The 72,089-nt window shown below is 41.5% G+C and overlaps 1 protein-coding gene across 3 annotated transcripts; it reads right to left on the bottom strand.

Moving 5' to 3' along the window:
• Positions 1 to 16,507: 16,507 nt before the first annotated feature.
• Positions 16,508 to 68,106, bottom strand: GCS2beta (glucosidase 2 subunit beta). 3 transcript variants are annotated; one of them, XR_013900314.1, is made up of 12 exons: positions 67,948 to 68,106; positions 61,893 to 62,030; positions 53,460 to 53,710; positions 52,334 to 52,636; positions 49,669 to 49,842; positions 46,290 to 46,349; positions 40,404 to 40,448; positions 27,326 to 27,461; positions 25,647 to 25,837; positions 21,725 to 21,868; positions 19,392 to 19,607; positions 16,508 to 16,556 (listed from the first exon to the last, which is right to left on the bottom strand). XR_013900314.1 is itself a non-coding variant. In XM_080285597.1 (11 exons), exons 1-11 carry the CDS (start codon positions 68,042 to 68,044, stop codon positions 19,443 to 19,445), a joined length of 1,704 nt encoding a protein of 567 aa, XP_080141723.1. In that variant the 5' UTR covers positions 68,045 to 68,106; the 3' UTR covers positions 19,295 to 19,442. The 3 variants fall into 3 exon arrangements, 2 of the variants coding, with proteins under 2 accessions (XP_080141723.1, XP_080141724.1); XM_080285597.1 differs by lacking the exon at positions 16,508 to 16,556 and having other exon boundaries at positions 19,295 to 19,607; XM_080285598.1 differs by lacking the exons at positions 16,508 to 16,556; positions 40,404 to 40,448 and having other exon boundaries at positions 19,295 to 19,607.
• Positions 68,107 to 72,089: the final 3,983 nt, after the last annotated feature.

Here is a 72,089-nt window from a genome sequence, read left to right as displayed (position 1 = left end):
GATATGAGACACTAAAAATAAGGAAGCCTGTTGATAAATATAGATTCTTCCTTCTTACGACCTCTGCATCTTGTATCCCAGCATCACGGTAACGCAAATTGAACTGGTGTTGATTTACGCGTTGCTTATGTACACCTTGGGAAGAACTGGTTTTTATGACAGTGTGAGGTTCTTTCTTTGCACACACACACACACACACACACTCTCTCTCTCTCTCTCTCTCTCTCTCTCTCTCTCTCTCTCTCTCTTTCTGTCGTGGTGTGAAGGGAATTTGACAAAGGAGAAGTTAGAGAGAAAGAAAGGGTGCAAGGTGGAAGGGAAGGAGGGAAATTTGAAGACACTGGGAGCAAAAGAGAGTAGAACTATCCCACAAGTGTCTCAGCGTTTGGCATGTGATGAATGGAGAGGTGAATGGAAAAGTGAATGAAGGAATGCACAGATAGACAGACGGCCAGATCCATCCATCTATCCATGCCGCACATCCATCCATTCTTCCATTCATCTGCGCATACATACATACATAGTCTACAAGCAGCACATACATACCTACATACAGAAGAAGATAGATGGAAGGAGGTATAAGTATTTACCACATGTAATAGTAGATACACTAACAAACTTGGAATTATTTGGGTATTAAAAAATAGATAGCCACAATCATAGAGATATAGCATATACATTGTTTTGTAAAATGGAATGATAGACAGAGGGATGTATGAATATAGCGATCATAGATAAATAATGAATGTCACACTATACAATTAACAGGTGTATTGACTAAGATAAAATATTGAAATCAGACGTAAACATATGGAATACAAATTATTGGTAGACCAGTGTTATGGAAATGAGTAAGAGCTGAGAGAGAGAGAGAGAGAGAGAGAGAGAGAGAGAGAGAGAGAGAGAGTGTAAGGTTGAAAGACTAACTAAATGGATGAGCGAATAGAGTGAATGGACGAGAAGAGAGTGTAGATAGAATGAAATTAATAACATATGTGTAAATGAAATAAAAGAAGTTAGTGCATGAGTAGTGAATGAAGAGAATGAATAAAAGCAGAAGTATGACTAAAATATTAAAAAGAGGCAGAAGAGAATGAATGACAGGAAGCGGGGGCGGTGAAAGAAGTGGATAAATGAGAGTGAGAGTAAGAGAGAATGGCCGTAACGTGAGACAGAAATAGGGGGGTACCTATTTCAGGGTTGTAATTTGGCGGACAAACACATGCATTAGGAGGAAGGAGGGGAGGGAAGAGGGTGGAATGAATGAATGAAGGGAGGGAGGTGGGAGGAAAGGAGGGAGAAAGGGAGGGGAGGAAGGGAGGAACGAAGGGCAGGTAGAGGGAAATTAGTGGACGGAGGGAGAGAGGAAAAGTGGAGGAAGGGAAGGGAAGAAATGAATGAAAGGAGGGAGAGGTAGGGAAAAATGAATAGACCAAGGGGAGAGAGAGAGAGAGAGAGAGAGAGAGAAGAGTAGAAATGAATGGAGGAGAGGGAGAGGGGAAAGGAGTGGAAAGAGGTATGGGAGGAAATGAATGGAGTGAGGAAGGGAGGGTGAACAACAAATATGAGAGAAAGGTAAAGAGAAAAATTAATGGAGAGAGAAGGGGGGGGGGAGGAGGTAGGGAAGGACGGATGGGAGGGAAAAAAAGAAAGGAAAATGAGGTGGTGGGGGAAATTAAGAAGAGGAAGGCAGAGAGAGAAAGGGAGAATAACAACCACATTACCCCTATAAAAGCCAGCAGAAATTGCCCCCTCCTCTCTCTCTCTCTCTCTCTCTCTCTCTCTCTCTCACACACACACACACACACACACACACACACACACACACACACACACACACACACACACACATTCCTGTACGGGAGTGTGTAAAACTGTAAGGCATTCATACTCCCAAGTTTGCCGACTGTGAGAAAATAGGGCGGAGGAAGGCGAAGAGGACGATATTAATAGAGGAGAAAGAGAGAGAGAGAGATTTCGTTTTGATTCCACTGCTGGGAGTTTGTTTTCATGTGACGGAACTGAGCCACTCCCCTGTCGTGATTACCAAGTCGTGGTAGCATGAAAATCGATGAGCGGTAATTATGAGGTAGGAATGAGTCTCCTTGTTTTCCAGTCGTATCTACCCTCCAATCTCGCTACACCTGGCAGTCAACCATGCTGAGAGGGGTTAATGGTCTCTGTCAGGTTAGAGTAATTGATCTACAACACCAAACGATTTTGTCGAAGAAATTAATTCCACGATAATTTGGAAGGAATTGATTGGTTTCTTCATACTGCTGGCATTTTATTTATTAATTTATATGTAATTCACTCTTGCTCTCTACAGACGACTTCAATGAGTTTAGTGAATTTTTCGCAGTGAAGGGTTTATTGAAACGTGTCCCTGACCCCTCCAGCTTGAAAAATATCTCCTAAACTGAATGAAGTCGTCTGGATGTATTATAATGTACGTAATCGGAGCCAAGGCGGTTAACTACTCTCACAACAGACGATAATATTCAGCATGTTGTGGAGGGAAATGATCAAGTCTGCATTTAACGCGTCCTGTTCGAAAAAGTCTCCTCAGAGTCTCAGGTCGCCTCCACACGAAACGCCTGCTAGTACGAGTGAGTTTCCCATCGCTGTGACCAATACAAGGGGCCGCACTGGGGGCGGGAGGGTGCGGGCGAGACCTTTGGCATACAGCAATTCCAGACTCCCGCCCACGTCAGCAAGCTTTGGGTGTGGACTCGTCCTTTGTTGTCGGTCTCTGGTGTAAAGCTTGGAATGGCGAGCCAAAAGCTACTGTAGATGCGAAACGTGTAGAGTGTGGCAGTGATAGGTGCTGTAAATGATAGTTGTGTGTGAAAGAAGTATGTCAGCGGAGTTTGTTAAATTTAGGTCTATTTAGGCTATTTACATTCTGAATTAGTTGGTGTTTAAGACCTAAAGTATGTACTATATTTGTGCACCTAATTAATCAAAATAGAACTATAAAACACTGCACCTTTTGAATATTGATTATTTTTGTTTTTATGTTATTTACATTAGAATAATCACGATTGTAGGTATAATTACGTGACATTTAATTGTTACCCAGAGCACACCTAGTCTTTGTCCGATCGTAATCGTAATGAAGAAATTAACGTAGCCGTAATTTTAAGCGATTTCAATGGTGCTGAAGAGGGATACCTTCATATGGTGGCACCAGTATATCCGGGCGGCTCCACTGCCCAGTTATACAAGCGTCCCACAGCTTGTACCCTATTCCACGAAGGATGGATGGTGGACTGTAGAAGAGCATCTTGAGGCTGCAGTCCACTGGGTTCACGTTTCAGAAGAGCCTGGGGCTACAACAACAAAGAACGATTACATTAGCCTCTCAATCGCCCCAAATCTGCAAGAGGCCCCCCCTAAAGATCTTCTGGAGGAGTCAAGAACGAACCGATGAAAGACGTCAACGGTTTCAAGAAGGTAATATCAAAGGAATGTGAACGTGGGGGCGTGTAAAGCGGACTCACAGTAGTGTACCCATAGGTCGTTATTATCTGATCTGATGAAGACGTTGTGTGGCGTGTGGGTTGTTAGGATCGAGTGAGCAACAAAGATGAAAGGAGGAAGAGTACGGAGGAGGAGCAAGGGAAGGAGGAGAGAGTGAAGGGGACGAAAGGGAAAGGAGGGAGAAAGAAAGGATGAAAAGTGGGGGAAGGGCTAGATTGAGGAGAAGGAAGTAAGAGTGAGATGGAGATGAAGGAAAGTAGGACAGGAAGAAAAGGGGGAGGAGGGAAGAGGGGAAGGAAGTGAAAGAGAAATAGTGGACAGAAGTGAAGGTTACAGGGGAGAGGGAGGGGAAAGAAAATGGGAACGGAAGGAGAGGAGGGGGACGTAGAAAGGAAGAAGAGGAAGAGGGATAAAGGTTAGGAAAGGGACTGTGGGAGTAAGAAACAAACAGGGAGAAATGAGAAAAGATGGAGAAAGAAAAGAAAAGGGGAGGGCAGAAAGGAAGGGGGAAAAAGGGATGGAGGTGAGGAGAGGGAGACGAGGGGAAGGAGGAAGAAGGGGGAGCGAACACGCGATCATAGACTACAGTAATGAGTCGTCCTATAGGAACGGGTGGAAGGGAAGGATGAGAAGGGGGGGAAGGATGGGAAAAACAGGGTATAAAGGACGAAATGAGGGGGAAGGAAGGAGGTTGGAGGAGGGGAGAGGACGAGGAGAAGAGGAAGGCGAGGGAGGGGAGGAGATAGAGATTGAGATTAAATAGGATGGAGGAGATAGAGAAAAGGAAATGGGGAAGGAAAGTGGTGGGAGAAGTGGGTAAAAGAATAGTGAGAAAGGAGAGGAGGGGAACAGAGGGTAAGGGAAGGGAAGGAGTTAGTGTATTTTTAACTCTAGGGAATATAGTGTGTGGAAGGGGAGGAGGATAGGTTGGGGTGAGGGAGAGAAATGGTGGAAGGTAAAGATGAAAGGAGGGAGTGAGGGAAAGATTGAAGAGAAGTAGGCAAAGAAGGAGGGAAGGAAGAAAGAAGGGAAGGGGAGGAAAAGGGAGTAAGAATGGGAACCCCCTCGAGACACTAGAATTTATGATCTCTCCATCCCTCCCTTTCCCCCTCCCTGCCTGCCTCCTTCCATTCCTTCCTTCCTTTCTCCCTCCTACTCTTTCTCCGTACTACATTCTTCCTTTCTTCGTCCACTCCCCATCCATCCGTCTTTTCCTTTCTCACCCGCTACCTGCCCACCCATTTATCTACCTCTCCTTCTCCATGCTTACTTACCTACGTGTATCTGCCTACCTAACTTTCCTGCCCACCTGTCTACCTGCTTAACCTATCTGCCTGCCTACCGACGTTCTCTGTGTCCCTAACTGCTGTCTTTCCTTCCCCTCCCTGTTTTCCACTTTCCCTCCCTCCCTTACTTTCTTCTTTCCTCTACCCCTGTTACCTGTGATTAATAGATTGATTGATAAAAGAGAGGGGGCGGGGGTGTGAAAGAAAGCGCAAGTGAATCAGAGAGAGAGGGAGAGAGAGAGAGAGAGAGAGAGAGAGAGAGAGAGAGAAATCTCATATATATCATCAGCTCCAAATGACATCCAAATATACCCCAACATACCCACATTTACACTCATAAATTTTCCAAGATCTATATAACGCGACGCATACGTATTGTGGTATGTGTGTGTGTATATATATAAATCCGGGTTAGCTTCTGGATAAGGAAGAATAAATATAGGTCAGGTTGTGGAGAGTGATGGTGGTAGTTGTGGTAGGACAGGATTGTGGTAGTTGTGGAAGGGCAGGATTGTAGTAGGGCAAGATTGTGGTGATTGGTAGTAATGGCTGGCTAGGATTGTGGTAATTTTGGTTGGGCAGGACTGTGGTAGTAGTGGTTAGACAGGATTGTGGTAGAAGAGGATTATGGTAGTTCTGGTTGTACAAGATTGTGGTAGTTGTGGTAGGTAGGGAGTGTTGTTTTATAGGGCAGTATTGTATCAGATGTGGTAGTTGTGGTAGGTCAGGAGTGTTGTAATTGTGGCAGTATCTCTTTAGTCAGGTCAGGAACTCCAGTATTTTCAGCGAGCTTTAAATTTTTGGTGTCTTAAGGATTGGTGGGTTCCGTTACAGAGGGGTTTAGGGGGAGGGAGGTGAAAAATGGGTGGCTTGCCTTGTAAACACTCCACACACACACACACACACACACACACACACACACACACACACACTCATGGATGCTTTCATACACATACATATATCCAATGACTTTTTAAAGGATATTCTCACTTGTCTTTTTATGGCTTAAACACTTCAAATGACGATGATTCATGGAAAGAGAGGACAAGCCTTGAACTTTATTAGCAGTTTTATCTTGTTCGCCTTTTCTGCAGTATACATTCATCAGGACACACACACACACACACACACACAATGTATGTATGATGCTTATTCATTCACCTTACACTAATTGAACACACATACACACACACACACACACACACACACACACACACACACACACACACACACACACACACACACACACACACACACACACACACACACACACACACACACACACACACACACACACACACACACACACACACACACACACACACACACACACACAATGTATGTATGATGCTTATTCATTCACCTTACACTAATTGAACACACACACACACACACACACACACACACACACACACACACACACACACTGAACGGGTCGAAAACAACCATTTTAAAAATAAGTGACCAGTGCATTTAAGGGTTAGGAATATATGAAATTTTTAGATATTAGTAGTACATCTCAAAAGAGAATAATGAATGGACCTAATAGAAAGAGGTGTCCACACTAAGAGATAGTTACACGATATACGTGGTAGTGTTGACCCTTCAAGTTACGAGACATCCAAATTCTTGACTGCTGTGGATTGTCAATTTAAGTTTTCTGGGAAGATGAGTATTTTCCTGAGAGGATGTTGTCGAAACACATGGGTGTAGCGGGTGGTCCTTTATTAACGCACTGTCTCTCCATACATGCTAGATGACACCAGGAAGATTGGACTTGTTCCATGGTCTGGGCAAGACTTGAAAAATGCTCGAAAACCAGACAATGGTCATTCAGGACTCAGTCTCAGAAGTAAAATAACATACCAAAACATAGCTGAAGTCCATTCCTAGACTTACACCCAGACTTGCAGCCCTAAAAGTGTTAGAACTTTCAGATAGTTTCATGCAAATTAATAAGATGAAAGTATTATACTTAAATGTGAAAAAATAAAATTCTCATAAGAGTATTTCAAGAATTTAGATAATGCAGCTGCCCCTTTGACCACCGTAACCCTTATATGTCAGGGTGATACTGCATAGGATAAGAACTTATCGCCTTATTTCATAATTACAAAACAGTTTTCAGTATCACAGTGCAATACGTGACTGCCTAGTCTTATCCCACGGTGGCAAGCTGTTGACAGTTTCTATACTTCCTCGCACAGCTGCTCTGTACTTCTCATTTCTAACAATTTCTATGGCAGATATCAGTTTCAAAACTGAAATACCGGCCGTGACAACCCAGGTCTCCACCACACCCCCAGGAGACTAAGGAGGGGTAGACAGCGCGCAGCATGTTCAGTCTATATGGACATAAGTTCACCCGGGTCTCGCGCCCCTATTCCCTGGAAGGCGCTCGATGAGACCACCCCAGTCCGAGTGCACTACCTCTTGGGCGAGCTAGCCCTCGCCAGGATCGTGGTGGAGCTGACCCTACAGCTCCAGGCAGCACCCCAGCGATGGCCCAAAACCGCGCAAACAAAGAGACGACCCATAGCCGCTCTGCTAATAAGGAGACAGCCTATAGCCGCTCCGACCAAAGGGCCACGGCCTATAACTGGGCCCCAGTGACAACCAAAAGCCAAACACAAAAAAAGGCCATGGCCTATAGCTGGGCTGCCAAAGGAGATGGCCCATAGCTGCTTCATCAGGTGCTGCCTACTCCCCCTGCAGAACCAGTGACGGCCCATAGCTGCACCAGGGAGTGACAGGTACACCCCCTCTCCTTCTGCCTCAGAGGGCACGACACAGGCAACGGCCCATAGCTGCGCCCATAGGTAGGAGACGGCCCATAGCCGCTCCTCGTCTACACGTCGCCCTCCATACTGGACTTTGGCGACTGCCCATAGCCGCGCTTCGTCTGTGTTCCCATCAGGGAGTCGGGCCCTGGTGACAGCCCAAAGCTGCACCGACAGCGAAAGGATGGCCCATAGCCACCCTCTGTCTGTTGCCCTTGGGAACCCAGCGATGGCCCATAGCCGCACCGGGGAGGGGCACCAAAACCCCTCGCCCCCCATGACTCCGCAATGCGAGGGTGACCTGGGGTCAGCCCTTCCTACTGGTAGGAGCGCAGGCCACCCCTCTGTTCACCCAGACCGAGGCAACCTCCAGGAGAACTTCTGCCCCGAGAACTGGTGAAGAGGCCCGGTGTTATCTCCTGGGCTCTTCTCCATCCAGTTGGCCCCCGAGGAGGACCTCCACCTGATGGACTCCGGCTGGGAACGACGCCGCAGCCCCAACCTGACAGTGACACCACGAGAAGGAGACCGCAGTCAGTGGGCCTCTGAGGGCGCCCCCAGGACCCCGTGGCGAGACCTCAACCCTCCCCGACGAAGGCGGTGCCTGAGGGAGCGCTTCCAGGATCTGTTCATCCGAAGCCCCAGGGGCCAGAGCCCAGTCTCCAACCCCGACAGTGAGGGGTCCTTTACCACGCCCAACCCAAACCCTTGACGAGAGACGACGCCCCTGAGAGTGGTTCCGTGGCCGCAGGACAAAGGGACTCTAGTAAGGACTCGGCCTACCCCAGGTCGATGACTGAATCCCCCAGGCCGCCCCCTTCCCCTTTGCCCGATCAGTGACATTCCCTAACAGTGACAGTGATATATGGCTCTTACAGACTGACAGCGAGAGGTCAGGACTGTGCAGTGTATGTGAAAAGTTTGACTCAGTGAAGTCAGGAAAAACACCTGAAACAGTGCACATCTGTTCTGTGTAAGGCGAGAGGCAAACATTCAGTGCCACTCTTTTAACTCTGTGTCAGTGTTCTGCCACCCTGTGTAAATCAAGAAACAGAAAACAGTGACATGACTCTTATAACTTTCGTGAAACTAGGACCAGAGTCATTGCCAGAGCAAGCTCCCCTGAACAAGTAAAACCTGTGTTTTGCCTCCCTAGTGGAAAAGAGCTTCTTGTGCAGAGACTGTAAAAGTTGTGTATTGCCCCCCAGACCTGAATTAAGACTCCTGTTTATCTAATATTATGTGCGATACTTCAAACTAACCTACCAGCCTATGTATTAATTTTGATTAGCATATTGTGTACACGTATTCCTGTTCCACAGTAAAGAATTTGTCAATACACGTGTAAGGTTGTTGCCCTGTGTTTTTATGCCCTGTTCCTCTCATACTGTGTCCAAGCTCCGGTCTAGAAAGGAAACCCAGCTACGCTCTAGGCGTTCTGGGGACAGGAAGCCGACCCTTAAGCGCCTGGCATAACAAAAACATTACTAGCACATGTTTAATACTACCAAAATACCTTTTAGGGGATTAGAAGTCGATATACTAACTCATAATGGGGCTAGAAGAAAAAGCTCCGGGCTGGAAAACTCGGTTTTGTCACAGAGCGTAAACAGTCTCTCCCCTCACAGTGAAGCACCCAACCTCCTCTTAGGGACCTTTATGATAAAACTTTTAAACTACCTATGACATTTCATTTTAGTAGTGTGGAAAAATATCAGAATTACATCACATCATGGCCATCATCATCATCATCATCATCATCATCCGGACCTCCTTTCCCACCCTAGGGCAGGGTGAGGAGTAGCGATGTCCAGACAGCCCAAATTTGCCCAATCCAATGGGCCATGCTTCCATTCATTCATCATTCAAGCCCCCGGAATCCTAGCTCTATCGGATACGTCAAAAACATTCATCACGTTCTGTAGCTTCACATAAATGTATCCGATTGAGTCAATCCGGACGCTTCCATGTTAAAAAAGGGAGCCAAATCCCTGATCATGAACTTCTTCTCACAACATTCATCCAGCCAGCTCGATCTCTTGTCAGTTCCCTAGCCTTACCGACTTCCAAACCATTCTTCCTCACACACTCATCCACCATATCTCTCCACCTTCTCCTTGGCCTACCTCGCCTCCTCCCTCTTTCAAATTCGCTCAGGTATACCTTTTCCACCACTCTGTTGTTATCCATTCTCTCCACATGACCATACCATCTCAGTACACTCTCTTCGATTTGGTGCCTACTCTTCCATTCATACCGCCCATTACGATCACTTTATAGCTCCTGGGCATTTCTCCCACTACTTCATCCAGCTCATCCCAAAACCTGTCTTTCTCTCTCTCACTCCTGTCCTCACATGGTGCATACGCTACAATCACTGCCACCTTCACCTCAAACTTGAACTTGACATACATACACCTCGAGCTGACACATCATGGTAAATATGTATAAAAACATGGGATATTAAGCTGTAAGGTGTAAAGATACTGTTGGCATTTATTTTCAGTCTGTACACACACACACACACACTAATTACTCTGTGCACACATTTTAACACACAAGCACACATAGAGCTTTACAGAGAGAGAAAGAGAGAGAGAGAGACCCAGCATGCTCCCACCTCCCAAGTTTCATTATCAGATGCCTGTGGTAAGATCCAACTATGAGATGTTTCATGTATGGACTGATATTCCTTTGTATGTGTCTAGAATACCCATTTTCGAAAAAAGAACCCATTTTACGTATTTCCCTTTGAATCTTTCATGAGGAAGCCCAGATACAGTACACCACCAGCTATCAGAGGCTTGAGTATGCAGTCAACTCTTTCTTCAGTTTGATGTACCATTTTACTAGTTATGCTCAGTTCTCTCGTTGTAATACCAGATTCCAGGATCGAGGTGGATCGGAGGATAATTCATTGAACGTAGACTCCTAAAGTTCACAGGCAATGATTGCCATAGGCCTAGCCTTTTCCTTCATGCTTCTTTTCTGCCCATTTTTTCCCCTCCATAGTTTGGTAAGACCTAGATAAACGTTTCATCAAAGAACCTTCTTCCTATTTATGGCCAGAGCACTGTCAGCTGTCATAAACAGATTTTATTATACTGTAGTGTGAAAGAATTTCACATCTACTTTTTGATAAACATGTCTTTGGGAGTTTTATGGCCATTTACAGAAAATTTTGTTTGGATTTTTGCACCCAGTAATTACAAATTTTTATGACCATTGCCATAATCATCATCCTGACCTCTTGCAACCTTTACTTCCCACCAAAGGATTATTATATTTTTACATTAACTAGATTTCATGGCTTAACGGTGTTGAGTCATTCTTCATTTCACAGTGCACTGTACATTTACTGTGGCAGATATTACCGTATTTACATATTCCCAGCTTACCATGGGGGAAAATGCTTTCATTCTAATGTCAGAGTAGACTGGATGCATTCATATAGCCTTTGTGAACCTCTCACACAGCTGAAGTAGCGAACCAAAAATTATCGGTTAAAAACAAAATTGTCTTGACTCCTTATGTCAAGAAATAATAATGATGAACTGTCATGGCAGCAAGGGAGAAAAAAGGGGTGAGATGGAGGGAAGAGAAGATAGTAATCGAGAGGGAGGGGGGTGGGGGGGGGAGAAAGCTGCTGAAGGCAACTTCGAGTAAGGGATTGCTATTATTGTTTAAGTAAAACTATTACGTATACTGTACTGTACAGTATTTATAAATAAACCAATCCACCATACACACTGTTTATTTTTAATTTTTGTACAAACATTACCACCCCAGAATGCCATCACAGGAATGTTGGTTTTATACTCACATAACTTTATTAATAGACTATAAATAATTTGATGAACAACACTGGGCAAAGTACAGTATAAACAGAAATACCATCTAATAAGACCTTGTAGCAATTTATGACAAACTAATTATATTACATCAGACAGAGAACAAATGTACAGCACTTCAGGACACAGTATTTAGTAAACTGTAGCAGACTTAAGTATACACTACACAAAAACAAATCAGTATTTAATGCTATTATTAAACTTACTACACACATACAGTTCCATTTAAAGGTTTCAGATTAAATGTAGATATTTCCTGTTAGCTTTAATTTCATTAGTGTTTCAACTTAGTTTTAAGGCTGTCAAAAGTATGAACCACTTTAAATACAGAACCATGCTTTGAGTACCATACACAATTAATAAGAATGTGCATTACCGATAAGAAGATACGAGACTTTGGCATCAAGTTTTTCTAATGGTCATAGTTCTGCTACACTTTTGGTAAATTAAAATATTTGATTCACAGAAATTATCATATTTGTGAGGGAGATGAATACGTAAGTACTGTATTTGGACTGGAGGATTTTCTAGGAGCATATTTTAGCTCAAATGATTCCAAATTATAATTTTAAGAAATTCCAAAAATGCAGTGACATTTGGCCAGATTCAATGACAGTTTTAAAAATTTTCCCCTAATCTAAGCCTCTGAGTGTAATGATGGCTTTGATTTTTCACGTTACCATCAAAACAAAAGGGTTAGGAACAGTCTCCACTACATGGATCTCTCGGGTGCTGAATAAAATGGTCTGGTTTTAACAATAGATTGTTAGACAGTGCCAGGCTGGGGATTTGCATCCTGGGCTAGGCTTGGGGCTCCCACAAACCAGGCGTTGGGGAAAAAATAAATAAATAAATAAAATAAAATACTCAGTTTGATTTTTGAAGGCTCCAACATGCTTGCATGCACCGGCCTTGGTCACCTAATGGCGGCATTCCATGCTGCTCCATCCATGGCAGCCTCCCTGTTCAGTCCCTTAACCCTGAAGCCACACTTAATGACCTCGTCCCACGTCTTTCAGTCTACCCATCGCAGCCACACCCTCAACATCAACACTTCTCACTTTCTGCACCCAATTATCATCCCCCATCCTCTCCACATGCTCAAACCATCTCAATCTACCTCTCCTCATCACAACACCAATACACTCCAGTCCCATCCTACCTCTCAACTCTTCCATCGTAAACCCAGCCCCCAAAGGCTTTGCACGCAGGGACGCACTGCACATCCACCTAATCATTGTCATTTCTGTATGTTTGAGCCTGTGAATATCCTCTTCCTATACTGTCCAGGTCTCACTACCATACAGTATTACACTCCTAACACATGTTGCATACAAAGACCCCTCAGTACGTAGGGAGAGTCCTCTCAATGTCAGGAGAGACAAGATCTCCCTGAACTTCTTCCAACCACTTCTCACCCTAGCCACAGAACTAGCTTAAAAATGTTCCCCTTTTTATATTTCTAAAATTTAAAAAATACAGGTATCAAGGTTTGAGGGGGTCCCGCCCATACATTATTTTTCCCATAAGATTATGTATTCACAGTACGCAAAATCACAGTGCACGAGGTGGTGGACCACCCATCCACTCGCACACTGTGCAAGCCCATTGTGTGTATATGTATACAGTATATATAAATATATATATATATATATGGTGACATATAGAGGTGTAGGAGGACTACTGGGCCTTGAGTGCAGGCTGTGAAGCTTATGCCCAGAGTCGGACACATAAAAATATATATATATATATATATATATATATACAGTATATATATATATATATATATATATATATATATATATATATACACTCAACCCCCTGCTATCGCGCATTCAGCTATCACGTTTATCTGCTATCGCGCACACATCAAATGCACAACCATACATGCTATCACGCACCCCAAGACCGCTATCACGTGTCGTGTTTGAAGGCAGGCTAAGCGAAACTTATTCACAAGGCACTTCATACGAGGTCTGCCGAGTATACGATGGTTAATCGGAACGGTAACATGGTAAAATTGCCGACGATACCACGGGCATTTGGAATGTATCTGAACAGATTCCCACCGAGGATACAACAGGCAAAACAGTGTGAACAAAACCCATTCGACTCGAAAGAGTATATCGTACTATAGCATTGAAATTTAGCCTAACACTGAATACTTATTAATACTGTATTTTAGAATAAATATCAGTCATTTTCAAACCCTTATAAAGAGTTAATATTTCCTATGCTGAGAAAACTGTGATGTCGATAAAGTAATCATGTGTTTACAACTGAGACGGGGCTCTGGCAACAGTATAAGGAACGTGTGTGATAGCGTGCAAGTTTTGTTCCACTTAAATCTTCCTCAGCTGTTCCTGATACGATGTACTGTGTGATACCCCCTTTAGCTGTGGACACTAAGAAATCATGGAGACAGATAAAGAGATCTGGCGGCAATTAAGCCACTCCCAAGCCTTGGAACCCATCAAACCACCCAAGCCTTAATCCTTATAAAAGTTTGATGGCCTTTTATGTTGTTTATTTATTCATTATACTGTTATTATTAATATAATAATGCTTTATTTCATGTTGGAGGAGAGATTGGCAGGAAATCGCAGGTAAAAAGTAGTTAAAAGATAGAAAAATGGGCCACCAAAAAAACAATTAGAAATTTTCCCATTGACTGTTCAGTTCAGCTATCGCATATTCAGCTATCACGCGCATTTGCTGTGACCAATTAGGCGCGATAGCAGGGGGTTGAGTGTATATATATTTACACTCCTTATGGGGCAATGTAGTTTTGGATGATGGATGGATGGATGGATATATGATATATATATACTGTATATAGATGGATAGATATAGAGATAGATAGACAGATAGATAAACAGATATACTGTATATATATATAGTAATACCCAGATATACAATACCCCTACATGCGATACCCCGGCTTAGCGATGTGGGCAGAAATACCACCATACCCCGCCCAACGATGGCCAAACCCTGGTTTAAGGATGGGCTTTTATTTTATTTTTTTTTTACCAATCTTTATGACATTTTAGACTAAAATTGTGTGTTTAGGTTGATTCATAAACTGTTTTTAGACTTGGATTAATGTGTTTTAGCCATAAGTGGGGTGAACATTGTCATTTTGAGGTACAGTTTACTAAGCTTGATTTTTACCAGACATATATTTGATGATTTTCAAATTTTATTTGTTGGTTTCAGTGAGTTATTTACAGGTGTTAGGCTTTGGTTAGCTTCCTTTACAACTGTTAGGCCATTTAGATTGGCTGCTCATTTGGGTGGGTTTTGGACTTGGTTTGGGGGGAAACCCAAGAATGATTAATGGGTCCCATTACTTTACATGTTAAAAGTACTCTGATATACGATACCCCACCTAATGATGGGGCTTTACCTAACCAATTACATCATTAAACCGGGGTATGCCTGTGTGTATGTATGTATGTGTGTGTGTGTATATATATATATATATATATATATATATATATATAAAACACATCATCAGAACAGGTAACAGGATCTGAATGAGGGGAAGAAAAAAAAAAAAATGAAGAATTAGGCAGCTAGGGAAGGAATAATCTGAATACCTTATGCCAAAATAGACATCGTTGAAGCCTTTAGGTTGCTGTTCATACAATGAAACAGTTTCAGCAAAACGATGCTGTAGGAAATATTCCTAGAGAAACAATGTTTTATACAATTTTTAAAGACTTGTCCAACCATCCATTCATCATCCAGTCCTTGTCACCCAGTAAGAAGCGTAGGAACCCAGGGCTGGGCAAATTGGTCCTGTCATTTAAGATGAGAGTGTAAAAGGAAGAAAAGAAAGAAAAAAAAAAATGCTCATCATGAAAGCACTTACTATTTGAATGTAACCACAATAACAATACAAACAGTGGATCATCTAGGTGAGGATATAACTCACAGGCTATGTGTACCTGAAGAGACAGTCATACTGTACTACTGTAAATTCCAGTGATACTCAAAATATTTCATTATATGTATTCTGATAAATGGATAGAAAAATGCACTGATTACATAACTTGAGCTTTTGGGATGCAACCTTGTGTGAGAGCAATGCAATACTTGAACACAGACTTTAACTGTACATAACTTATTTTATAAAAATACCTTAATGCATGTAAAAAGGCAGTCTTAGAAGCCAGTACTAAAATTTAAAAGAAAAAAGAAAAAAATATGAAAATACATGATATCTAGCAAAAAAAAAAAATAGAACAAAATCTTATGTCTGAACAATGAAGTCCAACTCTGATATGGAAGACTAAATAAGATAACTGATAGGTAAAGAATTACACACTAAAGACAGACTGATTCATTACTTTGAGGCCCCACAATAATGCTAATATATCCATTATTAAAGAATGGACTTAAATAAAACTCTATACAGTAATCCCGTTTATCCGATGCTGCGTTACCCGACGTACATCATTATGTAACAGAGTAAAAAAAATTCACTCACTTGATGTAGTGCTGCTCTAGAGTGACTGTCCTTTCCTCTCTTCCTTCCTTCCTTTCCTTCCTTCCTCTTCTGTCTTTCTTTCTTTTGTTCTTCCCTCTTCCTTCTGTCTATGGGTGACTCTACACTTAGTGACATGCCAGATGGTTTTGTGTACACCAGGAAGCCATTTACTGTGCTGGCTGGTAACCTTATAACCAAATTAGGATGCCTGGTGGTTTGGTGGGTAATTAAGGTGCTGCAGTCAGATTGAGCCTGTGCAGGTTTATATCCAAGGAGCGGTTGGGGTGTACTGCTCACGTAATGCCACTCAGGAACGAGTGAGGCTGGTCACTGTCATCTTAAATATCAGGACCAACTTGCCTAGCCCCAGGCTCCTATGCTCCACATGGGGCAAAACAGGATTAGATGATGTAGGTATGTATGCATGTATGCATTTTTTTTTTTTTAATGCATTAAATGACAGCAAACACGGAAACTAAATCTTTCAAACTGCCCAGCACCACTGATGATGCCTACCAAAACAATAGCAGCTGTCCACTCCACCTCAGTTACAAAGAATAGGTCATCTTATGTTAGTGTGTTTTAAGCTCATCATGGATTTTGTGGCCTTTGTTACAAGGACTCATATCTTGCCCTTGTGCTGTGTGCATGCCTGTAGCTTCTTTTGTGGAAAATAATGTTTCCGTAAATATGCACAAAGTTGGTGCCAGCTTGTCTCCTTTGTGTTACATAACTTATATGCCAGTCATCTACTCTTGGGTCTTCTTATATTCATCTATGTATCTCATGCGCACTTTCAATAAATAAAATAATATTCTTAGTGTTTGTAGCTCCTGCTGTGGAAAATAATATAATGCATACATAAATTTGCATGTAGTTGGAGCAAGCCTTTGTGTTTTGTAACAAGTAGCTAGTCGTCTGCTTTCAGTGTTACTCATACAGTATTTATCTTCATATCTCACTCTCACTTTTAATAACAGTATTCCTAGCATCTATACCTGAATATACATTCAGTGCAGGTGAGATGGGTCTGGAGTGGAATATGTATCAAAGGAACTCATTAAAATCATGTTAACATATGAGAGGCTGTGTAAGAATTATACAATGAATATATAAAGATAGCCATTGGAAAACTGTTACAGAGGCAGGTTTTGCATATTGATAGAGAGACCTGTATAGGATTTTATAGGGTTATACCCTCTGTAGAGGAGTTGGGGGAGGAAGTAGTACGGCATTATTCAACAGGGCCTTGGCAATATTATGACAGATACATGGGGGACTGCTGTATTTAAATACATCAGTCTGTGTCAGTCAAATACTGCATCTGACAGACTCCCCAACATTTGAAATTAGAGATAAAATATCTTGTTTCAACACAAGAGCCCCCTTTCCTTTTCCTTTGGCTGTGGGGTCGTCTTAATGTGGGGGAAGTTTGACACAATTGTTTAGTTAAAACATTTTTAGGGAGAATGCAGCCATGGCAGTGGTTGAGTTGCACTGAAAATCAGTTTGTTTGGATCATTGGGTTTATTTTAAGATTAAATGCTGAAGGAGACTGTTCTCTAAGCATGGAGTAACTGTGGAAGTGAAGAATACAGTATAAGTACCAAATTTAACTTAAATTGGTTCATTAACCCGTGGCGTCCAGGTGACGTGTATACGTGATGGCCCGGGGACATCCGGGAGGCATGTACACATGATCTAGTGTTTTGCAGCATTGTTTGAATATTCTGCGGGTTATTTTCACCACATGCAGCCACTGGCAACTCTCCTGCATGCATGCAAGTTACGCTTCAGTTACCTGCTTACCTCCAAAATGGACAGACCTACGCAAAAAGTTTTCCTTGTGTCCGGGTCCTCAGCTGAGCGCCTGCAGCTGCTGACTTCAACGCCAATGAAGTCCAAAAGCCAAAAAAGAATAGGCCTCAGTGATAGTGCCATAGGGAGAGAACTCGAGGTGACATTATCACCAATTGTGAGTGGAGAAAGTGACTCTTCCTCTGAGGAAAGCAACCGCCATGATGTGTCGATATTTATGCGTCGGATGAGGAAGGTGGATCACGTGAGTCCTCCACTGTGTGCCCATCGTTTCCCCCTGTACGTTCATCTGCTATTTCTGATGATGGGAATGGTTCAGAGGGTACTGATGATCCTGGAGAGGGGATATTGGCATGGATGAGATGGAAGAGGAGGCAGGAAGTGGAGAAAGGGAGGAGGGGAAGGAGGGAGGGAGAAGGAAGCGTGGTAGGGCAAGCCTCGCATTAGTGCTCTGTATATTTATGTGAATAATGGAAGCAGAAAATTTGTTTCATGATGAACTCGGTGCCTTATTTTTTATTGAAAGTTTTTGCGTGTGTACATATTTGTTATGATGAAAAAGTGCAAATCACAGGAATGAAAACTTCTGTTGTAGTGGAAAATATAGTGGAGTGGCAAAAGGGAGAAGGTGGAGGAGGAAGCACGGTAGGGCAAGCGTCCGCACCAATGCTGTGTATATTTATGTAAATAATGGAAGCAGAAAGTTTGTTTAATTATGAAATCAGTGCCTTATTTTTTATTAAAAGTTTTCATAAGTGTACATATTTGTTATGATGAGAAAGTACAAATCATAGGAAAAAAGTACTGTTATAGTGGAAAATATAGTGGATTATGGATAGTACATAGATAACTATTTTGCTCATAATATTATTATTTAGGTTTTATGTTGTTGTCGTCGTCATCATATTAGTAGTGGTGGTAGTAGTAATAGTAGTAGTAGTAGTAGTAGTAGCAGCAGTAATAGTAGCAGTAATAGCAGCAGTAGTAGTAGTAGTAGTAGTAGTGGTAGCATCAGCAGCAGTAGTAGTAGTAGTACAGTAATGGTAGCATTAGTAGTGGTAGTAGCAGTAGAAGGCTAGTATAAGCCTTAGTTGTGCACTGCACGTCAGCCACGCATACGGACAAGGGCGAAAAAAAACAACAAAAGTTGCCCCCTCTCCCCACTCACTGTTTCAGACTACACGCACTTCACAGACGCTCTGAGACAATCAGCTTGAAGTTGAAGGATTGATAAGTATTACGATACTTAGTTTTTTATTTTTGGTTAAGTATTAGCTGGGATATTAAGGTTTAAAAAAAGGTGATTTTCTCTTAACTGCTCGGCTAGGAGAAGGGTAAGCAGAAGTATATGCCGAATGCGATGAGTTAATAATGAAAATATTTAAATAATTCTGGGGCCTCAAAGTGGTTAATCACCCTGTATCTAATATAAAAGTACATGGCATAAAAAAAAAAAAAAAAAAAAATGTATGAACAAATAAAAACCATCTCTGATATGGAAGACTGAATAAGAAAACTGAGAGATAAAGAATTTTAGTAAACTTAAAATAACTTCAGCTAAGGAAAGCATTAAGTAGCATATCATATAACCTTTTGTATTTATCCCCAGAGTATCATACTGTGCTATACAACAATCTGGAAATGTTTGGATATGTGAATGGCTCAGAGAGAAACTAACTTCAGTACAAAAAATGTCTAAGTTGAGTAGAGTCCTCTGACTTGGCCAACCCTACAACTCCGTGTGTTTATGTGTGCTGCTACCATCTTCCTCCCCACTAGCTCCATCATCTGGACTTGTGCAGGCTGCTGGTGTGGTGAAGAGAAAAACGTATTCACATCTGTTTGGTTCAGTAACAGCTGTAATGCGTGCTTCTGTCCCGCATGAGATGTGGACCTGAAAAATTGGAACATGGTTACTGTATAAAATGAAACCAAACTTTTTTTTCCATCTCATTAACTTCCTTCCAACACACGCGAAAATCTACTTTGACAACGGAAGTAAATATGAATGAAATTCTCTTTCACTTAATAGAATGACAAAATAAATTTACTACAACATGATTCCACCTGTTGTTTTAACTTGTATGCTCTTTAATGAATGTTATTACAAACTAAGCAGTAGAGTACTGTACTTATACCATTCTTAATTATATAACATGGTGTTTTCAAACTGATAGTAACCAGAACAAACTCCTAAAAGTGCACTAGACCCATTATAGGTTAAGAGAAATAGTTTCAAGTCCTGTAAGGCTGAGGTGCTTCCCACAACTTAATAAAATCTATGTCCCAATTGTAACTTAGAAAGTACTCTAAAGAAAGAACATATAGAGATCTAGCTTCACTGTGACTGTAGACAACGTAGAAGGGTGCTAGTGCTGCCATAAAGTATAGCTAACAGTAGGAAGGACACAGCCGATAGGATGAGGGGGAGTTTTGGTACTACTTTGCCCTTGGTAGTTGAGATACATTATAATACTGTACCTACATTATATGTAACAGATGCTAAGAATTAATCACAATAAAAATGTCATTTTAAACTGATACACAGACATAACTGGTGGTGAAGTTTGTGTTCTCTGCCAGGGTAGGGAATATTTTTTAGTGTGGTGCTTCATGCCAGCTACAAAAATAACTGCTGATGAATGGACTTTTTTATTAAATACACAAGATATTGGTTAAGTACTATATTAGCTGAAAAATAACAAACACATATATAACAATATACTATCACTGAAAATGTAGTAGGGCATCAGTGATGCACCATCTAATGGAATGATTGATGATCTTTCCACTTTCACCACTGATAGAAGGTCATAACCTTCCATTCACTGTATACTGTACAACCACAGTGGTGTGGGGAACTCGTCTTGGTATACCTATTTGCACAAAGATAGCAGTGACTCTACTCCTCTGGATGTATGAAAATCCCTCAAATCTTTCCCCGAGGCATTAGACACCCACAGCAACATGTTTACATACAGTCTAGCCAACTGGACATGACAGTGCATCCTAACCTAACTGGAAGGTTTTGCCCCCCAAGCCCCTCCACAATGTTAACAACCTTGAACTACCACTAAACCTAACCTTGAAAGTCCCTAATACCAACCAGGCAAAAACTTCCTCAGCATGTAAACCCGTCACATACTGTATGAGCCAAATTTTCTAACCCTAACTTCACTATCTCATAACACAATCAGTCACAAAACTCTTTTCACTCATTTCACTAAACATGAACACTTGAGTTTTACTGCTCCCTCATCATTAACCTCTAGTTTTTATCACTTTCCAACAAAGCGCCTACCCACATCATAAACACCATTTTTTTTTTTTTTTAATGCTCCCACACCACACACTACTCTGTCCAATATTTTTACTTTTTCCTTGGGAAAAATGCTTTTTTTGTAGGCCACAGAACCCTAGCAATGACTGACAAAAGCTATCTATCTATCTATCTATAGCCTGACGCCCTAATCCCGCAAAGGGTGGCCGCAGACAAAACGCCTCCAAGTCACTCTGTCACCCACCATTTGACTCCCCTCCCCCCAACTCACCCCTCCCTCCCTCATATACCTCTCAACTCCATCCCTCCACCTCATCCTCGGTCTACCCCTCCCTCTCCCTCCCTCCACCTCACCTATATACACCCTCTTAGTCAGTCTTTCATTCTCCATTCTCTCCACATGTCCAAACCACCTCAGTGTATTTCTCCTAAGCACAACATGTAAACAAACGCAGCTATCTGGAAATCCGATACCTACATGCACCCATTTTGTTTCAACTGTGCAGTTGAATGATATTAAACTGTTACTGAACAACACAGGGAGAAATTACATGCTCATGTTACTGTGGGATCACTGCTTTCCAGTCTTAAATTGCAACTCTACTACTATAACAACTACTGTGCAATTGTACTAACCAATGATATTTTGTATACTGTATAAAAATAAAGCATATTAAAAAGTTAATGGAATAAAAACACATCAATTGCACACATAAAATACAGTGACTTACATCAGCTGATCTGGTTGGTCCATTCCAGCAAGCCTGACCATTAGAGTAAAGTTGGCGGGAATAGCGAGAGTCCTCAGGGCCTGTCCATTCCCCCCATTGGCCTAGCCGGGTCTCACCGTGGCCTGATTTGGGCTTTTGTACTGCCTGGAAAACAGAAAGCATGGGTTGAAGGGTACTGGAAATGAAAGAAACCAACACGGGTGCTTGTTTGTTAAGGTAACAACTGATTTTCGCATTGAAAAATAAAAAGACAAATTTTAGACTAAAACTAATACTGTACTGTATTTGCTGGCTCAGAGGTTACAGAGCCTGATGCTATCATAGGCCTATAAAAGACCTTGAATACCTGGTTTGCTCATCAAAAAATGGTCTTCTGTGAAAAACACTGACTATGCACTAACATTATCCCATGAACCTCTTCTGGATCAGATGCTGTGAAGCTCAACAGAGCCACCCATAGCAAGAACTTAGCACTGCTTATATGTTTACGGATACTTTTATTTCCAATACTCAAGTAAAAGTTATATGAAGGAGGGAGGGCAAGACCAAAGGTCCGGGTAGGTAGTATTGAGGCATTACACTTTGAGTACAAAGCATATTTCTCTTCTTATTAAAAAAAAAAAAAAAACAGGGCTCAGTTCTCAAAGCTACAACTTATTCTAAAACCCAACAATTTAGTGAATGAAGGTGCTGATACAGCATTCAACCAAATTTGGTTGCCTAATACAAAAAAATTAAGTTATTTTTCTCTTCTGTCAGTTCATCCCCCCCCCCACCTTTTTTTCAAGGATGAGGGCAACCAAACCTTGAAGTGGAGACAAAAAGGGTGCCACCTAAAAAAGGCAACAAACAACCTGAATAGGTGGAGACCATCATCCCATGAATCAAATCCAAATCGTTTGTTAACCTGAAATGCTGTTGTTCTGCAACCCTAGGGTCATCTAGATGTGTACTTAGTGGACTACAGGAATGTGCCACCTCAACTGGTCGCTCTGAGATCTGTCGAGGTTGCACTGAGGGAATCCCTGTGCCATAATAGTGATGTGCATAAGATGTGTGTGTGGGGGGAATTTAATTACTGTGAAGGCATAGAAGATTGCTTGTGGGTTGTACTGTAAATGGGGATGCATTACAGTCTAGCTTGGTGCACTTGTACCTCTCAGGATGGGGTAGTTTCTGAGGGGTAGATATCTGGCAGTGAGTTGTGGAGGACACCATTTGGCTCAGGCTTCTGGGTGGCTGTGTGCAATGTTGAGCAGAGGTAGAGATGTTACTTAAGCATTTTATTGTGTTGGTAGCTGTTTATTTCATTTCTTTGTGGAGGGGGGGAGTGCTGCATAGAAGTTAAAAGAAGATGGATCTTGAGCTTAAATGATGTATTGTGCACCTCTCATACTCATATTATTATTGACTGATAATGTCTTTTGTGTCTAAACGTAGGTGATCTGTACTATGGTCTTAGGGTAATCTGTTAATATTTTTAAGGCTTCATTTTGTGTGTTTTTAAGCTTTTCCATGTTTGTGGTGATTAAAGCAATGCCCCTACTTGAGCTAGTATAATTCACAGTTCTGTTGTTTGGAGATAGTGCATGCGAGTGTTTTCATGGCACTGAGTTTTTCAATCTGTAGCAGCAGTAGTAGTTGTTCCCTAGGCAGTCTGGCAGAACAGCCCCTGAGTCCCTTAGGAAGGCCATGGTTGAGACCAGGCTTTCCCACAGACCTCTCAAAGAGTGTATGTTGTGTTGTTGGCGTAGGTGATTGTGTGCAATGCAGTCTTCCATAATGTGCTTAATAGTATGGGGTGCTGTGTTGCATCCTGGACAGGCATCAGCAACGGAGTCATCCAGCCTCTTCTGGTAACTTAAGAGGGCTGGATGGTGCCCACATCTCGGCCTGGCCAGGTGGACCCTGTCCTCATGAGGGAGATAGGATTCAGAAGGGTGGATGTCAGGAGGCCGTGCAAGCAGCTGTGTGTTGTCTTTAAGTGACTGAATGGATGGGGTATATGGATGGGGTTATACAAGAGATACAAGGTAGGGCAGTGGATGGTGGAGTGGCCCAAATGAGAGAGGGCAGTGTTTGGAAACTCCCTGTACGGTACTGTTGTTTGCAGATGATACTGTGTTGTTAAGTGAAGACAAAGGGGAGCTGCAAGGCTTAGTGGATGAGTTTGGGAAAGTATGTAAGAAACAGAATCTAAATGTGAATGTATCGAAGAGTAAAGCTATGGTCTTTGAGAGAAGTGAAGTGAGTGAATGTACAGTGAGGTTGGATGAGGAGGAAATGGAAAATGTGAGTGTGTTTAAGTACTTGGGTAATGTGAAGAGTAAGGATGGAAGTTTAGAGAATGAAGTACTTGAAAGGGTGCAACAAGGAAGAAAGGCCGCTGGTTCCTTGAAAGCAGTGATAAGAAACAGGAAAGTGAGCATGGAAGTGAAAAATTACTACATGACAGTATTGTGATACCAACTCTAACGTATGGAGGTGAAGCTTGGACCTAGTTGGAAGGATGGAAAAGAGTGAGAGCAGTGGAAATGAGTTATTTGAGAGGAGTATGTGGAGGCACATGGAGAGACAGACTGACAAATAAGGAAGTGAGGGAGCATCGTGATGTGGATGTGATGGGAAGCGTTAGGAGAAACACATTGAGGTGGTTTGGCTATATGGAGAGAGCGAGACTGATGAGGAGGGTGTGTAACATGTTCAGCAAATGAGACGAACCTTTGCTAAAAAACATTGGCTAGGCACTTACACAGTCCCACAATCTCCTCTAGGTCAACTATTATGGAGCTTAGTACAGCTCAGATGTTTGTAAATCTTACTGTGCTGTCCTAAGCAGTTTCTGCCAGATTAATTTAGACAGACATGAATGTCACACACCCTCAACCCTCCTTTAAACAAACATTCCCACAGGAAAGACACCTCAGACTTCTGAGACATACTTTGAACTCACACATGACTTTGTAAACTATCTATTTATCTATCTATTGCCAGATGCCTTAATCCCGTAAGGGGTGGCCACTAACAAATCGACTCCATGTTGCCCTGTCCCCCACCATTTCACTGCCTTGCTCCCAGCTCACACCCCTCTCTCTCATATCTCTCTCCACTCCATCCCTCCATCTCATCCTTGGCCTCCCCCTCCCTCTCCCCCCTTCCACCTCACTCACATACACTCTCCTCATCAGTCTCTCACTCTCCATCCTCTGCACATGGCCAAACCACCTCAATGTGTTTCTCCTAACACTTCCTATCACATCCACATCCACACCACAACACTCCTTCACTTCCTCATTTGTCAGTCTGTCTCTCCTTGTGACTCCACATGCTCCTCTCAACTCATTTTCACTGCTCTCACTCTTGACTTCTGTCGCTCCGACACGGTCCAAGCTTCACTTCCATACGTTAGAGTTGGTATCACAATACTGTCATGTAGTAACTTTTTCACTTTTATGCTCACTTCCCTGTTTCTTATCACTTCTTTCAAGGAACCAGCATCCTTTCTTCCTTGTTGTATCCTTTCAAGCACTTCACCCTCTTAACTTCCATCCTTACTCATCACACTACCCAAGTACTTAAATGCAGGTTGGATGAGGAGGAATACATATATATATATACATATATAAAACAACAGGTTCAATAACATCATACCGTGAAGCAGCCATGGGTGGGAAGTAACAATGCCACCTTATACCAGTCATGTGTAAGACAGCATATAGACAGTACTATGATAAGGAAGACTGGATCAATATAAAAATACTAGACAATTGGTCCCCCTTTTCAGTATCCTGTCCAGTCCACCCTACTGATTATTCCGTTCCATTTCCAGTGTACAAATTTGAAATTAACATAAAACAGAATTTACATCTAGCTGTAGGCCACCCTGACACCTTTAATGGACACAGTTTTGCAAATCTCTTACCTTATCAAATGGACAAAGGCGGTAAACATATTCTCGATCTATGAATTCATAGCACTTGCCCTCCATAGCTCTGTACTCTTCCTGTGGACCATAGTCCTTCCCTTGGGCTTCCTCCAGGGACCGCAGCTCTCGTGTCAAGTCCCGCACACGACGGTCAGCCTCATCAAACTGTTCCCGGGCCTCATTGGCAGCTGTGGGAAAGTCAAGGGTGTTAACTTAAAAATAGTAACAGCCACTTCTATATTAAATCCTTCATTCAATAACATTTTTCCACTACAGTCTTGCTACTTAGACAGCTTCATTCAGCTTAAGAGAGACTTTTCAAACAGAATTAGTTAGCCTGTCCAGTACGAGAGAGCCTTTCCAAGGTGAAAATGTTTACCTGTCCAGTACAAGAGATCTTTTCCATGGTGAATATGTTTACTTGTCCAGTACAAGAGATCTTTTCCAAGGTGAATACAACTGTCTGGGGGCAGCAAAAATAAAATGACAATAGGTGTAACTATCAAGAGGCTAATCCGCTTGAGATGTAGTGACCCAAGTTAAGTAAATTATCAACATGGAGGTTCTTAAATCAGATGATGTTCTGGAGGCAATGCAGAGGGTTATTTGGGAACCATGTAAATTTAATGCTACTGCAGAGAGCCTTTGGGAGGCATGACAAGCACTCGCTGAATTTCCCTATTTGCAGCAATCTCTCTGATGTAACCCCCACAAAGTAGGAGGGACTACTGTAATAGGAGAGCACTCCAAAAGTACTGAGAAGAGGTTAATGAGGAGTGTATCCATCCCTTCCAGGTAAAAAGGCTTTTAGAGCTGTATAAGTACTCCTCCAGTTAGGAAAACTTCTAGAGTTGAATAAGATAGCCTGAAGACAGCAAGAATATACAGTAATGAAATAAAAGACACCATATTGCAGAGGTTAATACTACAGTAAACCCTCTATAATTCAGATTAATTGGGGTGAACCCTATGTCGAATTATCCAAAAATCCGAATTATTGGAGCTCATGCTTGCCCCTATCCCCAAATGACACCCATGCTCACTGAAACATGGCTTTTTCACAAAAATATTGAACAGTACTGTATTTTATTACTTTATACTCAAAGAGTGCACAATACAATAAATAGTGTAAAACTTTGATAATGAAGTCTTGCAACATAGTAGTAGAGTACAGTACACTTAACTGCACCGAAGTTACTGTACAGTTCTTAGAAATTATATTTATTGCTCCAATCGGATTGAGCCAGTGAAGGTTTATATCCATTATTTATTACTACACTTATCTCGGATTGAGCCAGTGAAGGTTTATATCCAAGGGGTGGTTGGGGTTTATTGCTCATGTAATGCCATTCTGGGATGAGTGAGGTTGGTCACTCTCATCTTAAATGTCAGCACCAACTGCCTAGCCCAGGGCTCCTACGCTCCTCATGGGGCAACGTAGGATTGGATGATGGATGGATGGATGGACTACACTTATCACTACCAAACCTGTTTATGTCCACTTATCACTGGAACCCTTTTCGGACTTGTCTCGCTAAATTCGAATTTCTATCCAAATTAAAATTATTTGTCTGGTGGTAAAAAAAAAAGATCAGAATTAACTGATTTCTGAATTATTCGGGTTCAAATTAGAGAGGGTTTACTGTATCATAATTCCAAATGATAACATTCTTTACCATCAACGAGTCTCTGTGTCTCTTCATCGTATTTTGGTTCCTCTTCTTCCTCCTCCTCCTTCTTCTCTTCCTCTCCCTCCTTTGCTATATCCTCACCGTCAGGAAGATCATAATCCTCAGCCTCTTCCCCTCCTTCCTGTCCATAATGAAATGGTTACTGTACTACTTAAGTGCAATGGTAATTTTCCATATATGTGAATACATATTTCTTACTTATTCAATATTAAAATTATATCCATGAGTAATACCAGTACAAGGATGGAAGATGTCACTGTGTATGACTAAGTATTCCATATTCATTTAATAGAGGGGCAGTAAAAATAATACTAATTGACTATACATGCTGAATACTGTACCCACTATTTATGTGAACTACTCATGCTCATTCCTCAAGCCTATAAGTAAAGCATAAAACTAGTGCAGTACCACTGACACTGCTTCATGATCATTCTTACTGCGCTGGCAATCAATGTGAAGGCAAACCAATACTAAGAATGTTTCCAACTGTGATCCCAAATGCGCTGTATGGTGCTGTTACATTTTAAGGATACAGTTATAAGTTGTTATAAGTTTCATATACAGTAACGGAAATGATTCTGGGAATATAGAACTGCCATTTGATGTACGTCAGGTGAAACATGATGTTTTAAAAACTCAGTGAAAGCTAGTCTTGTAATACTAAGGTTTACTTTGATCCAAATATAAATAATTCATAATGAGAAAGGTACCGTACTATGTTTACATTGATAAATGAATGTGTATTGTTAGAGATGTATTGTATATTATACTGCAATTAAAGCTACAACTGATTGGAAGTAACTAATGAAATGAGATTGCAAACACTCCAAAGGAAATGCATGTCTCCACACAACTACAGTACACTGACATGCTTCTGTGCAAACTGCCATGATGGTTAATGGGAATACAAAAATGCAGGATCTCAAAATTTGCCTGTGTATATGATCTGTATGTTTGACCTAAAAAATCAGTTTCAAAGTGTGTGTGTGTTTGCATGTATATATATAGATAGATAGATAGATACTGTAGATAGATATCTCTCTTCCATCCTTCTTTCCTTCCATCCTCTTCTATCTTTCTTTCCTTCCTTCTTTCCTTGTCCTTCTGCCTACGGGTGACTTTACACTCCCTCTTCTGTCTTTCTTTCCTTCATTCTTTCCTTTTCCTTCTGCCTGTGGGTGACTCAACACTGAGTGACAAGCCAAATGGTTTCTTGTACACCCGGAAACCATTTACTATGCTGGGTGGTAACCATATAACCAAATTTTGGCACCTGGTGGTTTAGTGAGTAATTATTGCGCTCCAGTCGGATTGAGCCGGTGAAGGTTTATATCCAAGGGATGGTTGGGGTTGATTGCTCATGTAATACCACTCAGGGATGAGTGAGGCTGGTCACTCTCATCTTAAATGTCAAGACCAGCTGCCTAGCCCCGGGCTCCTATGCTCCTCATGGGGCAATGTAGGATTGGATGCTGGATGGTTTTATATATATATATATATATATCCAATCCTACATCGTCCCATGAGGAGCGTAGCCCAGGGCTAGGCAGTTGGTACCGACATTTAAGATGAGAGTGAATATATATATATATCTCCTCTCTCATCTCATGAGCCGTTTGAGTGTCCACTGCAGGACCAGCCTATCCCTACCGAAGTGGGGCTGATACAGCCAATGTATCTCTACCAAGTGGCTTAGGCTGTCTAGTAGAGATTGTATGTAGGGTGAGAAGTGCTTGTAAGTGAAATTGTAATGTTGGAGTGGCTTTGGATGTGTGTGCAGTCTGTGAACCAAGTGTAATTGGCCAGCACAAGCCGACTGGGTACTAGCATACTTTATAGTATGCGACACTGGTTCAGCCACAGCACCCCTTATGTCCGCCAATGCAGTGTGTGGTCTGAAGAACGCTCCCAGTTTATTACCATGGTGGGGCACGAACCCTCATTCTTCAGTGTACGAAAACGCACACTTTACCACTGTACCACGGAGGCTCCAAATATATATATATATATATATATATATGTATTGCTGCTCTCGGGTGTCTGCCCTTTCCTCTCTTCCATCCTTCTTTCTTTCCATCCTCTTCTGTCTTTCTATCCTTCATTCTTTCTTAGTCCTTCTGCCTACGGGTGACTTTACACTCCCTCTTCTGTCTTTCTTTCCTTCATTCTTTCCTTTTCCTTTTGCCTGTGGGTGACTCTACACTGAGTGACAAGCCAAATGGTTTCCTGTACACCAGGAAACCATTTACTATGCTGGGTGGTAACCCTATAACCAAATTTTGGCACCTGGTGGTTTAGTGGGTAATTATTGTGCTCCAGTCGGATTGAGCCGGTGAAGGTTTATATCCAAGGGGTGGTTGGGGTTTATTGCTCATGTAATGCCACTGGTCGTTCTATAGCCACTGTTGTAGACAGCCATCGTTCTTCTCCTAGATCTATCAACAGTGGTGTTCCTCAGGGCTCTGTCCTATCACCTACTCTCTTCCTTTTATTCATCAATGATCTTCTAAGCTGTACATCTAACCCTATCCACTCATACGCTGATGACTCCACCCTTCACCTTTCCATTCGGTTCCCGCAACGCCCATCTCAACAGTTACTTCAACAAACAAGGGATGAGGCTATGGCACACCTAATGTCTGACTTGGCTCGTATCTCTGACTGGGGTAAAAATAATATGGTTGTTTTTAATCCATCTAAGACTCAGTTCTTACACCTATCAACCCAACAAAATCTTTCACAGGTACACCCACTAATGTTTAATAATATTCAGTTTAATCCTGCATCATCCTTGAACATGCTTGGGGTTTCATTTACTCGGGACTTATCTTGGAAAGATCATATTACATCTCTTGTAAAATCTGCTTCCAAGAGATTGGGTGTGCTAAGCCGACTACGCTTTTTCTTTACCCCTGCACAATTGCTGACTCTATACAGGGGTTTTATCCGCTCCTGTGTGGTGTACAACTCTAATGTGTGGGGAGGCTCCCCACATACAGCTCTTCTCAATAGGGTGGAGTCAAAGGCTTTTCGTCTCATTAACTCTCCTCCTCTTACTGACTCCCTTCAACCTCTGTCTCTTCGCCGCACTGTTGCATCTTTATCTCTTTTCTATCGCTACTTTAATGGTCACTGCTCCTCTGAACTGTCTGCTTGCATTCCTCCACCTCTACGACGGGCGCATAGCACCCGTCTGGCAGCAAACTCTCATCCCTTTTCTGTCCAACTCTCTAATGCAAGAGTTAACTGTTACTCCCAGTCTTTCATTTATGCAACAGGTCAGCTCTGGAACTGTCTCCCTCTGTCTGTATTTCCTGCTGCCTATGATCTCCAGTCTTTCAAACGCAGTGTGTCCAGGCATCTCAAAATGATCGGATCTTGAATTTGGCTCTCTATTGTATTTGTTTTTCTCTTGGAGGGAACTGTAACTGCGGGCTCATGGCCTTTGGTTCCTTCTTCCTCGCATGAAAAAAAAAAAAAAAAAAAAAAAAAAAACACTCAGGGATGAGTGAGGCTAGTCACTCTCATCTTACATGTCAGGACCAACTGCCTAGCCCCGGGCTTCTACACTCCTCATGGGGCAACGTAGGACTGGATGACAGATGGATGGATATATATATATATACAGTGGGCTCACACAGTGCGCATCACCGCAGTGCGCAATTCGCCTTGCGCACGAGTGACCAAAAATCATAACCAAAAACCCTTTAATGGGCGAGTTTACCACACACAACGCGAGGCAGAGGCAAGGAGTGGCTCAAAAATGCCATTTTCTACTAGTGCGCGACCATCCCTCACAAAGTGCATCACGTGTCGTCATGTTGATGCGCAGAAAATCCCGGGCATTCTACTGCGCAGCTTGCGGTACAAGGGAGCGGGCGCGCCATAACAGTCCCGTCTCGTGCACTGTGCAGATCCGCTTTCTACAGCTAACCTGTCGTGTACATGTGGTGTTTTTTTGTGCTGCGCTGCCTGTACTTTGCCGCACCATGGCTCCAACCCCAAGAGTTAAGAAACTTCTGACGCACGCCACCAAGTTAAAGATAATTAAGATGAAGGAGGAGGGTCAAGGAAACACGGCTATCGGGAGAACCCTGGGACTGGCTGAATCTACAGTGAGAACTGTGAGGAAGAACCGCGAAGCCATAAAGGCTGTAGTGAAGACACATGGTGCCTCTGACCTAGACGGCCGTTCGCGGGTGGGAAATTGTGCTATGATAATAATGGAGTGCTATCTTGCCACCTTCATAATCCAGAAAGAAAAGGAAGGTGTTCCACTCAATGGAAGATTTATTCGGAACCAAGCCCAGCTCTTTTACAAGGCTGCATCTCGAAGGTTAAAAGTGGAAAAACCATTCAGGGCATCGGTTGGATGGCTGGACCATTTTCTCAAGCGCAAGGAACTCCGTTACGTGAAATTGTCTGGTGAATGTGCCTCTGCCGATGAGCTGGCCGCGAGAGACTATCCTGCAATATTTAAAACGATTACTGAAGAGGGACAGTACACCAAGGACCAGATCTACAACATCGATGAAACGTCCTTATATTACAAGGCCATGCCAAAATCAACTTACATTGCTAAAAGACGGAAACAAGCCCCTGGTCGCAAGCTCCAGAAGTGTAAGATGACGGTAATGTTCGCTGTAAGCCTGTCTGGGAGCCACAAGATGAGGCCAGTTGTTGTACACACAGCTTCACATCCAAGGTGCTACAAAAACCTCACGAACATGGATGCAAGTGGCGTGTATTGGTACAAGTCCATAAATGGCTGGATGACCGGGAACATTATGGCAGACCGGTTAACGAGGCGATGTGTCCCTGATGCGAGAGCCAAGTGTCGGGAACTGAGCTTTCCATTTAAGATGCTCCTTGTGCTTGATAACGCACCAAGTCACCCTCCATACCTGGAAGAGCTTCACAAGGATTGCCGTGTTGTGTTTCTGCCGCCCTGCACAACGTCACTAATGCAGCCACTCGATCAGGAACTAATCGCCACAGTGAAGCATTTCTACCATAAGGAAGTGTACGACTACCTACGCAGGAAGACCGACACACAAGAGGAGCTTCATGCCCTACAAGATCACGACGAAGACCTTGATGAGGCATCTGCTCCCATTCCATCTCCACCAGCACCTCTATCCCGACCTACCACAGATGCCATGACTGTTGAGGCATTTTGGCGTAACTTTACGGTAAAGGACACAGTTGAATTTCTCCTTCAAGCCTGGCACCAGATTACACCTGCAACAGTGAACCATGCGTGGCGAATGCTCGTGCCTCACCTGTGCATCACCCAGGAGACGGCCATTCAACCACTGGCCGATGCTGAGGCAGCAACATTGACAGCAGCACAAGCTGTACCTGGTTTCGAGGACGTTACATTGGTGGACACACAAGAAGTGCACACTGCTACTGAGGAACAGCCTCCCGAGGAAGTGTTGCAACAGATAGACGAGGCTGATGCAGAGCCCGATGCCAGACAGAGTCAAGTTGAGCAGCCTAGCGTGATGGAAGGCAGGACTGAGCTATGTATGTCAAACATTAGCAAGATCCTTGCTGCCGTGGATAAGCTTAAGGAAGAGGTGAAGGCACAGGAAGTGAGCAACCTAAGAACGGAGGAACTTCTGGTTGGTATCGACAAACTCTTCCATTTCTACACAGACAGGCACAGGGAAGAAATAAACAGGAGAAGACAGACGCTCATAACAGGCTACACACAGCAGACTCAAGTTGGTGAAATAGCGGAACCATCGACATCGTCTGCTCCTGATCCTGTTGAGGATGAAGAGGATGCAATGTCAGAAGTGTCAGCATTGGACTTTGAAGGGTTTATGGCCGAAGTGAGTGACTTGGATGCTCCTGGGGAAGGTGATCAAGAGGAGTCTGTGGAGGGAAGTGTTGGTGTGGTGGGGAGTGCGGTGCTGTAAGTGTTGCCGCGCCTCGGAACCCCTGTTATTTAAGGTCATCAGGCCTGTTGTCTACTGTTGTTAAGGTGACTACTCATATTTTTGTTATTGTAGCTATAGCTTTAGTACAATGTCTGAAACATATGACCTTTATTATGTCTCTAAGGGCCAAAAAATGTCCAGGTATGAGGGGGTACCGCCCATATGTAATTATTCCCATAAGATTATGTATTCCTAGTACGCGAATTCCCATTGCGCGAGCTCGTGCACCGCCCAATCTCTCATGCACTATGCGAGCCCACTGTATATATATATATAATATACTCAGTGGAATCTCCTACATCGCAGTCTTATGCGACTGGGAACAAGCCGTGATTTGAGAATTCCTGTGATTTAGAAATAACTAATTTTATGGGGAAAATTACTTATGGGTCTGTCATCTTGGAAAAGTTGCCCCCCTTATCCCCAAACATACATCAAACTGGTCACCAGCAAACACTAACAACCTTCATGCTTGGCCTGGGAAGGAAGTGCTGTGATTGGCTTATAGCACGTGCTATGACTAAATATGATTTGTTTAGTAACTGCCATGCATGGCTAAGATTGGTTTATGCCTAGCCAGATGTACGGACTTGAGGTAATAGGGCCATGTACTACACGAGGCATTGAGTGAATGTGTATTTAGTGAACTTGGCGATTTGTTGTTAGTTGAACAATGAAGGATCTTGAAGAGCAACGTGTTTGCATGAAATTCTGCTTCAAAATTTAAGGAGACTTTAAATCTTACACCAGGCTTAAGAGGAAGATTGTTTGAGCCATACGCAGTGTCAAAAGTGGTTCCAGCGGTTCAAAACAAGAATATCCGCCAAAGACAATCCCAAATCTGGATGTCCTTCCATGTCAAGAGAAGACAATCGCATTGAGATAGTGTGTGATGTGGTCCGTGAAAATCATCTGACTGAATGTGAAGCTTTTGAAGAAATAAATCTGTAAAGGTTCGTGCCACAAGAGTTTAACCGAAAAACTAAAGATGCATTGTGTTGCTGCAATAATTGTGCCACATCTGCTGACAGATGAGCAAAAAAGAACCATCAGGTGGTAACCATAAAGCCAAATAGTGTAATGGGATGATGTGGGGCCTACTATGATGCCCTTGTTAAATCAGTGGAGACACAAATATGGTATACACCCAGGAACCCAACCTTCATACTGATCTCCATGCCTCACTGTGACAAGGCACTGTCAGCCCCATGGAAACATTGGTTCACTGCACAGGACAGCCCTACAAGGACGGTTGCATGCTTGCAGCTGATGGGTCTGCTAGAGCAGACAGACTGAGGTACAACAACAACAACATCCAGTGTGAAGGTTTCCAAATAACTAGGAGGTCTGGGTAATAGTAGTAGTAGCAGTTGTTCCTTAGGCAGTCCAGCCGCACAGCCCTGAGTCCCTAAGGAAGGCCACAGCTGAGACTGGGCTTTCCCAAAGAGCTCTCATGGAGTGTATGTTGTGTTGTTGGCACAGGCAATTGTGTGCAATGCAGTCTTCCATAATGTCCTTAATAGTATGGGGTGCTGTGTTGCATCCTGGACAGGCATCAACAACTGAGTCATCCAGCCTCTTCTGATAACTCAAAGGGGCTAGATGATTCCCACATCTCAGCCTGACCAGGTGGACCCTGTCATCATGAAGGAGGTAGGATTCAGAAGGGCGGATTCCTTCCTCTTCTGTCTTTTTCTCCTTCATTCTTTCCTCTTCCTTTTGCCTATGGGTGACTTTACACTGAGTGACAAGCCAAATGGTTTCCTGTCCACCAGGAAACCATTTACTATGCTGGATGGTAACCATATAACCAAATTATGGCACCTGATGGTTTAGTGGGAAATTAAGGTGCTCCAATCGGATTGAGCCAGTGAAAGTTTATATCCAAGGGGTGGTTGGGGTTTACTGCTCACGTAATGCCACTCAGGGATGAGTGAGGCTGGTCACTCTCATCTTAAATGTCAGGACCAACTTACCTAACCCTGGGCTCCTACACTCCTCATGGGGCAATGTAGGACTGGATGATGGATGGATGGATATCAGATGGCCATGCATGCTGCTGTGTGTTGTCTTTGAGTGACTGAATGGAGCAGTGAGTGATATGAGCTTGGGTATGTTTTTGAAAGCTGATTTGAGGCAGGCGAGGGGGGGGAGAAGATGACAGTATCTGTGTATGATATTGTGTGCTGGGTGTTGTTTTTATGTTCCTTGATGCTACCATGTAATGTAGTGGATGGTGTGGGTTTGTGGAGGCTGCGTCAAGAATTTGTGTGCCTCTCATGTCTAGATGATCTTTGACTTTGAGGACTTTGGTTTCTTGGTTGTAGGTGCTCTGTAGGTGCAGTAGCTGTGCAGCCTGTGATTATTTTTAGGGTCTTGTTCTGTATGGTCTGTAGGGTGTTGTGTTTCAGTGAGGTTAGAAGCCCAGGCAGGGCTTCCACAATCCATCACTGAACGTATATATTGTTTGTACACTGTGGTGATGGTGATTTTTTTGTTGTGTCCGAATGTTGTCTGGGCAAGTGACCTTAGGGCGTAGAGTCTTGCTAATAATTTATTTTTTAATGTTTGTGATGTTTAAATGACAGTGATGTATTGTATGGTACACCACGGATTCTGTGTGTGGGGGGAGAGGGTGGTAGGGGGGTTTTGTTAATGGTGAGGTGCGGAATGTGACTATGTTCCACTGAGTTTGTGAGAAGGGTCACGTAGATTAGGCTAGGGCTATTGTGAGTCCATCTGTGGTGAACCATTTGCGTAGTGTATTGAGGAAAGATTGGAGGATGTGTGCGGCTGTGTTTGCATTTTGGTGTGTACATGTAAGTGTTATGTCATCTGCATAGGAAGCCATGTGTATCTGTGGTGTGTGGGGTGTGGGTGTGTCATACATGTATAGGTTAAAGAGTGTAAGGGACAATACAGATCCTTGAGGGATGCCTTTTGTGATGTTTCTGATGTTCGATGACTGACCGGGAAATGTTACATGTGCGCATCTGCCTGCTAAGTAGTTTGCCAGCCATCTTTTTGTGTTATTGTGCATGTCTGTGTTGAATATTTTGTGAGGTTATGGAAAGGATGACATCAAAAGCTTTGGTAATGTCTGATGTGACTAGAAGTGTTCTGTGTGGTGGCCTATTTGAATTGATGCCATCAAAAACTCCTTGTGTAAGGTCTGTAAGAAGAGTGTTTCTGGAGTGTAGCAGCCTAAAACCAAGTTGTGATGGAGCTAGAGGGATGTGAGGTATTACCAATTGTAATATTAGTTGTTCAGTGACTTTGGAGGGGATGCAGAGGAGCATGATGAGGTGGTGTGAGGAAGGCAGTGTGGGGTCTTAGTTGGGTTTGGGGATAGTGATGGTAGTACCATGCTTCCAGATGTTGGGTATTATGTTGTGTGAATAGCTGTTGTTTGATATGTTGGTGAATGCTTGTAAGCCATGTGGTCCAAGATGTTTAAGGCGTATGTTGCTTATGTTCTCTGGTCCACAGGCAGATGAGTGCTAAAGGTTGCTATGATGTGCTTCATCTGGCTGTAAGTGAAGGATGTGAAATCTGGATCTGTGGGGAACTGTCTCTTGCGTCGGATGACACATCGGTCATCGTGATGGGGGTTTAGATGACTGACATGTGAAAAGTGATTGATGAGAGTGTTTGCTTTTTGTTTGTTTGAGGGTATAATGTCTGTTGTTGAGATGGCAGCATGTGACTGTGTAGTGTTGCTGTTGGAGAGTCAGATGCTGTTTAGTGTTTTGTAAAGTTTGTTGGTGTTTGCTTGGTGATCAGGTGTTTGGAGATAATTATTCCTATTTAGTGTTTACTGCTCTGACACATTATTGTTCATCTGAGTGTTGAGTGCTTGTATTTGTTGTACAGTGTCTTGTGAATGTGGTGTTGGGTAGTGTTGTGGTGTGTCACATTGACTGATGAGGCCTTGAATTTCTGGTGTGAAGTTGGGATTGTGTCTCTTTCTGTTGCCTCTAGGGATGTGTCTTTTGTCTGCACTTTGAATAATTGTACTGAAAGTGTGCGTAGCAGTGTTGATGTTTGCGATGGGTGTAATCTTTTAATGTTTCAAAGTGTTGTTGTGTTTCAGTTGTGAAGGCCTCCCAGTTGGCTCTCTTATTAGTGTCTGTGGCCAGCTAGGGTGATTCTGCTTTGGTAGTGATGATGATCGGGAGGTGGTCAGAGCCAAAGATTTTGACCACTCTCCACAATGTTGTGGGAGTAAGGTTTGGGGAGCAAAAGGTGATGTCTGAGGATGATGGAAGCAAGAGGGCTTGATGTGGGATGTGGATAATGCTGACAGAGATTGTTGAGGATGAAAAGATTATCTGTTTGAGCTTGTAGTACCAGCCCTCTGTCTGTGTCAGGGTTGTTGACATGCCAGGTTGATGCCTTGGCGTTGAAATCACCACCTAGGATGATGATTGGTATGTTAAGAGATGTGGTGTATTTGAGGAGAATACTTGTGCGGTACTGTGGGGGATGATTTGGGGGGAATGTATGTATTGGCGACTGTTATGTGCGATTTGTTGCCAGTGCATATTTTAATTGATTGTGTTTCTGTTGTGGTGTCATGTGGGGGAAGAAGTGATTTTGTGTGTACACCTCTATCTGAAAAATTGGTATATTGGTGTACTAGGGTGATGAGTTCACCGCCACTGCCGTTGGCCCGGTCTTGTCTGATGGTGGTGAAGTTATGAAAAGTAGGTGTTTTTTGTGTTCTGCATAGTTTTGTTTCTTGTAAGATGGCAATGTGTATGTTTTGTTTTTTGATGAATTGTGTGAGTTCTTGTTTTTTGGTGTTTATGCCATCTATGTGTATTTGAAGAATGTTAATGTTGTGTGTACAATGTCTGTTGGGTGCTGCAGCACTGGGGGGGGGGTGAGGGAGGTGGGGGTGGAGGAGAAGGGGTACAAGAAGGTTGTGACTGAGACAAGAGTTGGGGTGGATTAGATTGGGGTGGAATGAAAGGGATTGGGGGATTGGATGGTGTGAGAAGAATCAGTGGGTTTGGCTGAGGAGGCGTGAAGGAAGTAAGAGAGGGGCTGGTGGAGGGTTAAAGGGTGGGAGGAAGGAGTATAAGGTGCAGGTCCAGGTGTTTGTGTAATATTCTCTGGATGCAAGTGTTGTGCAGGTGAAATGGGTGCAATTCTTGCAGGAAGTTCACTGAAATGAACCCTTTGTCTGTTGACTCGAAATTATGTGCTTTGAGCAACCCCCCCCCCCCCCCCCCCGACTGTGGGCATAGGCTTCACGGCCAGCTCTCAAGGCCCAGTAGTCCTCCTACATACCAAACACCTCTCTACATTGGACATATGTATTTGTTGATGGGTCCTGGATTGCTCTCGATGTCACCGGCTAGAAGTCTTCGAGAAATGACCGCCAGAGAGTCATTTCTCAGTGTAGAAAAAACAGTGTTGGTGTGTGTGTTGTGTTAGATGTGGTACTTGCTCAGGCAACCAAAGCCACTCCCAGGTTCTCACACCCTGTGAGGGGCTGGAGGGGGGGGGGGAGATCAAGGTTATTTCATCTATACAGTGCCTATTAAACAATGACAATACAACACTACAAAAAACACAAACAAGGCAAACTCATAAATGAAACGAGCATTAACTAACACAATACAACAATAATGCAACATACAAAAGAACATCTTAGTAATTATCATATTATGGTATAAGTAGTGACTCAAAAATGAAATGAGTTACTGAAACTGCAAAGCAGAAATACTATGGGGTTCTACTTGCATCAACCCTCATGGAACAAAGAAAATACCAGTACATAACTTATCAACACTGTGCACAAACACAACTTCAGTAACAAGACATTAAAGAAATGCACAAAAAAATAAATAAATATAAATGACAAACACGATATTTTTGCAAAGCCGAACGGTAAATTTTCTTCTGATAGGAAGTTGCAGAGGTACTTAAGGAAATATATCAACTCTGCCACTAACTGCCACACATAACTACTGTGGTCATTCTCAGGACCACCCTTACACCACTGTAATTTTAAATCAAGAAGAGTGGTTCCATGACTACAGTATATTATGTCTGGTAATTACATGTGAAACTGCCCCTACAATTCTGTGGCAATTAGGAGGGGATCTCCCTTGCTAGAGGATCATTTTTCTTATACTCTCAAGTTCATACGTAATAAGCAGTAATAGATCAATAATCTTAGCTATGACCAGTTCAACTTTACACATTCAAAGCATACACCTTCGTTAATTTCAAGAAATAGCAATTGGTATCCCCTCTCTGTCTGCCTTAAATTTTTCTTTACCTACCTTGGTCACCATGCAGACTGGCATGGGTGGCAGGAGGCAATAAATCCAAGAATGGTTTATGAGCTTTTCTTCCCAGTAAACACTACTGGTACAGTCAAGATTGAAATAATGTTGGCTGAAGTTAGGGAGGGGCACTGATACCTCTGCATGAAGGTGTTCACATCCTGCCAAAAGCCGGCAGCTTTAATTCTCTCACGGGATATGGGCTATGGAGTGCCAAGGTGAGAGTTTACTTTCTGCTGTCTTAAGTGTGCACCATAGATTTAGTATCAGCTGTTCCAACAAGCTTCAATAAGCTCCCAAGTACAACAGAAGACACATGTCCCTTCAATGGGGATTAGGACCTTTAAGTTGGAGAACAGGGGGAAGTAGAAGTAAGTTCACAAGACAGTAACCATGCTAGAAGGTGATGGGGCGCTGACCTGAGGAACTCATTCTAGTGCTTCCTCATATAGTGTGGAGTGGGAAAAATACGTAACAGCCAACACAAAAGAATGACTGGCCTTCATACAGCAAGATATTTGTGTCCATGTAGTTCAGGTTGTGTCTGACCTTTGCCCCTGTGTCAGCCACTGGTGCTAGTTTAATTTCCATAGAGCAAGAGGAGCTAAAGCACTTCTCTTCATATTCTGGCGTGTGTTAAAATAGCTCTCTGACTAACCACTATCCTTGTCTGAAGAATGCAAACACTGTTGCATTACATTAGGTGCCAACAATAAATGACTAAAAGAGTAAAGCACATGAGGAATCAGGTGACAATAAAACTAAGTAACACATTACAAACAGCAATCATGCACTTTAGCCCCACAGCCTCACCGACAGAAGACCCCAATCAGCTCGTGAATTTACGTAGCGGGATATCTGAGAGGTGGGGGTAAAGGGGAGGAGATGGAAGAGGGAGTACGCAGGTATAAGGAAGTTAGTATGTGGGTTAATGGATAACTGTACTGTTAAATCTAAATGTATGATAATATACCATACACTTACACACACACATACACATCTACTTTTTAATTCCTGATCCTGATTGTTGGTGAAAACTACTGTACCAGTATATGATTACAGACACACATACACATCTACTTTTTAATTCCTGACCCTGATTTTTAGTGAAAACTACTGTACCAGTATATGATATTAAAATAACAATGCTGCATGAGGGGAGTACCAACACCCACAACAATTTGATCAGCAAACATAAACCAGCCTGAAGAAAACCTGGCTTATAATAAGCACTGCACCAGTAACAACCACACAATAGGTCACCATCCAATGCAATCATGTCAATACAATTCCATCTGAATAATCATTTCATACAATCTCAAACTGACAACCAATTTAACGGTCGGGCAAAATGTGGCACTGATACAAAGAATTTTAAGATCACTATACCCACAACTCCTGATGTATAAACTAATCTAAATTACTGTCACTGCTGATGTCTGATTAAACTAGCATAAATTCTGAAAGACTTCTTTAATCAGAAAGTCAACAAGAGAGACTGGCCATATCCACAAATGAATTTGTGTTCCAAACTTATCAACCTGCACATTTACCAAAGAGTGTGGCACCATTCCCTGCTGTCCAAACTCCCTTGCTATGGACCAACGTCTTTTGTTTCTCTGCTTTCCTCATATCTAAGTGACAGAAAAATAAGAGTAAAAGCAGATGATGTATAATCCAATTTCCACTCAATTAATGCTGGCATGCCACAGGGATCAGTTCTAGCACTTCATTCTGCTCTCTCCACTACACTTAATCATCTCTGCATACACCTCATCAACCCAAGCTGCTATCCCAGTTTTCGGCCACTTCACAGCGTTCTTTACCTGTGTGAGTGTCATGTTTCCTGGCATTGCATTCCTTCTCCATACACCCCCAAAACAATATTATGATAACAGTCGCATTGCTCTCTCCATTCCCATTCATCAGACTTTCAAAATAATCTTTCCATCTGGTCCTTACTTCATCCCCATGGGTTAATAATCTCCCACTTACATCCTTAACACATTCACATTTCTTTCCACTGTCACCTCTACATTTCCACACCACTTTCCAGAATAACTTCCTATTTTCAGAGAAATTTGAATTCTTTTTTCTTCCTAGATCATCATTTACCTCCTCCTTTTTCATCTTCACAAGTCTCTTTATGTGCTTATTGATGTCAATATATTCCTTTCTTATTTCAAATGAACCCATGTCCTACTCTAGCCACTTCTTCCTCTTTTCCTCCACTGCTCTCTTAACTTCTTCATCCCACCATGCTGTGCCTTTCTTCTTTGCTGTTACTCTTGCCACACCACACACCACTTTAGCATTCCTATCTATGCAGTCCCTATATACATTCCACATGCAGTCCAGATCCATTTCATTCCAGTTCACTGATTCTAACTCCTCCCCTACTTTGGCCCTATATTCATCTGCCATTTCTTTGATCCTCAGTTTCTTGACTTGAAGTCTCTCTCCTTGATAGCTCCTCTCTCTTCTGGCCCACCTCACTCCTCTCAACTTGATCTTGCACACCACAGTCATATGATCTGACAAACCTCCACATTTTCCTCTCACTCCCCTCGTATCAGCAACACTACTCAGTATCTATTCCTCTACGAGCACATAATCAATCAGGCTCCTTTCAACTAGACCTCCTTTCCCTCTATACCACATATATTTATATGCATCTTTGTGTTTAAAATAAGAATTACAAATGCACAATCTCCATTCCTGACACATGTCCTTCAGTCACTTCCCATTATCATTCTCTCCTGGTACTCCATTATTACCCATCATATCATTAACAGGACCAGTGCCTACTCTACTGTTCATATCACCCACTGCAATCTCTTTATAACTCCTGGCCATTTATCCTACTACTTCATCCAGCTTATCCCAAATCCTGTCTTTCTCTGTCTCATTCCTGTCCCTACACAGTGCATATGCTACAATCACTGCCATTTTCACCTTCTCAAACTTGAACTTGACATACTTACATCTTGAGCTGACAGATTTGTAATCTCTCATTCCACTCTGCCACACTTCATTCATCAACAAAGCAACTCCTTCTTTGCATCTTTCTCACCCAATCATGCTTGACCTTACACACTTTACACCCTCCCACTCGTCCACTTCACACCCTTTCATCTTAGATTCACACAATGCCATCATGACATATCTTGCACTCTTGAATACATTCATCACTTCCACCCACTTACTCTCCCGATTCACACCTCTCACATTCCATGTGGCCATGAGAATCTGCCCATTTGGGTGGGATCCTGGGCAAGTATTGGGTTCTCCGAGCTCTCCAAAACATTTGCCATAATATAGTGATTTTAAATAGGGGTATCTGGGGGACACTTAACCCTGCCAGAAACCCGTTATATGGTTACCACCCAGTGTAGTAAATGGTTGCATCTCAGGTTTAATAAAATAATGAGGAAGTAGCAAAAATTTAAAAAAAAAAAAAAAGAAAAGAAAATGACAAAAGGGACTGACCATGATCAGACCATCAATTAACAGAAGTGAGATACACAAATTCACTCCATTTTTGGGTGAGACAGGTCTTGATGATGATGATATACTGTACTATCAATTACAGATTCTAAAGACAGCAAATACAACTTTATTCATACTACTTTACTAAAATGAAAGGAAACAATCAGTTCATGAAGTTTTGCTATAGAGAATAATAGTACTACTTTACACAATGTTCACATTTTTGTTCTGACTATGGTGAAAGTGGTGTGTAACTGCAAAGAACTTTATACACAAGGCATGAACTGGTAATGATGAAAATTTGTTTGCTGGAATAACACTTTATCAAATACATGTTCTCAACATTATCATCATCATGTAATCCTGTGTTGTCCCATGAGAGGCATAGGAGCCCGGGGCTGGGCAAGTTGGTCCTGACATTTAAGATGATAGTGACCAGCCTCATTCATCCCTAAGTGGCATTACGTAAGCAATAAACCCCAACCCACCCTTGGATATAAATCTGCACAGGCTCAATTCAATTGGAGCGCCCTACTTACCCACTGAACCATCAGGTGCCATAATTTGGTTATATGGTTACTAGCCTGTGTAGTAAATGGTCTCCTGGTGTACAGGAAACCATTTGGCTTGTCACTCAGTGTAGTCACCCATAAGCAGAGGGAAGAAGTAAGAATGATGGAAAAAAAGACAGAAGAGGGAGTGTAGTCACCCGTAGGCATAAGGAAGAGGGAAGTATGAAGGAAAGAAAGACAGAAGAGGATGGAAGGAAAGAAGGAAGGAAGAGAGGAAAGAGCAGCACTGCTAATATACCTCTGACCACTGTGATATTAACAGTAAAAAGTCATATAAAAAGGGAATTGCAAATTATCCACAGTTACAAAGGAACTACAATACCACACTCCTGACAAACAGCTCAAGATAATACACTGTGGTGTACTGCAAGGAAGGGTCTGTGATTTTTTCTCTTACTAGATATACAGTAATTTTTTTTTACAGCCTAATACCAGTACACGCAAAATATCTAAGATGAAAGCACCACTAGTACTGCAGTTCTCAATCTGCATCATTGGGCACTGTCCTGCAATTCTTCATGCAACATTCCACAACCTAAACCAGTTCACACAATCTTTCTCCATTGTATCACCACCTCTTTAATAACTGATGTTAGTTAAAATGCACAGGAAACAATATAACATGGGAATTACTGAAGCCAAATTCTTCAACCCTTTTTCCTGCTGCAACTAATACACCAAAAATGTTAAGACAGTATGTCCAACAGTTAACTAGCACTATACAATAATTATAAGAAAAAAAGATTGCCATTTAATAGGCTAATTTTAAATTAAAGAGCTGTATAATGAAGGCCACGAGAGGAAGGAATTAGGAAGCAGTGGTTAGGGTAGGTGAAGGAGAGAGAAGGGGAATGATAGGGCATAAAAAAATAAAATAAATAAATAAATAAATAAATAAGCTGCTTCCATTCCACTTGCAAAACCAAACAAACACAGCAACACAAAGTAAGATTATCACCAGCCCGGAAGAGGAGCAAAGAAGTCCAAAACATTCTCACCTGAATAAAGTACATCTTAACCCTTTCAGTTAGAGGACATCTTATTTTTGAATTATTCCTGCTATCTCCAAATGGTTTTACTCAGGCTAGGAGAGACTTGTGACTGAAGAGGTTAAATACCGCATTCACTGATCCCTTCACTAAAAAACCTCCCTTGAAATGAGTAATATCTTTTGGCAGTGTCCTGATTATTAGGAAGACACATCACTCGGCTGAAGAGGTAAACCTGTTCAGCCAGCGAATGGCTTCTGTATTTAATTTTTTGCTACCAACTGATGACTATTTTTAGCATCAGGGAGACCTGTTTACTACCAACTGATTTATTTTTACTTGCTTATTTACTTATTTTCAAGACTTACAATAGCAGAGGAGCCTAACAGAGATTGTTTCCATCTCTTATGGTGCATGTGGTGTCTCCCAAAGTTTAGCAAAATCATCAGGTGGTGGCAAGAACAAATAAATATATATCAGGGAATGGAAGGAACACCAAAAGAAATACATGACTGTAAAGAAAGTAAGGAAAGACACCAGGAAGCCTTAAAGCAAAAACACTATCCATCAGCCAAATACTGTAAGGACTCTAAACAAAGTACAAATTACAGTAACTCCTATACAATGGGTCTCTTTTATGGTGAATAAAATAATCTAAGAGTTGGTAAGGATAAATTAATCCTGTACGAAAGAATTAACAATGCAATGAGGAAAGAGATTTAACTCCTTAACTACTAGGGGTCTTGCTAAACCTGTGTAAAATTGTTTGGAAGTAGCAGGAATAGTATTAAAGATACTGTATTGAAGGGCTTAAAGGCAAACTGACTTCCACTAAAAAAGGTCTCTCAGAAGCTAAAGAAAATTGTCTGAATGTAGCAGGAATAAAATAAGAAAACATAATCTTTAAACTGAAGGGGTTAAAAGGATGGTACAGGCAGAATAACTTTTCTTTGAGAAAGATCTCTCCTAAGCTTGGTATAAACACCTGGAGGTAGCAAGAATATATTTATCCCCTACATTACCATCCATGACATTTTTGTAACTCTGATTCTTACTTTAATGTATTTAGGTCAACTTTATGGTATCTCCAAATATTATATTCAGCTTGAGATACTTATCCCAAGTGGAGGAGTTACATACAGCTTTCATTAACTACTGCACTCTTGAGATGTGTTCCTTAAACAAAAGCACCTTTAGATAACAAAGATGAAATGAAAAAGATGCCACTGTAAGGATAGGATTAAAAAACATCACTGCACTGCAGGGCTGATTGGGGCAAGGCAGACAGATAATAATAAAAGCAGATCACAGAATTGCACCAGCAGGAGAAGACAAAAGGACAATAAAAAAAGTGTGGTAGAAAAGTAACACTAAGGAAAGCAGACATAATGGAAAGGGCAGAGCACAGAGTACTGGCACTAGGGCAATGCAGACATTAAACTAACAGAGCACATAGGAGTGACACTACAGCAAAGCATTTGTAAAATCAAAAGGGGCAGAGCAGAGAGCAAAACAGACAAAATCGAATGGGCAGAGCAGGCACCAGCAACATTAGAGCAAAGGAGACAGAATGTTGAAAGGGCAGTACACATGGCCAAGCACCAGAACCAAAGCACACAGTGACAACATGGTTACCAGGAGACAGATACCTCAGGGTCTGTGCTTGGGTCATAGTCATCCTCTTCCTCATCATCACTGCTGTAATTATCCTGTGGTGGTGGAGGGAACAAGGGGAGGTTCATATTGGCAGGCTGAGTGGTTGCAACCTGGCACTTAAAGGGTTAGGGACTATACAATACAGTGGCAAGCCTACTCAAATGAGATGTGTAGTGCAGTACAGACAGTCCTCATTAAATATCTGGGATGTGTTTTAAAATACGGTATCACAACTTTCTCCACACAACTGGATTTGCAAACTGTGGGAAACTGGCAGAATAGCTCTGAAGGCAGCAATGGACCTGTGATAGGCAATTTTTCTGTACAGTAATTTACTGTTGAATACTGCACTAAAAAAAAGAAAACTTTCTGTAATTTATTGCCAAGTTAATACTGTACCAAAAAAATGAAACTAACAAAGAAGACTTACAAGAGACTGACTGTAAAAATACCTTGGAATCATATCTAACCCCACAAACAGTATTTACACCCAACATGAAACAAACATGCTTGTATCCACAGTGCCACTAACCAGAGTACAGTACAGTACTGTATTGAAATAATAAGTAAACTCCTGCTATGACAAACCCTGATATAGCAGATATCGGAACTTTCGTTAGCAATAACGAAGTGTCCTTCGTTAAATGAACCGCACTGGGTTGCAATACGTGTGTTTCCTACCTGGCCTGAAATTGCTCTCTCCCCATTGTGACTGCTGGATTGTAATACGAAACTATAGTAATACTTGCTATGACAAGGCTGTGAAATAAACTGCAAAAGGGTGAAATTATGAGCCAAGTTAGTGTAAAATGGGTATGGTTTACATTTTTAGTTCTAGAATATGCTATTGAACGGTACTCATTTATTTTTCAACATGTGCTTTAAATCCCACCTCAATGTGGAACCCTCAGATATAACGGACTATCGGCTTTACCGGATTTAGCTTTCCCCCAATTAGTCCCTTATAGCAAGAGTCTACTGTATATTCCAATTACAGTTACCAATAAACTCATTATTATTGTACTACAACTACTGTTACTTCAACCACTATTACAGTTCATCTAGAATGAAACTGCTACTACAACTGGGCCGTATACTAGTCACTAACTATTCAGTGTTCACCTAGCGTGTAAATAAAAAAATGTTAACTTGTTATGTAATTCGTGAAAGATGCGGAGCGAGCAAGTCAATGGACACCAGCATCGAAGAGAGTGTACTGAGATGGTATGGCCATGTGGAGAGAATGGATAACAACAGAGTGGTGAAAAAAGTATATCTGAGCGAATTCGAAGGAGGGAGGAGGCGAGGAAGGCCAAGGAGAAGGTGGAAAGATATGGTGGATGAATGTGTGAGGAAGAGAGGTTTGGAAGTCGGTAAGGCTAGGGAACTGACAGGAGATCGCGCTGGCTGGATGAGTGTTGTGAGGAGAAGCGCATGATCAGGGATTTTGGCACCCCTCTTTAACATGGCAGCGTCTGGATTGACTCTTGATATGATTGTGTGAAGCTACAGAACATGGTGAATGTTTTTTGTGTATCCAATAGAGCCAGGATTCCAGGGGCTTGAATGATGAATGAATGGAAGCGTGGCCCATTGGATTGGGTAAAATTTGGGCTGTCTGGACATTGGTACTCCTCACCCTGCCCTGGGGTCGGAAAGGAGGTCCGGATGATGATGATGATGATGTTACAATATGCACACACACACACACACACACACACACACACACACACACACACACACACACACACACACACAAAGAATATTTTGCACAACTGCATTATATCTGGCATCTTGTGAGGAGTGGCCTTGGAAAAAAAAAAAAAAACTGAGGCATTTTTGTTTCTTCTATAATGGCACCTCACAGAGCACACTAGCCTTCATACATGATATGGATCATTGCATCACCCTTGTCCTTCCAATTAATTGTTTTTTTTTTTTCTTCACCCCTTACTGTTACAGCAAATAAATTATTTTCAGTTCCCAGTCTCTTCTTGTGGCCAAAGCACATCATCATCATTTGAACCAAATTTTCCACAAATAAATGGGGCTGATTAAAAAAAAAAAAAAATCACAGCAGTATCAAGCATGTACTGATGAAGAGATGGTGAAGTAACAGAGATAGCACCTGTGATGGAGTGACTAGAAAACCAATTAGTAGTCTGGAAATGGCATTGGCTTGTATGGAAGTGAAGAGGGCACAGAGGGTTGAAGTCCTGTTACCAACTCTATGGGTGCAAGATGTGGACAGTGAGTGAACATCTGTCTAGCTATTAATGGACACCACAGTCCCCATGGGGTGGCCATAAACAAAGTGCCTCCAAGTCACTCTGTCCTCTGCCACTGAAAATTCAAATAACTGAGATGAGCTTCTTATAACCAAAAACTGGAGTACAAACTGCATAACAGTTAAGCATATAAAGATTTATTTGGAGGAAATGGTAGGAGGCATACAGTGTGTTTTTTAATGTGGATGACACAGAAAACACTTGTAGTGGTATATAACTTGTTAACAGTAAGGGAAAATGTTATAAGGAAAAGGGTGATGCTAGAAGAGGCAGATCTTCAGTTGCAAAAAGAAAGCCAATCAATCTGTGAGAGAGTTGGAAAGGGAATAGCTATGAATGCAAACGAAAGGTGAAAGAACTGAGCACCTAGGAGAGTTTTGTCATGGTCACTGATTGAGGGGTAGTTTTCAGGAGGCATCAGCAAGATAAATATCAACAGTGTCCAGTAAAACAGACTATATTATCAACTCAAGAGTATAGCATTCTTCTCCATATGTCCCCAACATCAACCACCTCCATGATACAATGCTCATAAATCTGCCAAATTCATCAACTGACCCCCAAACTCTTGGCACTTCTGTTTTGAGGCAACCTCTCTCAAAAGCTCTCACCTGAAGCCTTATTTTTTCTTCTGCTGTCCACACTTAACTACTGTATATTAATGCTGTACACAGTTTGTTAACCTTCTCAGTGCAGGTCTGTTTGGCAAAGCCTGAGTTGTGAATCATGCTCCACAGCTTAACATAATCACATTCCCATCTATTACTACTCTCAAAGGTCCAACCACTCTGAAAACACAACTATCCTGCCTGAAACCAAATAACAAAAATATAAGTTCCTTGGAGAGACATTCTATCTACTTTCCACTACAGAGCTCTTTCTATTCATTTATTCTACTCTAGTCTGCAAAAAGACTTCTGTTGTACTGTCTTTGGTATATCACCCATGAATATAAATTTAACCAACAAAATAATACACAACCAACATCATCATCTGGACCTCCTTTCCCACCCTAGGGCAGGGTGAGGAGTAGCAATGTCCAGACACGAAATATCAATAACACGAAAAAACATAAACACCTCACCTCTTCATCAAACACAGGTGGTGGAGGTGTGAGCTCATCAAAGGGATCTGGGACAGGTGTGGTTGAGGGTGGAGTGAACATGCGCTTATCCATGAGGTAGACTGGACGCATCATGGCCCAACCAGATGCCAGGAATGTCTCCTGGCTCATTGTGTCTTCTTGTCCGAGGTAGAACTGAAAGAAGAATTGAATGAAGGTGAAATATGTTAAACAAAAGTGGGGGCAAGGGTTGCAGTGTTGTTACTACTGGTGATGATATGGATGTAATCTTTTCCTAGTAAGCTGAGCTGGCCCTGCAACATACCAGCTCAAACCTACACCTAAACCACTACAAGTTCTGTCAAATAATGGCTCCTGCTCCCCAGCAGAAATGGAGCAATCGGCCATGGCACATGTCAGACCTCCTATGAAAAAGGAGTCCAAAGAATCGGGTATCACAATCTAGCCGTCTTTGGAAACTAAATCTTGGGACCTACATTAGTCAAACTCCTGCTAGTGCAGTTAACTTGGATGTTTTTCATGCAGTAATGGAAGAGTTAAAATGGCATATTAAGAACTGTCCGATGATCACACTGGTGTGCTACAGAGGCAAACAAGAAAGACGGAATATGGTATTGGATTTTTGGTCAATAAGTACATAAATGGCAATACTGAACAATTCTTAAGTACAGTATAAATGAAAGAGTAGCAAGCTCAATACTAAGTGTGAATACCTGATAAAGCCAAGTACTGTATATGTTCCAACATCAGCCTGTAAGGACAAAAATAAAATAAAATAAAAAATATTAAATAATAATTTCATCAGCCCATGAGGACAAAGAAGTAGAAAACATTCATGCAAGATGTTAAGCCTTGGACCTGGATCCCTTGGCAGCCCAGGGTCCAGGAAAAGCAAACTGGTTCACATAGCCATATGGAATGTGAGGGATATGAATAATGAATGAAAATGCAGATGTAGTGAATGTTTTCAAGAATGCAAGGTATGTTATGATAGCATTGTATGAGATAAAGATGAATGGGAAGGTGTGATATGTACGAGGTCACGTACGACTGTGCATCAATGATGTAAAGGAACTACTGTACTTTGCTGATGGATCATGAATGACAGAAAGGAATGAGACAGGGAATCCCCCAAGCTAGGAACAATGAACCATACAGCTCTGCAGGCAAGGAGAGACCCTTGGAGAGACAATCATATCTTTCATCAAAAATATGCTACCCTGGTGCGGGCTCAAACTGCCAACCCTATGGTCATGAAGCGTGAGTGCTACCACTGAGCTATTCTACTCCCAGTGAAGAATGAAAGATTGTAAATGAAGCAGCTCAAGGGGTACAAGTTATGTATGTACATAAAATTCCAGTTTAAAATGGTAAAAGTGACAGTAATTGTTGCATATGCACCTTGTTATGAGAGAAATGACTGTTGCATATGCACTGTGAATGTGGAAGTGCACAGAAGCAGACCATTAAAAACACAGGTTGAGGTTCTGCATGGTGACCTCCAGGCTAGAGGACTCATAAAGAAACTGGCTCAAGATCACAACATAAGAGAGCTTCCACCAGAAACTAAAGACTACACATACTAGCATGGTCAGTGGTCTCTAAATATAAACATAATGTTGGGTCCCACTTAACAAGTATCAGGCACTTGGCAAAGTTCATAATCATCAGCCTGAATCAGTCCACTGCAGGACAAGGACTTCTCCCATCTTTTTCCACACTGACCAGTTGGCTGATAACCTGTTCCATCTAATCCTAGCAAATCTCCAAATCTCATCTCTATGTTGTCTTGCCTGCCTCTTCCTTTCCATCTCTGGGCTGCCACTCAGTTATCCTGGTTGTCCATCTGTTATCTGTTAGATGAAGAAAGTGACCTGCCCAGGTCCCCCCCCCCCCCTTTTTTTTTAATACCCTCTACTTTCATTTGTACTCTCACCCATGAAGTTCTTTTTCTCTCTCTATGTGACCCTGAACATAATCCTTTCCATGCCTCTATGAGTCCTCCTAAGTTTATGTTCCAAGGATTTTGTTAGACTCCACATTTTTTATCCATAAGTTAGTAACATATATAACCTTTTCTATTGGCATAATGGTAAATGCTTATCCTTCCTCTAGTTACTTAGTTAGCCAAAAGCCCTCCATTCCATTCCTTCTACACTTGATTTCAATGTCATGGACTGGGTCTGTCTGAAATGCCTGCCCTAGATATATGTATTCCTTAACACACACTAGTTCTTCATCTCCTTTTTGTATTGGATGGGTACAGGTGTGGCTGTGAAACATAACCTTTGTCTTCATATTCATTTTCAAGCCTACCTTCAGACTATTCATTCAGGTCACCTATCATTTCTTGTAGTTCCTCCCATGATTAACTGAAGAGGTGGAGTTAGTTTTTACTAAATAAATATCATGTGATCCTATTCTTTTTCTTGGAAACCGGCACTTCTGTTACACCCGACTGTTTTAAGTCTGCCCATCCCATCCTCTTATACAAAGCAGGGATGACAACAGTTGCACTCTGAACTCTAACGCAAAAACATTAAATAACTGAAACTGGATTTCACTCACTTTCAAGTGCCATTACATATTAATTTTCTCTTGACCACCCAACCCTGCATCAATAAATTTAAAGCTGATGGTAACACAGAAACACTATTATACTCACCCTGGCCTCGTCCTCAGTCACCTGGCCATCCCTGTTAGTGTCAAATGTCTGGCGTGACAGGAGTTCCTCTATGGTTAGAAAACCATCCCCATCATTATCGAGGTGTTGGAAAGCTTCTCTTGCCTCCTGGTCTTCCTTCTCCTTCCTCTCAGCTTCCTCTTGTGCCTTCCTGTCATTCTCCAATGCATGATACTTCTCCAGAGCTTCTTTCTCAGGCTCTTCTACTGTTTTCTTCATTTCCTCCTTCTCAGCTTTGACAGCCTCTGCCTCTTCCTTCTCTTTCTTTAGTTCTTCTATCTTGGCCTGGGGAAATAAAACTCTTTTTATAAGAAAGAGGGTGAGTGTGAGTCTTGTCCTGGAGAGCTATATGTATGGCTGGGTAATGTATCAAAATCATTACCTGTAGCATATGCAGTACTGGTATAGTAAAGGATTCAATTTATCATACAACAGAGTGTGATATTAGAGGTGGGGGGGGGGAATGTTCATTTCTTGATACGTAAGCTGTATACTATAACTAGTGAAATATTCAAGTCCTTATTAAAAAAAAAAAAAGAAGAAGAAGAAGAAGAAGAAAGCCTGTTCAAAATGTGGGTCTTCACTGTCTTAAACCATAATGTTAGGTGAACATGTAACAACACAGGTTTAACAGGGACACATTCCCATGGATTAGGGGATTGGTGCACTAAAGGATACTAATAACTAACATATGCTGAAAACACCAAAATAAAGTTCATAACCACTTGAAACACCACATACTGCCACTATAAGTTAGTGTAGATGAATATCACGTGTAGAAATGGAAAAAAAAAATAATAATAATAATACATCTCTCGAAATGTAGTGATAGTCCTACCAGGCCATGGTAAAAATTTATTTCCTCCAGGAAATGCAACTACTATATTTAACACCCATACTGCTCACTTATTTACATTTTATGGTCCCAAAATACTAATTATCAGATTTTTGTTGACAAATAATGGTACTGTACTGTAAACTGGAAAAGGGCATCAAAATTAATAGTAATGTTAAAACCAAAAGCAACAGATGCCCGCGGTTACTGTAAAATACAGTATACAGAAAATGCAAGACATAAGCATGAGCAAGTGAAACTCTTCCAACATACTTCAACCTCCTTCTTCTTCTTGCGTCCTTCCTCCACCATCTCCTCCCTTAAGTGGTAGCCTCGCGCTCTCTCCTCCCGTTGCCTGGCTGCCTCTTCTCGTGCAGCTCGACCCAGCTCACGGCAAGCATCTATGCACCCCGCTCCAGATGCATACTCATCAGAGGTGTCACAACAGTCACACACACCATCATTGACACGCGAAGATGGTAATGTCAGGGGGATGTGTCCAGCATTTGTACAATGGAAGAAGCCTGAAAGAAGATACAATATATCACAAAGTTTAAACGACACATATTAATGGGAAGCTGACTACAAATGAATATGTGTGTGTATTTACCTAGTTGTGATATACAGGAAATGAGCTACACTCATGGAGTCCAAATTTTGCTTTGAGCTCGTTTAAGTTTTTAGACTGGACAATCTCTTTGTCCAGGCTATTTCACAAGTCTATGCATCAGTGTGGAAAACTATATTTCTCGATATCCTTCAAGCAACTTAGCATTTTCAGTTTCATTCCATGTCCTCTTGTTACTCTCCCATCCCATACAAACAGATCTTCTCTGTCAATTTTTTCTACTTCCATCATGGCCCTGAACACTGCAATCATGTAGTCCCTCTCTCTCCTTTCTTTCAAGAAAGGCAAGTCTAGATTTTCCAGCCTTTCTTTGTTCAATAGACTTGCCAGGCTAGGGGCCATCTTGGTTGCTGTTCTTTGTATTCTCTCGATCTTGTTTATAAAATTCTTTTTATGTGGGGATCACACTACTGCTGCATATTCTAACCTGGGACGGATCATGGCCACTATCAGTTTTTTAATTATCTCCTCATCCATGTAATGAAATGCTATTCTTATGTTGGTCAAAAGATAATACGTCTCTATCTTGTTACTGGTAATGTGTTTTTCAGGTGACAAGTTATCCTGGACCAGCGCTCCCAAGTACTTCTCTTTTCTCACTTTTGTGATTAGTTCATTACCCATCAATTAACTCAGTGATGGTCTTTTGGTACTTTTACCCATTTCCATTTTTTTTTTTTGACTTCCCACATCCGGCTCCAATCATGAATCCTATCCAGGTCCTCCTGCAGCATTTTACAGTCTTCTTCAACTTCTACTCTCCACATGATCTCAGCATTGCCAGCAAACAGACTTGCATAACTGTTCATTCCATCTACCATACTGTTTACATAAATCAGAAACAAACGGGCACTAACACCATGTCCTGTGGGACTCCACTTGTTACTTCCCTCCATCCAGACATCCTGTCTTTTATTACTGTCCTCATTTGTCTGTTTCTCAAGAAGTCTCTCATCCACCCTAGCAGGTTCCCCTTCAGTCCTCCTATGTGTTCCAGTTTCCACATTAGTTGCATTGTGGGGTACTTTGTCAAAGGCTTTCTCCAAATCTAAGTACACACAATCCACCCAACTATCTCTCTCCTGTAGCACATCTATCACCCTTGAATAGAAGCTTAACAAGTTGGAAACACACGACCTTCCACTTCCGAATCCAAACTGACTTTCTGCCAAAATGTCCATCTTCCTCCAGATATTTTATCCATCTGTCTTTCAGGATTCTCTTGCACAGTTTTGCGACCATGCTGGTCAGGGACACTGGACTATAATTCAGGGGTTCTTCCTGGTTCCTTCCCTTATAAACTGGTACCATATTGGCCCTCTTCCACTTCCGAGTCACTTTCCCTTCTTCCAGAGAACACACAATTAAACCGTGAATCTTATCCACCAGTTGTTCTCTGCATTCCTTTAATATCCAATTAGAGATCCCATCTGGTACAGGGGCCTTCCTCACATCCTGAGTTTCCAGAAATTTGTATACTTCTTGCACTTCAACTTTTACATCTTTTAACCCTTTATGGGCAGGCAACTTACCAATTATACGACCGTGTGGGTCAGCATATTTTCGGAAAAATAAAGTATCAAAGAATAAGCCTAAACATGCATAAATCAATGAAAAATGGATGAAAAACGAAGGCAAGAGGTGTTATATGCACGGTAATACGTCTCTGCTGCCTGTGGGAGGAGTGAGGGAGGAGGGCGGGCTGGCAGCTTATCACCAGGCGTGCCTGGGGTGTGGCTAACAAACTATTCACTCATTAGCTTTTTCTTCACCACTGAACACCATATTTATCATTTATGCATTCCTGACACTATTCATTGTCATCAAAATCTTATGTATGTTTTCTGTTGTACCTGAACTTTTATAACAATAAAACTTACGTTCGTATATACTGTACTATTTTACTTGAACAATTATAACACTACAACTTATATATTATGTATATTTTACTTGTTTCAAGGCTTGGGAGTGTAGAGGGCAGGACAATAGCTGACCAGGATGCCTTATCACCCAGTTTCACCAATAATTTAGGACTCAAAATGGCTGGACGTTACGTAACATCGTCCGCCTCCTCACACACGGACATTATGTAACGTCAACCGCCTGTTAGGGGTTAACACTACATTTCTAGTCACTCCTCTACAAAATCACTTTCTCTTGTGAAACATTTGTTAATAATTTCAGCTTGCATAACCACATCTTTATAGACATTTCCCTGTACTTTCAGCTTACTGACTCCTTCCTTTTGTTTCAATTTGCCATTAACAAACCTGTAGCTAAAACAATTTAGTTTCTTCCTTACATTTGTCAACTAAACCTTTTTTGAAATTTCTTCCTGTCTACTGTACATATTCTTGAATATTCATTTCTAGTTCTTTTATATTGTTACGTCCTCACCCCACACTGCCACAGGCTCCAACAGCAGTAGTACAGTATAGGAAGGACGTTGCCCAGTGTGTTGTTCTTCCTATGGTCAGCCTTTAGGTGTGCAGTACACATGATCAGCTGAGGCGAAAATAAACACTGGCTCCTTAAAGTTCACTGTCTTTATATTCCAAATAATTCCACTTAATGCCTTCCAACTTCACTGTGGTCACAAGCACTGGAGCTATACACACTTTACTAACTGCTATTACACTTAGTGCTTAACAACACTTCACAGTCATTACACTTAATGCTTGACACTTCGCTGTTTTCTGAAGTTCCAATGATATACAAACTTCACTAACCCGCCACTGTTTTCACAAGTACCAAAAATATATAATCTTCACTGTCACTGATACTGCACTACACTGAACCAAAACCAACTGCACTTCACTCAAACTGACCTGACACCCGACTTAACTCCAAACTGACTGACTAATTCTTCCCCATCTTATATAAGCTTGCATTGTACTAGAAACTTCTACTTCTCCACAATTCTAGTAAGCGCTGGTCTTGCATTAGCCCCTAGTAACAACAGTTACCAACTAGGAGACATCAAAACATGCCAAAGTCTTCTGACACTACATAACACTCTAAATCATTTACTATACGAACTTAAATTCCATAATTTAACAAGCAATCACTTAAGTAAAACATTTTAAAGAAAAAGAGCAGAAAAATTAATGCATAACTTACAAAATAACTACACTCACAAACAACAGGCAAACTGGCAACTCTGATGACTCGTACTGGAACTTACAGTATGAGAAACATCTCAAAGGAACGAGACTACCTAACTGGCAAATCTCCCTTCATAACCATATTCTTCCTTTCTCTTATCATTACCTATCTTTCTCCATTTGTTCCATGCTTTATCCCTATCTTTTTTTTTGCTGTCATACACCAATTGTTGAACCAATCATTTCTCCTGTTCTCTTTCCCACTGACTTTCAGCACATACTCTTCCACACCTGTTTTATAAAAGTCTAGAAAGATATCACACTTCTTCTGTATCTCTCTTGTTTTCCAGAATTCCTGTCTGTCCACTTATTTGAAAAATTTTCTCAGTCCTGTAAAATTTGCTTTCCCAAAGTTGTATCTACCATGCCTGTATATCTCATCTCTTTTCTTCCCATTTCCTCCTATCATTTGGAGCTCTTATCACTACATGATCACTTTTTCCTATAGGACAGATATTTCAGAGACCCAACTGCATCAGGTTCTTTGGTTGGAATTAAATCTAGTCTTGCTGGTGTGTCATCCCCCCTAAATCTTGTCTCTTCTTTGACCCACTTGGTCCAGATATGGGGTAATCGTAATCCGTAATCGTAATCGACTGTAATCGATTACGGACTTTTGTGTAATAGTAATCGATTACTTAGGCACTTTTTTCAAAGTAATCACAATTGTAATCGATTACTCTCATATTGTAATCGTAATCGTGGTTACTTTTACAATTATAAGGCCCCAGATACGTTATTCTTCCACAAATACTCGTCAAGAATAAAATACAGTAGTTCAGTGTCATACAGTCAAATATACACCATAAAAGTCCATAAGTAATATGATAACAAAAGTGAATTGTAGGTTATCACTTAGAAGCTTCCATATAATATCCTACCTAAGCTAGAATAATATCACCTGGGAAGATCTCAGTTGGTAGAAAAGTTAATAGAATGAAAGGGTCAAGGACAAAGTGTAGAAAAGTCTCAGTGCTTGAATTATTAAAATGCATTTGTATTGCAAACTGGCAAAAAAATAAAGGAACAACTTACTGGATGTAGCACTGTACAGTATATTTTTATCCAGAGTAACAGTTGCCATAGGTTCTGCAGAGCTTAACTCTATGTTCTTCCTTAAGCAGGCAATTCTTATTAAAATGATTTGCATACAAGATAAATATCCCTAGAAAATATCAGTTTTATAATACTGGACAATGTTTTTGCTTTCAAAAACTAACTTCAGCTATTTACTTAATCAATGTCAAGTATAAAAGAAACGTGCTCATAATTATATAGTGCATAACAGTACATGTAATCATGATTGTAATCATGATTACTTCTTATGTAATCATAATCATAATCAATTACTCTTACTTTTACTGTAATCATAATCGCAATCGTAATCTGAAGTTTGCAAAGTAATCGTAATCGATTACAATAACCTTGTAATCACCCCATGCCTGACATGGTCATTACATTATCCACCGCTGTACTTAAGAGTATCCTGCCCCACGAATATTTGCTGTTTCCTGAGCCCCACTCCTTCCAGTTTACCTCTTTGCAATTGAAGTCACCCATCAGGATTATGTTGTTGCTTTTCTCTGTCACTTTCTGTAGGTATCTAACCATGTCCGACAACAACCGATATTCCTCCTCATTCAATGCCTCCTCCCGTTTTTTTCTTTTCTATCTTTCCTCCATATTTTGTATTTCCTATCTCCCATTTGGATTTCAATACAGTATTCTCTCTTAGCTTGGTCTCTACGAAGCACATAATGTCTGGCTCATTTACCCTCAAGAAATCGTCTATTTCAAGCCCTGCTGAGATCAGACCATCTACATTAGCATAAGCCACTTTCAATCTTTTTGCATTGTTTTTAATTCTATCCTTCTCTCTCCCTCTCTCCTTCGGTACCACTCCCTCAATATCTGATCCATAAGTCTCCAATACAGCTCTGCCGTCTCTTCCTCTGTTCTCTGGTCATTTTTTTCCTTCACTTCCTTAACAAATTCCTTTATTTTGGCTCTCTCTTCCTCATTTGCATCTCTCTTTATCCAGATATTTTTAAATCCTTCCTTAATTGCTAATTTCCAAGTTTTGTTGATCATTTCATTTACTGTGACCTGAAACTGAAATTTTACTTTTGGTGGCCTTGCCCCTCCCTCCACATATTTTCCCAATTAAACACTTCTTCAGTCTCCTCTTCGGCTTCGTCATTTCCTTCCATAACTATTGACACTACAGCATTTCCTTCGCCCTTCTCAGTTCTTCCCTTTCTCTTTCTGACCTCACTGACATCGGTTTTTCTTTCAAACCTGAGATAATCACGCATTTTTTCTTGTCTGCTGCATCTCTGACAAGTGATTCTTTACTCTTTAGTACCTTCACCACTTCCTTCTCCATCTTTTCCTGGTTTTCCTTTCTCTGTTGTTCTAAAATCTCCTTACAACTTATTTTATCTTCCTGTTTTCTTCCACCCATTGTTGTGTTCTTGGATTTCCTTGATATACTCCTCGTGCATCTTAGTTTTAGATTCATGCTCATCAAGTTTAAATTTCATCTTGTCCCTTCCTCCTACAGTCTCTTATATTCCCATTTAAGCTGTTTTATTTCACTTGCTGCTGTTTCATTACCTGCTTTTAATTCACACAACTTTCTCTCCTGGTCAGCACTACATGAGCAGACACTCTCTAACTTACTGCTCAGCTCCTTTGTCTCCAACTCGTGTTCCATGGTTCGCCCTTGTAATTCACTAATTATTGCCCATACCTGTTTTAATTCCTGGGCATTCTTTTCAGCCATCTTCTCCACACCTGTTACTCTTGTTTGATTCAGCTTGATACTGTACCATACTACTGTTGCTTTGGTCTTCATTGGAGTTTCCCGCATACTCATTGTCACTGGATGTAAACAATGCTCTGCTTCTCTCCGCCATGACAAAATCGTACAGAATTTAAAACTGTCACTGTGTTTTACACTTATTGGACTGACACCTCCGGTTTATTTTCACTCAAATGAGATGGGGCCACCTCTCACATTTAATTAGCATATTCACAATAGGCAGGCTTCCTTTTCACCACCAATTTTGTGTTATTTTCCCACGATCTGCATGGAGCTCCGCCACTGACGACGTCCTGGATGTGTGTGTGCACACACATACATTTATGTGTGCACATGCATTAGGATAAATAACAAGTGGAATTTAAACAAACTTGGAGACTGCCAAATGAAACCTATTATGAGTGGACAAAGCCTGCGTATTTGATGGGTGGGTGGGGGGATTCTACACAACTTATATACTGCACATGCAATATCTACATTACTGTGCTCTGTGTAAATAACATTGGTTCAAAAAGTCATATCTCTCAAGCGAATGGAAGGGAAAAAATATATATATATGTCCCTTGAAGTCCCTATTTAAACTCGCTGCAAAACTCTCCTCATTCGTTCATTAACAAATACTGCAACATGCATGCAAGCATCAGTCTTGGTCACCTTACGACAGCTCTCTATGCTACTTGATCTCCAGCAGCCTCCCCATTCAGTCCCTTATATCTGAAGTCACACTGTATGACATTGTCCCAGGCCTTTTTTGGTCTACCTCTCACAACCCTATCAACATTCACATCTCTCAACCTCTGTGCACATTTGTCATCCTCCATCCTCACCACATGCTAAAACTCCTGTAAATAACTGATGTACCTGTTCCATACAATTCAGGATGATGGTAGTGTTGACTAATCTTTGCAGAGCAGTTCTTAACAGTACAGAAAGAGTTTTAGATTTTCATGATTTGGACAACTTTTCTGTATTTTTTTATGCTGTGCAAATTGACTACCATGCATATGAAGTATATATATCTTACAAAATTGACATCAGTTTAATGGAATTTACATAAAACAATGGGTCAATCTGATGTATGTTGATGACAGGGTGAAAGTATAGTGTATGTGGCCACAAATGGTGCTGAGATAATACCACAGTGTCAACAGAGAGTAAATTCACTGTGTTAAAGTGTGTGCAAGTTCTGGGCTTTATAAAGTTTTGCACAACAACAGAAATTAGCAAATACACATACACACACAATTATATTTTACCATTCATTCATAAAATTATATTCCTTTGTACATTCAAGTTATGGTGTTTGAGAGGAATGAAATCACAAAATGCACAGTGAGGTTGGATGGTGAGGACATGGAGAATGTGAGTGCATTCAAGTACCTGGGTAGTGTGACGAGTAAGGATGGAAGTTTTGGGGATGAAGTGCTTGAAAGGGCACAGCAGGGAAAGAAGGCTGTTGGTTCACTGAATGCAGTGATGAGAAATAGGGATGTGAGTATGGAAGTTAAGAAGTCACTGCATGATAGTACTGTGATCCCTACCCTGACGTATGGAAGCGAGGCGTGGACCTTGATAGAGGGGAACAAATCAAGAGTGTGAGCAGTGGAAATGAGTTACCTGAGACGAGCATGCGGAGTGACAGGTTGACGAATGAAGGGTGGAAGTGGATGTGACTGAGAAAATTAGGAGAAATACACTGAGGTGGTTTGGACATGCGGAAAGAATGGAGAATGAAATACTGACTATGAGGGCGTATGTAGGTGAAGTGGATGGAGGGAGAGGGTGGGGGAGACCAAGGATGAGGTGAAGGGATGGATTTGAGAGATATATGAGGGAGGGGGGAGTGAGCAGGGGGGAGGGCAGTCCAATGGTGAGTGACAGAGCGACTTGTAGGCGTTTTGTCTGTGGCCACCCTCTGTGGGATTAGACAGATAGATATGCAGGTGACAAGGTTAATGCACATTTCATCCTACTTCCATTAATATGAAGGGTCTCTGAGGCTGATTAGCTGAATAAAAATGTTTCCTGTCAATGAAAATAAACTTTAAAAGACATCATCACAGTAAAGAGGTGAACAATATTGCTCTCACCATTAGGACACGCAGCAGTGCCTGGCTCATCACTCCCATCTTGACAGTCACAGTAATCATCATTTACATATGTGAAGGGGATGCTGCCAGACCCATCCAGGCAGTTGAAGTCGCGTGTTGGGTCAAAAAATGATGCCTCTGGAATTATAACAAATCATCATCATCAGAAAAAGAAGTCAAACAGTCGCAAAATAATGTTTCTGGAGGTAGCATAACAATTCATCATCATCATCATCACCAGAAGGCTGGGTCATAAAATTATGCTTCAAGAAATAACAAATCATCATTATATTCCTAACCGTATTTTCCACAATAAACAAGATGAATTAACATAAAGAATAAATATTAATTTTTCCCTCAGAGTAAAACAGTTTCAACTAACAAATTACAACCTACAATATAGACTATATGGTATATAATCATGTGATACAAAATCTGGAGAGAGAGAGAAAAAAAAAAAAAAAAATCGTTTTAGACAATTTGCAGTTTCACACAAAGAGCAATCTGAGGATTACATTTTACCAGTCAGTATTTCTAACATTTTATTAACCTTTATTCTCTATAAACTATGCTCGCAAATGAATATCAAGAACAGTGATATTTCTGCTGAAGTATGGTATTGCACAGATTAAACGACATATCAGTACAGTAGAATGTCATGTTTTTCTAATTTGCACAGAAGTGTGATCTGTATTAGCCGACACTTTCTATAGATTAGGTTTGGTTAGATTTGTGCCAAATCATTTTTAATCTTATCTACCCTAAGAAGATTAAGATGTGACAGGGGCGCACCTAGGAATTTTCTAAGGGGGGGGCCCGTAGTGAGGTGAGGTCAGGTAATCCGATAATTACTGGGAGGTCATATGCAGGTTTAGAGTCAGAGAGCTGCTGGCTCATGTGTTACTCTTTGTTTGTACTTGCCAGTTTTTCATGTTTTGCTGTTATCAAAATAAATATATATAAATTTTTAAAGGACCCAGAGAGCTAAGAGGGGGGGGCAGAGCCTCCCCCCCGGGTGTGCCCCTGTGACTAACTATTACAGACCAGTCTAACCTACCCTAAGAAGATAAGGATGTGATTAGCTATTCCAGACCATGCCACTACCCAGTGCAGAAAAAGAGGCCGTCCACCATCGTCCAAACCAAGTAATCCCCTTTTTACCTCATGTAATACCTGTACTGCAGCTGTAATTAATATTCACTTGCAAGCAAAGTTCATAAGAGAAAAAAAGTTAGTGTTATATGAGATGTTAACTGGCAAAAGGAAATCCCCTGAAGCACTGCTTGTGTGAAACTGCTGAATGACTGTTGTTTCTCCAGCACTGTTCACTTTATAGTAATTACTGTACAAAAAAGCTGAAGTACTTTGGAAAGCACTGTCTGTTTATATTGAGAAATCACATGCTGTATATACTGTGTTCACCCTACAGTACTCCATTGAAATGGGATCTTTGTATGCAACATATACAGTATTAGGAGTGTAATGCTGTATGTTAGTGAGACCTGGGCAATAAAGGAAGAGGATATTTGCAGACTCAAATGTACAGAAATGACAGTGATTTGGTGGATGTGCAATGCATCCTTGAATGCAAGGTGGGAGGGGGGGAGGGCTAGGTTTACGATGGAAGTGTTATGGGGAAGGATGGGACTGGAGTGTACTGTATTGGTGTTGTGATGAGGTGGGGTATATCGAGATGGTTTGAGCATGTGGTGAGGATGGTTGATGACAACTGGGTGCAGAAAGTGAGATGTATGAATGTTGGGGGTAGGGGGCCTGGGACGAGGTCATAGTGTGTGACATCTGGGATAAGTGATTTAATAGGGAAGCTGCCAGAGACACAGCAGCATGGAGAGCCGCCATTAGGTGACCAAGACCAATGCATGCAAGCATGTTGGAGCCTTATAAACGAAATGAAGTGAAACAATCTAGATGGTTAATATTAATGAATGCGTACTTGATGGCAGCGCTCACCATCCACTCACCCAATATAGTGCTTTCGGGTGACTCCTTTCCTCCCTTCTTTCCTTCCTCTTCTCTTTCTTTCCTTCTTTCATTCCTCTTCTTTCTTTGGGTGACTTTACACTGAGTGACAAGCTAGTGACTCCTTTCCTCCCTTCTTTCCTTCCTTCCTCTTCTGTCTTTCCTTTCATTCTTCTTTCTTTGGGTGACTCTACATTGCGTGACAAGCCAATTGGTTTCCTGTACACCAGGAAACCATTTACTATGCTGAGTGGTAACCATATAACCAAACTATGGCACCTGGTGATTTATTGGGTAATTAAGGCACTCCAGCTGGATTGAGCTTGTGTAAGTTTATGTCCAAGGGGCGGTTGGGGTTTACTGCTCACGTAATGGGATGATGAGTGCAACTGGTCACTATCATCTTAAATGTCAGGACCAACTTGCCTGGTCCCGGGCTACTACACTCCTCAGGAGGCAACACAGGATAAGATGACAATGATGATGATAATTTTATTATTAGGATTTAGTTTAATAATGATATACTTCATTCATGACAAATTCTGCTGAAATAGCTTACGTGACTAAGGGCAGGACAGTTAGGATATTCACAGCAACAGCGACATCTTTTGGGAGGTAACAGTTCGATATGGCTCCCAAACCTAGATTCAGCATTCTCATCCAGTTTTGTCACTGCAGGTAGGTTACATGTGGTGGTTCAGACTTTGGTGGGTACAGTCTTGCCACATGGAAGAGGAGCTGGTGGGCTTCATTCCCTTGAAAATCCTTCAGGAAGAGGTTCTGGGCCAGGCACTGGTGAAAATAACTGGCCTCTTCACCCACTCCATGATGTCTTGGAAGAGCTGTTCATCATGGAGTGGGTGAAGAGGCTAGGTATTTTCACTAATACCTGACTCAGACTTTCTGAAGGATTTTCAAGGGAATGAAACCCACCACCTCCATGTGGCAAGACTGTAACCACTGAAGTCTGAACCAACACATGTACGGTACCTCACAGTGACAAACTGGATGAGAATGCTGAATCTGCACCTCCTGAAGGTAAGTGGCTGTTGTAGTTTAGGCGGTTATTAGGGATAGGTTAAGGGACGATCTGGTTGGCTAATGTCATGGGAGGTGAGATCTAGGGGGCAAAGCCCTTCCTGAAAAGTTTCTGTGTGTTTTGATCTTTGTTAATTATATTGAAGCCAATCTAACCTGTAAATATATATTATTTGATGATGACCTAGAACTTTATCTTAACCACTCTCTAAAATCGAACATCACTTCTGATCTCCAAGTGAACATCAATACAGGTATAGCCTAACTCAATATACGATACCCCTTAATCCGATACCTTGGCTTAGTGATGGGGATAGAAATATCACCATACCCCGCCTAACGATGGCCAAACCCTGGTTTAACAATGGGTTTTCATTTTTTTCCCTGATTTTGATTATATTTTAGACCAAAATTGAGTGTTTAGGATGATTTATAAACTGTTTCTAGACTTAGATTAACGTGTTTTAGTCATAGGTGGGGTAAACACTGTCATTTTGGGGTAAAGTATGCTAAGTTTGATTTTTTCCAGACATGTATTTGATGATTTTCATATTTTATTTGTTGGTTTTAGTGGGTTATTTACAGGTGTTAGGCTTAGGTTAGCTTCTTTTACAGCTGTTAGGCCATTTACATTGGCTTTAAACTTGTTTTTGGACTCATTTGGGTGGGTTTAGGACTTGGTTGGGCGGGAAACCCAAGGCTCAAAAATGCATCCCTATACTGTACATGTTAAATCTACCCCGAGGTACAATACCTTGCCTAACGATGGGTCTTGACTTAACCAATCGCATTGTTAAACCGGAGTATACCTGTATTCTCTCAGACACAGCTGTCTCATGGGGTCTAAACTTTGCACCGAACAAATGCGTCCATCTGAGGTTCTTCAGAGCTCAGTGTAATGTCTTAAATGATGGTGTCTATTTCCTAAGTGGTACGCGAATCCAACCCTCCATTTGTCACAAAGGCCTCGATGTCAAATTTGACACACAGCTGAAATTTCATTTGTACATTAGGGATGTTGTTTCTAAAGCCCAGGGCGTTGCTACCAATCTTCTTAAATCCACAATATCCCAATCTCCTAAGTTCATGACTTCCCTTCTTATCTCTGACATTCGTCCCATCATAGACTTTGCTTCTCCACTTTGGAAACTTGGCCACGTGGGTGATCTTATGCTACTGAAATCAGTTCAATGCAGATGGACCAAGCAAGTCTCAGAGCTTTCAGAACTCCCATATGTGGACAGGCTAAAAAAGTCTGAATCTGTTTTCAAACAGAAGCAGACTACTTAGGTGCGACATGATCCTATGTTATGAAACATTCCATGATCTTTCTCCCAAAAAACCCGATGACATTTTCCACTAGGCCCCTCACCAAGGGACTTGAAGCCATAGGTTCAGTATCCACACACAACACACCCAGGTCAAGGTCCGTCAAAGATTCTTCAGCTGTCATGTTAAACGCTACTGTAACTCCCTGTAATGGGGTCTATAAAAGCCCACGCTGCAAAGAGGCAAAGGGGGGGATCTTCCCTTTGGAGCAGTGGTAATGTGCGCATGTTTGAAGCACATGGTCCTGAGATTGAATCTCGGTCAGACCAGTGATTAATCTGTGAAGTTACATTTCAGTTATTACACTGGTTGGCAGCGGTGTGGGATGTGGAGCGAGGCTTGGAGGGCAATGATATTGATGGTTAGCTGGCAGCATCCTAGCCCTTACATCCCGGGGATGAGCTGTTCAGTGTGGTCCACAGCGTCCCCAATGGTGGCCTCCAATGCTACAATACTGTGTGTTCCAAACTCACCAAATTAATCACCAAAGAGAGAATAGAGTGAAGTAATGGGGTCTATAAAAGCCCGCGTTGCTTAGAGGCAAAGCGGGGATCCTCTCTTCAGCTCAGTGGTAATGTGTGCACCTATGGAGTGCGAGGGCCTGCGATCTAATCTTGGTCAGACCAGTGATTAATTTGTTATGTTTCAATTTGGTTATTACATCCCCATCATCATATGCAGTTATAGCACCAACCCTTTCCCAGTTCAAATCTAAACTTTCAGTTACTCTCGCCAATGAACTCTTCATCTTTTAATTGTCCATGTACTGTACTCAGTACGGTACATACATTCATACTGTTCATTCAGAACCATTTACTGGTAAATTTTATGTTATAGTATTGTTAACAAAAAATTAACACAACTTATTGTAGGATACACCAAATCAGTTAATTAGATAATTATCGTTAGAACTTTTGCCTTACATCGTCTGACTGGAGCATCCTCATAGTTTCTTGGGTTGTACACCTTTCAGCTGTCTGACTGGTGGAAGGTCATGGCCCTTCCAGGTGAGTAAAAAAAGAAGTTTCCAGAGCTTATATTTTGATTATTTTGTATCTTTCAAAAAGAACCAGATATAAAAAATGTGTAAAAAAAAATCAGTTAAGTTAGGCTGGGCTAGATTAATATAACCAAACAGCCGGTGACACATTAATGCTGGGACTTAATCATCTGGAAAGCTGACCAAGACGGGCAGCCATTTGCCAGGATTGCATGTAAAATTGACAAGATCTGATCATTCATATCTTCAAACTACTCATTTCTGCAACTTTTTACATCAATCAGTGAACAGTAGGATACAGTTTATTGATTAAGAAGTACAACTGCATATTATATGCATGGGAGTTCTACATTTTCAACAAAGAAATATACAGTACCCAAGAAAACCTGATTACAATAATGAGGTACTGTATTATGAAACAATCTTAGCTCATGCCATTACGAACTTTTAGGTATTGAGCTGCATGGTCTGAGCTACAAATAAATACCATTATTCAGGCTAGATTATTCAAGTCAGAGTGACATTCACTTGAACTGTCAAAAAGGTTGTACGACCTGTTGGGTATTGGTTAATTTCATATATAATTTTTTCCAGTATTATTTCATACAGTGGATAGGATTAGCGTTGTACCCAGCTACCAGCAATGAGGAAGGTGCTATTGGTTATTTTTGATAAAAAATGAATCTGTTGCTACGTAACCAAACATACTTGAAAGTGGTACTCCTCTTGGCCGCAGCACCTCCGTCGCCCTCACCACCGCCCCAGAAGCCACGTACAACAAATAAACGGCCACCAGGGTCCTCATAATGGGTTTTTCTTGCCCTAAGAATAGGTTAAAATGGGAAATAACAAGTGTTACCGGCCAGACATCAGCTGTTCACACACGCCGCGTTGTATGGCAGCTATTGGTCACTCTCGAGGAGATATCGGCGCTAGCATGTCCTCAAATTCAGAACTGCTTACTACAGTGTATTTCGTTGTTTGTTTTCTTAGTATTCTTTTCCTAACTTTTCAAGCTTATTCTAATTTTTTAAACTTTTCGTGGTTTGCCGAAACAGCAAAAATACGAAGTTTCTTGCAAGGTGCCTGGCACTGTCACATCACATATGCTTGTTTAATGGTCACTATTGTGTCTTTTATATGTTTTCCATAGTATATCTTATTTTTCTTAGGCTTTTACACGCTGATTATGTAAACCATTCGTTTAACTTTTTCAGATATAGGTATGTCTGTGGAATGAAAAGATATTGTGGCATATGAAATAGTTCAGAACCTCTATTGTTGTCTTGACAGTGTCTTTCATTAACTGCTTTAGTGTGATGGCATTCTCCGTTGTTGGCAGGTCTGTTTCTCCCACTGATCTTGAGACAATCTCCCGCCCATCCACAGCAACCACCAATCCAACACCAAAGTTGTCGCTATAAATTGAAAGGTGTTTTAAGTAAGTGTTGTTTGATCATGAGGCATGAGCTCTTTCCTTATGATTTTTCTTACCTTGCTTTCGGAACCCTCCCTCAGCTTATCCTTTAGTGTGAGAAAGACATCAGGGTAGTGATAATTTGCTGAAGTTGTTACCCTTTTAGCATGATGATTTATATGCATTGCAATTACATTCTTCTATTTCCACTTTTTTATTCAGCCTAGGTAGAAATGTGCATGTGAATGGCGTAAAGGAGACTGTTTCTAACCCCTTCTCTACCAAGTCTGTCTCTAAAGCTGAATGCTGAATAGTCATCTGGAGGTTGGAAGAATAGAAAAGTGACAAGCTTAGGATGAGGAGGTTAATGAATTTTTGTGTGACCCATTGCCTTCCTTTCATTCAGTTCACCACTCGCCCTTCTCATCACTCATCACTCGCCATGTATACCTGTGGATCATTTTATGCCTGAAGAGGGTATTGGCTATCACCAACCCCCTCCCAGCACAAATGTCCACTAATGCACTCCCATTCTCATCGATCTCAGCAGGCACACCCCACTCGCCAACTATTCCATCCACCTTCACATTCCCAACTTTACCATTCATATCACCGATCAAAAACACTCTCTCATTCCTTCCAAACTTTTCCATGCACACTTCTACATTTGTCCAGAACTCTTCTCTCACTCTTCTAGCACGATCTTGCGTTGGCACATACACACACACAATCGCCCACATTTGTATTCCAACCTTCAACTTTACCCACACAATCCTTGACCCAACTGATCCATACTGTCTTATGCTCTTCCATCTTTTACTCACAACTATATATACTCCTTCCTTTGCCCTCTCATTCTCACCTACTCCTGCACACATACCCCATCCATACTCCCATTCTCTCACACTTTCTCCTCTCCATTTTGTTTCAGTCATTCCACATACATCCACTTTTGCACCCTCAAGCACCTGGACAATCTCTCTCTCTTTCACCTCATCATTCGCTCCTCTTACATTCCATGTAGCCATTACCAAGTCCTTTGTCCGGTCCTGGGTCGTCATCGTTTGGTCAGTCCTTGTCCTAGGCTTCTTGTTTGTTTTTTTAGTTAGTTGTTTTCCGGGGAGGGACACTAACCCTCCGCCAACCCTTTTTAGTTGCCTTTTACGACAAGCAGGGATACTGGGGGAGTATTCTTGAAAAACCCCCCTACCCCCAGGGGGGAGTTGATATTTAACAAAGAGAAATAGTCTTTTTAACAGCACGGGGATGTATTAAACTAGAGTTTACAGTGTCCTCTATTGGGTTGCAGCTTTTGAGAAGCATTGCATTGTCTGAGATTAGCCAGAAGATGGGAAAAAATATTCTCAGTCCAGAGAGGTTAAGTGATAATAGGAAAATTAGGCTCGTATGGTAATGATAGTGGTAGCAATGGTGTGTGTTGCTAACCGTTACTTCTTTATCCTCCCATGTGTAGTAGGAAAGGATGATGAGTGAATATTGGGTTGATGATAATACTGATAGCAGTTTTATATTCCTATTATATAGACATGCAGTGGTATTGGGATGATGACGATATTGATGGCAACTTCTGTTTTGTGCAGTATAGTGCATGCATATGTGGGCATGAATTGGAATATTATTGATGATTTTCCCTTTTCTCTTTGTCTACTCTTTCTTCTCTCTTTTATTCCATCTTCCTTAGTTAGTCTTGTAGTAGCTTTGTGCAAATTGAAATTGGTGTGGAATATTGGTGATTTTGATCTTTTCCATCTTCCTGATTTATAGACTAACACCAACAGCATTTGTGGGTTACAGGTGTACCAGGATGTCTCTTTTCCCCGACATACAAAAATATTGAGATGTTGATGATGTTTACAGTTCTTTTCCCTTTTAACTTGTAGACATGCAATGACTGTTTTTAGGGCATATATGTGGGCCAGTGTGATAGAGATGTTGAATTAGTGATTTTCTGTCCGCCTCACAAGCATGTAGTGATGTTGATATTTTTAGCAATTTTTTTCCTAACTTTAAATGTACAGCATTGATGATACAGATAGCGATTTTTTTCATATCCAAACCTCCAGACATGCAATGACATTGTGTGTGGGCTGCATGTGAATTAGAGTGACAGGGACGTGTATGTGTTGGCAGGAGGGACAGATGCTCACCTTTGCTACTGGGACCTCTTTCAACCTGAGTCATCGTATATTGTCTGTCATGCCGCTGATGATTCGTACCTGCATTGTCCTGTAACACAGGTACTGTCATATTTGATATATGAACATTTAATTTTGTCTTGTGCACACTGATTTTTTAAGAATATTTCTCGAGTCCTTATGGTTATTTAACTTATTAAATAGTCATAAGGATTCCAGAAATGTTTTTCTAAAATTAAAGGCTCACTTTTACATCACAGTTTAAACTTTAAATATACAGCATCAACTTCGAGAAAGCTGAGACCTTTTTTCTAATACCTGGTAACTATTTAATTTTTTCCATTCATGATGTTTTCTCAGCAATGCATTTGCTAAATGATTTTTTAAGAGGTTTTATATTCTAGGTTGACAGGATGCACTCTTTAGTATCATGTATCTACTGATTACATAGCTAAGTCTTATGTATAGGTGTAGGTTACAGTTGAATGTGTGTGTGTGTGCTCCCGTAGCTATCATTCTTTTGTTATGCTGTATTGTATTTGCATCTCATTATCAGCACTCAAGGTGATGGTTGATGCAGTGTCATGCTGTGCACTTACTTCCTGGGAGGCTAAGAGTTCATATTTAGAAGACTTTACTGAACTGTGTAGCACTTTGCAACTGGATGATCTACCCATTGTTCCCCAAATATAATCTTCAGTAGTATTCTTCTTACCGTACAGCTTTTATGTTTTTTCCTTTTCTACTCTGTCAGATACGATTATGTGAAGCTACAGAATGTGGTGAATGTTTTTGGCGTATCCGATAGAACCAGGATTCTGGGGGCTTGAATGATGAGTGAATGGAAGTGTGGCCCATTGGATTGGGCAAATTTGGGCTGTCTGGATGTTGCTACTCCTCACGCTGCCTTAGGGTGGGTAAGGAGGTCTGGATGATGATGATACTCCTGTTTCTGAATCCTTACCACCCATGTGTGTGTTAGTGGAGAGTTGGTTTGTGGTGTTCATGATAATAATAAGGATGATGATGAGCCTTGATTTCAGATTGCCATGATGTGTTCAGATGGAAGAAATTATATCCACATATTTAAGTAGTATTTATTAACAGACAGTACAACAGACTGATATTTATGCAACAGCCACTAGTATGTGAGTATAATTTCTTCCAGGTATGTTAATGATGGCTATGTAAATTATGAGAGAGAGAGAGAGAGCAAGGGGTATTGAGAGGTATAAACAAGTTATAGAGAGAGAGTGAGGAAGAGGTGGGGGTGGGGG

This window comes from Coenobita brevimanus, chromosome 107 (genome assembly GCF_032717465.1).
Source record: "Coenobita brevimanus isolate Jiangsu-jjx chromosome 107, ASM3271746v2, whole genome shotgun sequence".
NCBI classification, from domain to species: Eukaryota; Metazoa; Arthropoda; class Malacostraca; order Decapoda; family Coenobitidae; genus Coenobita; species Coenobita brevimanus.
This window is presented reverse-complemented; position numbering and strand designations above follow the sequence as displayed.

Excerpts from the sequence above, each read along its gene's own strand:
- GCS2beta (XM_080285597.1), bottom strand. The coding sequence starts at position 68,044 with ATGAGGACCCTGGTGGCCGTTTATTTGTTGTACGTGGCTTCTGGGGCG. Across the intron at positions 53,711-61,892 it reads CACTGCTGCGTGTCCTAATG|GCTTCTTCCATTGTACAAAT; the intron begins GTGAGAGCAATA and ends ATCTTCTTTCAG. Across the intron at positions 21,869-25,646 it reads GCCTTTGTCCATTTGATAAG|GCAGTACAAAAGCCCAAATC; the intron begins GTAAGAGATTTG and ends TCTGTTTTCCAG.